Below are 72,089 nucleotides of genomic sequence, written 5' to 3'. Positions count from 1 at the left end.
ATAAAAAAAGTTTGACAAGTTAAAACATATATGAACATTTCTGTCTTTATTACAGTTTTTCAAAGAAAATTTACAGTGATCAGGGTAGGAAGTTTTGGGTTAAAAGTTATTCAACATCTTTAGCAAATTTTTGGGATAAAGAAACCGCGAACGACTCCTTATCATCCCATGGGAAATGGTTCGGCAGAACGTTTCAATTAAACTCTTATTAGGATGCTCGCAACATTAACAGAGGAATAAAAGGCAGATTGGAAATCTTTTGTAGCACACTAGCTCAAGCATAGTATGCCACTAGGAGTGATGCCATAGGGAATACACCACATAATCTTATGTTCGGATGGCATCCCTGTGTACCAATTGATGTTTTGTTTTGTTTTGTTTTTTTTGGTATGGATATCAACAACAGGAAAAGTACTAGGACTTTGCAAAGGAATATGTTCCATTCAATTCCATTCCGTCTCAAAACATTTAAATGCCGGCAGTGTGAAAAGGAAGATAGAAAGTCAGGATATTTTTAGGTCATGTGCAGATGAAATAGCAGATGATGATAGATCAGAGGACAGCCAAGAATCAGATTCTAGCAGTTCATAAACCAAAACAATAAAAACTTGCGTGTTTAAGAAACCCAGAAATTCAACTGTCTTCTTTAAGACAAACTGAATAATATTGAGACAAATACTAATTATGAACTTTCTTCATTTCAGAACTCAAGTGTTTCCTGAACCTACCGGTACCTTGAATCGAACAATAATTGATTACAATTCCTCCAATGAAATCGAAGAAACGACAAGGTCATCGGGTCGAGTAGATGATACCACGGTTGAACGAGTACTAGGTTATCAAACCGCAACCCTCGCGTTTTTCCGCGACGAATTGCTAGAATTCGAAAGTCTCCTGATAGCTATGGAGACTGAAATACGTAGTGTTTTTAAACCCGTAAACTGCATTTATGCTTCATGAATTTATAATGCAGTTTTCAAATTACTTAATATCATATTTTATGCCGATTCTCGGGGTAATTAAAACAAACACCATTATAAAAAAACACTTTCCCTGATTTTAAATTTAATCCCTGTTATTTTTTGAACTATTCGATGTGGATGACTCTAGGGTTTTTATTGCCCGTGATTTTCTAATTTTAAAGGTCTCCAATTTGCATTTGTTTATCATGATATGATGATTATCACCTATTTGTCATTGCGTTGTGGGTCCCTCTCTGATTATTTAATGTAAAACTGTAATATTAGAATATTGTTCTTGGAATAACAATATCAGGGGAGAAAGTTAACTTACACCGGACTGGTATTCTCCGCCTAACGGGTCAGAACTGTATAGCAACATACTTAAGCATTAGGATTGTTCGTAACTGTAAGAATTAATGTAATAAGTTAAAGTTCGTTCTATTTGGAGCTATTGTGCCAAATTCAACAAATTTTAGCAAATATGTTTGATTAATGTGGAATTAAAGAATCACATCCTTTTTCAATAATAGATGATTTACAATTATCTAACAAATATTGCTCTTTTTCAAATATCGTCTCAAAATCCATTCTGAGAAAAAAATATTGAAACTCGGTTCGGAGCATCCTTTGGTTGTCTAAATTCTAGTTTGCTCAAATCATGATCCACGGGGCTAGTAAAGACATGGTTAAAATTTGTATATATACACATATATTTATATATATATATATACATATATATTTATATATACATGTATACAGTAATCTAAAAAAAACGTATTTTCAAAGACTATTTGGCCAGAACAGACTTGTGTCGAAGTGTCCTTATAAAAGTACTTAGATTTGAAGTCTATACATAATTTATCACGATGCGGGTAAATTGTTTTTTTTTAGGAATTAAGTAGAGAAAAATCTTGAACCATTCTACGTAGGTGTTGAATCGAAAATATATAATGTCTTTCCACAAATTTATTTAAAAATTGAATTTGTTGTTATGACTATTTTTGAGGAAAGTAGTCATTACAACGAAGTTAATTTTTGAATAAATAAACTTTGTTCTTATGAATATTTTGGAGGAAAGAAGTCATAACAACAAAGTAAATTTTTTAAATAAATGTGTGGAAAGACAGATATATTTAAAATAAAGAATATTATACCACTAAACATTTTCAACATTTTTACTAAATTTGCAAAGAAATAATTTAATTAGGTAGTTAAATTATTTACTGTCTTTTTCCAATTTATCTTTGAGTTTCTTTGACTCATTCAAATGTCAAATGTTAAACAAATGACAGAAATTCTGCTGGACATGGTGTTTATTTGGTAAATAGTTATTTTACAAAGTATAAAAAGGTATAAATCGAGTAATCTTTGACATGTCAACTTAATATATGTTCTTTTATCAGCCTTTGATATTCGGCCTGGTCTTACATAGGCTTAACCCTTTGAGGTTCGTACCGGTCAAATTTGACCGGTAAGCAAATTTAATCAATACATGTTGCTCAAAATATTAGATAGTTTTATTTATAGTGGACGGTTTTCTAAAAACAAGGTATCAATTTCATTGTGAGAATCTGTTAAATTTAAATATATAGAAAATATTAACAAGTACTAAAAAGAAAACGTGTAAATTAAAAGTTAATTAAGAGGAGGCTGTGCGAGAAATCTCCGTAATTTTCGATTTCTGTGATTACACGTGTTCTGAAAAGATTTTGATTGTGTAAAAAAAATAAGAAATATTTCGAAATAAAATTTATAACCTAAAAATCTTAAGACCTCAATAAAACTAATCGTGTATTTTTTTTAATTCAACTATTGCGTTTAGATCTTAAAATAAAGGAAAAACTTTAGGGTTCACTACAAGCAGTGAACTGTTATCGAAGAAAAACGTAAACGATTGACAAAAACGCATATAAACAAATAGCAATTACGTAATAGAAAAAAGAAAATTGATACTTTAAAAATATAAGATATCAGCTTCTTTGTGGTATTATTTTGAAACTTGTCAGTTGAATCTATATTACACAAAGTGCCGTTGAAATGGTATGTAAATTTAAATTTTCGCGCGGTTTGTGACGAGAATAGAGAGGGCGCAATAAAATTATGCGCTTCCGGCATTATTGTTGAGAATAAACAGCGGGTAAAATGGATTTTGACGAGAATCTCTCCAAGGATGAGGAAGACTATCTTGACTTATTGTTGACTGGAAGATTGTCCGAAGAAGCAGATGACCAAGATGAAACTTTTGAACCATCAGATTCCTTGCAAATTGGGTAAGTAATCTGCAGTGTGTAAACAACACACCGGAGAAAAAAAATAGCCAGCAGCTTTCATAAAATGAATATATTGTTAAAAAATACCGCTTTGTACCGCTTATGAGTTATTTTATTTAATCACTATTTGATCATAAAATGTTTTTTCATCAGTTTCTTTTCCACACTCATTCATGAATTTCGTAAAATTGTGAAAGATACATGTACGAACTGCATGCTGCATCAAATACAAAAATCGTCATGTGCGACGCAGGTGCCCCCGCCTCTCTCTCTCTCTTTCTCTCTCTCTCGTCACATCAAACAGAATAAAGCACAATTATCATGATTAACATGTAGAGGTATTGGTGAAAATGGTGCTTTGTAAATTGAAAATTGATAAAATTAGAACTAATGACTGACTACTGTGCTAAAAAACATGGTTGATCAATTTTCTGATGAAGCATTTCATTCTTGATGGTTAACTTTTAGAGTCTTGTCAGACCTATTTATTTTTTAAAATAATTCAAGTCAATATATATTTTAAATTCTTATTTAATTTCAACGGTATGATTAAAGTCTTTAGTAGCCTATTTGAATTAAAAGCAGTAAACACTCTAAAATAAATACATCTATTATTTTAAGAAGTATGCTGTGACCAGGTAACATTCTCTCCAGTGCATTGTTACAACATTTATCATAGGCCTATATATATATATTTTTTATGTGTCAATAAACTGATGTAACAATGCACTGGTAAGAAATGGTCTTCAGCAAATATTGGTTCAATTTGGATGCATGCTTTAAATTATTTTTCAGACATCCCCCATCACAGACAAGTTCTCAGACTCTGTCCCAGACTACAGATAGCTCTGCTTCTCAGGATCCACTTGCAGAACATATATACTGGAGAGACCAGAATGACATTGATGAGGGAATGAGGGACTCCCGGCTGTTTTCCTTCAGGCCATGTCTTCCTCCTGGTATTCAGCTTGGTTTTTTAACCAGGTACAAATATTTTTAATCATTATAATATACTTTATTCTGGAATATACTAAAGTCCCCAGCAGAAAGAAGGGAGTTTACTTTCGACTTTGACCAACACCTCTCCAACCTTCCTGGAAATCACTACATACATGTACCATTATGATTTCTCAAATTGAGACTTTGTGTCAAAAACACTAGGACTGCCCCAAAAGAATTTATTAGATGTATGTCTCAAATCCAGCACAGTTTCCCAGTATGACAATTCTATAACACAGTTACACTGAGAACAAAAATCATGTTCCTTGTGAAGAGTCAAAATAGGGCGAGGTATGAAATATTATTCATTAGAAAATTTAAAACAATCAGTCTTGTCTGAAACAGGGTACTGTAAAAGTTTAAATTTGGGAGGGTGATTATATTAGTCTGGTTTCATTTGTAATCTAGTATATGATAGATGTGCTGTACTGGGAAACTGTAATGTTTTCTTGCCATATGTGAATGAATAATTATGAATTGGTTCAGCCCCCATCCTCTTTGAAAAGAATTTGTAATCTGTGCATAAAAGCTATATTCAAAATAAGATTGAGTTAGGCAATATGTGTTTGATTGACTTCTATCATGATATCAGTCAATTTGAATACATATTTATCAATCAAAGTTGTGTCTCAACTGTCTACAAGTGTTATCTAAAAGAATGGGAGACTGTTCAGCAGTTACAATAATTTTAACCATTTTTGATTGCATACAGTTTTGCATTTTTTACAATAACGATCATTTTTTAGACAGACAGTCAGAGTTCCGAAAGCCAGTTGATTTTTTTCTTCTGTTCCTGACTCAAGAAATAATGCTAGAGATTTGTATTGCCACCAACCATCATGCAGAAACTTTGATTTCTAAGGGCCAAATTTTTTCATATGCCAACAGCATGTGGGGCATGGACAAGGGTCACAGTTGAAGAGATGTACAGGTAATTTAGTCTACAAAACACAAATATGACAAACAAAAGCAGCAATATTGCTTATTTACTTTAAAAAAAACTACTTACTCTAGCAAGTAAACTTTAGGTGGGGTTTTTGTGCTTGTGCTGGGCTCTGTACCTATTACTGCTTTGCATTGTACAAAAATTATCTACTGAGTATATATACAGATTTAAAGAACAAAAACACATAAATTGTCAAATGACTTAATTGATATCTTAGATTTATTTTATATGGAAATGTGAATTTGAATTTATTGTATTGATTTTCCTCCATTCGATAAAATTTATTTTTTATACTGATTTATAAATTTGGTAATTTTATTCATTTTGCTTTTAGGTTTGTGGGAATTTTGATATACATGTCTGTGGTCAATCTCCAAACTATAGAGAGATATTGGTCAACTTGTCCATTGTACAACAACAACATGGTCTCAGCTGTCATGAGCATCACAAGGGGGGGGGGGGGGGTATTTTCATCCGTATGTCAATCAGTCCCGTTTTTCGCCATCCTTACTTCTGAACGGAATTTCACAAAATCTTGTATGTATTTAGAAGACAATGTGTAGATGCTCTTATTACAAGGACTTTCCAATCCTTTAATTTTTTCTAAGAATTTTAGTCCTTTTGAATTTAGGATTTGTTGTTGTTTAAGACAAAAGTAATTTTCAGTATAGATGTTCAAATCTGCAGTAAATTTGATGCGATGTTTTATTCCTACGACCTAAGAATATGCTCATCTATTGAATTATATTGTTTATTTATTGTAAACCTGCCATTCAATATGGAAAGCATTTATTGTGCATATCTTCTAACAATTATAAGGGTCAACTGGTGGAAAATAATACAGGATGAAAATGTTCCTGTGTAAACATATAAATATATATTGTACATACATGTATATTGATTTATACATAACATCACTTCTTCTGTTTATAGATGACAAGCTGACAAGAGTGCGTAGTCTTTTGGAACATGTGGAATCCATATCACAGTCATTGTTTCAGCCATACGAGTCTGTGTATGTTGATGAACGGATGGTAGCATCAAAGCATCACTACTCGGGAATCCGACAATTTATTCGTGACAAACCAATACGTTTTGGCCTGAAGTTGTAGGGACTAGCAGATTCCATTACTGGTTATACATATGCATTTCTTGTATACCTTGGCAAAAAGAGAACAGAGCTGAATAACAGAACCAAAGGGCTGGCATACAATGTAGTGATGGAACTGAGCAAGAAACTTGTCAACCAGGGATATAGAATTTATACTGATTCTTTCTACACCACCCAACATTTGGATACAGATCTCTTACAGCAGAAAACATATCTGATAGGTGCTGTTTAAAGAACAAGTAGTGCTATGCCCCAATGCTTGAAAGATATTGAACTCTTTGAAAAGGTGTCCTCACGTGGAGATTTTCTATGGCATAGGGAGGTGACTTTGTCTACGTACAGCGGAGAGACTGCAAAACTGTGACCATTATTTCTCCTATCCATTAAGGTTCTTCAATTGGACAGTGTCAACGAACTGTAAATGAACGTTCAGGCTACAAGAAAAAAGTGATTTGGCAGCCATTGATTGTTCAGGACTACAATACCAGTATGGGAGGTGTTGACAAATCCAACCAAATGTTAAACAAGTATCCATGCTACATCAAATCAATCTTTCATTGGTGGAAAGTGTTGTTTTTTCATAGCATAGACATTATGGTTGTGAATTCTTACATCATTCTTAAGGAATTTATGAAGAACAAAGTCAATGAAAGTTCAGTTCATGGAGTTTCAGCAAGCTTTGGCCAGATTGAGCATCGTGAAAGTCTTCCATGTCATTGATGGGTTTGGATTTGAACCGCCACCTTGCACCCAGTCCTAAACCTAGTGTTGACCAGTGCTTGCCGATGATCTCAGAAAACCGGAGAGACTGTATATGCTGCAGTGGTGAAGCATCAATGCTAGGACAGAAAGTTCCAAGTACCAAGACCCACTATTACTGTTCGAAATGTGAAGTGCCACTTTGTCTTCAGAGAGAAAGAAACTGTTTTCTCAAGTGGCATTCTCCAGACGGGAAAATCATTCAAGATTGGACAAGGACAAAAGGCAGAAAAAGGAAACTTTGAGCTTCAATATGTTATTATTTTGGAAATTCAGACATTAAGAATTGTTGTTCTCTGTGTTACCAATTAGCAAGAGAGATTTCAAGTATATGTATATTATTTTACATCTTCAGTGCAACTCCAAATGTAAGCATTGTGTGTCAGTTACACATTAACATTTATTTCAAGTATTTATGTTAATTGTGTTAATTTGTTTTTGAATTTATGTAGAATTATAAAAACTAATAGCCTTCACTTGCTGTATTTTTTATTATAAGTTTTAAAATTCTGCTGCCACAATAGAATATATTGTATATATTTAAGAAATGAACTCATTGTCTACCCAAGTTATACTTGTATAACCTGGGTTGGAGCAGTTTACAAGTTGCTCCAACCCAGGTTATACGAGCATAATTGGGTAGATATTGAGGTCATTCCTTAAAATTTGATTTCCTGTAATTTACTCTACAAATTGATTGCGTTTTTCTGAACTTTTTCAAATGATATTAATCTGTTCAAAATTCAAACATAACATCAAGCAGATTAGTACGTTTTTGACATTTGGTGCATCGTCATTGAGGCGTTTCTTGTGATGTGCATCTATCCAATCAAATGCCGCGTTACAACCAGAAATATATATATATATATATATATATATATATATATATATATATATATATATATATATATATATATATATATATATATATAGAAAAGATTAAAGTGTAAATCATACTTAAAAGTGTGCTTTAAAGATTTAAAGCGGAAGATATCTTTTTGTTCAAAAATACTGGAAAGTTAGAATACCACACCTCTCTGTTTCCATGGTAACCACTCAAAACCAATCTGCACAACTGAAGTGTCTCTAGAAATTTATAGTTAATTATTTCTTCTTTATTATCCTAAACAAGTTTCAAAAAATAAAAGAAACATTTTCAAATTGACAAAAACTTCAAAATTTGGCAAATAGGAATAGTTGCTAAGCAACAAAAATTTACATTGTATCCATGGTTACCATAAAAAATATACTATCTGTAAAAACATAAGTGATACGGCAACTTGTGTAACAGGTTAGTTTTATCTATTTTGAATTTCTGTAATAACTATGGATGATAAAAGCCAAGTTTGCATAATATTTAAGGAAAAAAATTATGTTGTTTGTGCTCTTTTCCCAGCCCATGCGCGAAATGTTACCATGGCAACCCAATTTTTATGTCATGTATGATATCTTGACATCAATACAATCATTTTCATATATGATACATACATCTTTAGAAGTTCATTACTCATTCAGAAAACATTTTAAAAACCTCGTTATAACCCTAACAATTTGTTTCAAAAGTGCCCAAATGTTAAAGGGTTAATCAATTATGTAATGTAATTGTATTTCCTACCTTTTGAGGTAAATTTGGGATAGCCCACGGCGGTGTACAGCTGTGTTGAGCTTTGTCAATTAGATGGGCTAACTTTGAAAGTCACGTGCTTTGTCATCGAGAGGTTTATTCCTAAAATTTTCGCAAGTTTGATATTTCTGTGATTTCAATACTTTTGATTTTGATTGGTATATAAACTGTAATTCAAAGACGTAGGGTCGTCACTGGAAATCTTGCCTCCTTCGGTCACTTCCACGCAACGCTTCTTTGATTAAACTTGTATGAATTATTTTAAAATATTTCTTCTGCTCTGGATTACAGGTGTGTCTATCTTTATCTAATTTTATTTAATTTTTAATTGCTAGGTGATAAAAGTTTCAATTGCAAAAGATATAATAATAATTCACTGTTATATATTATGAGTATGTTTGCATAAATAGTTTTTACTTTTTTATAATCAAGTTTCTAAATTTGAGCTTTGTTATGCATGAAATAAGTCATTGTTTACAGTAGCTAAAGGTCTTTATTTAAATGGAAAACCGTTTTTGATTCGTATTGTAATTGGAAAAAAATAGTTTTTGTTAAGGCGTGTTTAGTAAAAATGGTTTTGAATTTAGTAGTAGTAGATTAAAGTTTGGTTTAATATATTTGTTTATTGCATTTGATGCGTGGCAAATCATAATATTTAAATTTAGAGCCATTTGTTTATCTAAACGGCTCTTTAGTAAATAAGGTAAACAAAAGTTAATATTATTTTGGGACACATGTACGGGAAATATGTTTTGAGTAAATTGTAAGCGTTCATTACATTTAGACAAAGGAATTGGGTCACATTCTTATGCAGACGCTATTTAGGCTTTTCTCTTTCAAGAAATTAATAATCGCGAAGGTTTTTTTTATGTTATATACAATGATGTACCAAGTTCGAATTTCCTCCATTTTTTATCGTTGGTCATTTTATTTCGGTATAGATAGGTTTGAAATGTGTTTCTTTGGCGTTTATTATTATAATTTTGTAAATTGTTAATCGAGATGTTATTTTGTTACGATTGTTAACATCTCTATCACCAGATTTTAGATCTATTATACGTAACCATAAGAAACTTTTGTAACTGGTGACTGTTGGTTTATAAGCACTGCCATGCGACGCTTCTTTGAATAAACTTGTATCAATTATTTAGAATATTCCTTTTACTTTGGATTACAGCCACGGCAGATTGGTCACGGACCTACGTCAGTAGAGCTGAAAAAGCAAAAATACTTACATTGGTAATCCATATAATCATAATATTAAGTTTTCTTCTGAAAAGAAAAGGAAAAATAAAAACTTGAATTGAGTTAGAACATTCTCAGGTTTCAGCTGTCAATATTCTTCTCCAGAATTCTGTTATCAAAGTTAACGATAAACACAGAATAAGCTATGCTATTATATATAAGGAAATTCCTCTTAAGTTATCTTTCAATTAACGCTCCATCCTTTGAACAATAAGATACACATATTATGCAAGCATCGTGGCATATTACTGATAATTGTGTAATACGTGACTTCTGAAAATTGTTACCTCTAGAAGATGCGTCAAATCTTTTAACAAATTGCCTAATACAACGTCCCTTCACGTCTTATTTTGTTGTACTTAATATTTGACAATAGTTATGCAACTATCGCTGTCAGTCGGTCATTGGGAAATAGGTCACGTGACTCCTTAACTTCCGATGGTCTTGGACAGCGTCGATGCCATTCTATTCTTTACCTTCGGTTATCAAAAGGCTTTTTTTATTTAGAAATTATTGATTATCCGAATTTATTGATTGTGTGTACATACTTTCAGTGAATGTTAATGCTACTGTAGTCAATGCCATATTTTGACAATGACTTTCTACAGTTTGTGAAATTACGGATTTAAATCGATCGTTTGTCACTCCTGCGAATGTTATTGTCATTTAAATTTAGACCACGTGGTTTTATTTAACCCTTTTAGTTTCGCAGTAAAAATTGTGCCTCCTGTTTATAGTCTATTTCCAAGAATCTGAACTTGTAGCCAAAAATAAAATCTGGACGCGCTGGGTGTCAAAGAAGCATATGGAATCTTAGTTACATGTAATTCCGTGAAATCACAAATCCTAATTATTATGTACATATTCAAATATCTAAGCAACGAAACGTAAACCAAAAAAATATTAAAAAAAATACTGAAGACAATTTTTTTTTCAGAAATTAGTTTGTATTACGTAGATTTACACATTGATGACGTCTTGACTAAAAGTTGAATGTCGTGTGAATTTGATCGGAGAGCATTGTGTGATAGTATCAAACATATTTCTATATGTATTTATTCGTTTTATCTATTTTATTATGCCGTTTTTGTTAAACACAGTCTTAAATTTTAAATAACCGCCAGTTACACTGCGCAACTGCATTGAGTTGGCTGAGTAAAGTCTTTCGTTTTTCATTGGTTCTCTAATTTCATTGGTCTCTTATTTTCATTATCTAATAAATTTAATTCTTTATTTGATATAAGTAACTTTTCAAACTAAGTAAAATTAGGCAGTATTTCATTTTGAACATCATTGGTCAATCCAGCGTATATCTGCTGCATCTCATGGTATGTTAATATTATATTTACTTAAATATTTCTTTACTACCATGTTAGTGATAAGGGTATTTTATTTTAATTGCAAAGTTTATACTTTATCGTATTTTTGCAGTTAAACTTGTCATAGTAATTTCTAAAACTTGTTTGTAAGTTCAAATGTTAAATTGTTACAAACCATGTTTTTATATTATAAATGACTACTAGAGTAACGGTTGCTTATTGTCAAAGATTTCAGAAACTAAACATATTAAATGTACATGTAAAACTCTTTTTTATATGTAATGTATTATTTCTTTGTTTATAGGTCAATGCTTTATTTATCTATTTAATAAATCGACTGAAATCACCATCTGCCTCCTTTCTGCTCGGTTACATCATGGCGCTGAGAGAAAACATATCCGAGCATTGACCACCGTAGGAATTTATTTTCCAAATATGCAGCTAAGTTTCTAATTGAAGTGAATTTTTTATCTGAAAGAACTTGTTTGACTTGCTATTGTATCAGTGAGTAGATATCGTGCCGAACGATTCCCTGTCTGTGTTAAAGCCATAATACTTTCCGCTTTGTGAATCGTTTTCATGAGTACTGTTGTTTCCATTGTAAAATTATCACCATGAAGAAAGCTGAATTACAACACCGTGTCCATGAATTGGAAGTGGAATTACTAGAAGCAAAATATAGATCGCAATCGTAACCAGTCATTGAAAAGCAAACCTTTATCCCAGAAACAAGAAAAATAAAGACATTTTGTGGCCGCCCAAAATCAAAATCTGACATATCTGTTGATGACTGGATTGATGACATAGAAATTGCGTTTACAGCAAGAAAATATTCAGATACTCAAAAAGTTGACTTGATTTATTCACATTTAGAGGGTCAAGCAAAAGAAGAAGTCAAATTCCGACCAGATATACGACAGGATCCGCACGCTATTTTTGACTGTCTTCGTGTGGCATTCGGAAATCCGGAATCTGTGACGTCACTTCAGCGGAAATTCTTTGAACGAAATCAGCTAGAATCGGAAACTATTCGACACTATTCATACGCATTGCTGGATTTATATCAAAACGTTATCAGAAAAGGCAGAAGTGTATTTCCAAATAAACACATTACGCTGTGCGAGAAGTTTGCGAATGGTCTACGGGATTTGTTGTTAAGAAAGGAAGCAAAGAAGTCATTGCGTAATGAACCTACAGACGCAAGTTCCGAGACGAAATTATACTTTTTAGCGAGGAAGAGGAAATGATAGACAAGGATTTCGCTAACTCAACCCATTCGAACACGATCAGCGATCAGCGTAATTTAAACACCCAGCCAAGCGACTCGCCTACAACAAAACAGCTTTTGAAAATCATCGAAGCACAGCAAAAGCAGATCGACTCTCTAACCTGTTTGATCAGAGATCGCGGAACCAGTCAGCATACAAAGTAAAACCGGGATTTTTATCGTTCACCACATGTGTGCTATGAGTGCGGTAAAGTTGGTCATATGCAGAGAATTGTCGTTCTAAACCAAGTGAAACAACAGCCGGGTCATCGGAAAACAAGTCACATCTATTAAAGGGAGTCCGTTAATAGATGGGGGTTTACAGGACTCTACATTTTTGTGTCGTATCATAGGACAGTGTCCAGTGATTAACGTTTGTGTGATAGATTCAAATATTAGATGCCTAGTTGACACTGGTTCAATGATTTCTACAATTACCGAAACGTTTTATCGAAAGTATATCGAGCCGCTTGGAAAGATGGTGAACCCAACATGTCATTTACAACTGAAAGCTGCTAACGGACTAGTTATTCCTTACATTGGTTACATACGTAAATTATAACGGGAATATCATACCTCAACGTGGATTACTAATAGTGAAAGACTCGAGTGATGACGCCACGCGTAAACGTAAAGAATCTGTTCCCGGAATAATTGGAATGAATATTCTTGGTGCCTGCCCGGATATTTTAGGTGATGTTCGTAGAGTCGGACATTGAAGTGAAGTTTTTGTGTCAAGTGATTTAAAACAGAAGTCTGTTTGTGGTTTGTGTATTCGGAACTGTACCAGTGTGTATTCCTGCAAATACCGCCATTATTATTCCATGTACCGGACCGCATGTTAAGGGCGATGTTATTGTTAATCCTTTGACCAATGGTGCCCATTTACATAGGAATTTCCGTACTGTGAATACTTGTGTCAACATCTATAACGGTCGTATGTGGGTTCGTACAGCTAACATTGGTGATGAAGATATATATCTTAAACCACGCAGTATGATAGGTACAGTGACTGTTTGTGATGTTGAAGGTGATAATTCAGATATTGGATTTAATCGCGTGGGGAACACTGAAGAGATCTTCATTCAACCAAGTCATGCAATCAACGAAAGTATTCTCCCTGAGACATCGTTTGATTTACCTGAAGATATATTCCAACTTGACTGTAGTGAAGAAGAGAAGTCCTTGATCACATCTTTATTCCGAAAGCACAGAGAAGTCTGCTCAAAGGATGATGACGATATTGGATGTACAAGTACAGTTACACATCAGATGCGACTCACAGACAACAAGCCTATCGCCCAACAGTACCGACGAATTCCTCCGTCCCAGTGTGAAGAAGTCAAACAGCATATACGCAAGTTACTGAAGAATGATGTCATTGGCGAATGTACCAGTCCGTTTGCTTCACCGATAGCACTAGTTCGCAAGAAGGATAACTGTTTACGTCTTTGTGTGGATTACCGCAAACTGAATGAGAAGACCATCAAAGATAAGTTTCTGTTACCAAGAGTAGAAGAAACGTTTGATGTTTTAAACAGATCGTCTATGTTCTCAACTATGGACCTTACCTCGGGCTATAACCAAATAGCAGTTGCCGACGATGACAAAGAGAAAACTGCGTTTACCACCCCACTCGGACTTTATGAGTTTAACAGAATGCCGTTCGGACTTACCAACGCACCTGCAACATTCCAGCGATTAATGCAGCATTGTTTCAGAGAGGAAGTGTTCAATATCTTATTAGTGTTCTTGGATGATATCATAGTGTGTTCCAAAACATTGCGTGAACAAATAGACCGTCTCGACAAAGTGTTTCATATTCTTCGCAAGCATGGATTAAAAGTGAAAATGTGCAAGTGCAATTTTTTTCAGTCATCTGTGAAATACCTAGGCCATATAGTGAGTAAAGATGGAATATCCACCGACAATGATAAGATCAATGTATCGAAAATTGGAAAGTACCCGAAACAGTCAAAGAGCTTAAATCATTCCTCGGATTTGCGGGATATTACTGGCGATTTATCCGAAGTTTTTAGCAGATTGCAGAACCTTTATTGGAACTTTCCAAGAACAATGGGAAACATCCAAAAACAAAGTTTGGTGATAAATGGAACAGTGAATGCCAGAATTCGTTTGAGAAGTTAAAGATTGTCTTATCAACTGCACCGCTACTGGGATACGCCGATTTTACTATTCCGTTTATTGTGGAAACTGACGCAAGTGCGCATGGACTCGGTGCTGTGTTATCTCAGAATCAGAATGGACGTATTGTTGTGATTGCGTACGCCAGTAGAACTCTTAGACCAAATGAAAGATCCGCAAAGAACATGAGCAGTCTCAAATTGGAATTACTAGCCCTAAAGTGGAGGGTTACATAAAAATTCAGGGATTATTTACTGGGAAATAAGTTTGTAGTGCTGACAGATAACGATCCTCTGAAATATCTATCTACAGCAAAGCTTGGAGCATACGAACAAAAAATGGGCAGCACAACTCGCTGATTTCGATTTCGAAATAAAATACAGACCAGGCAAAGAGAACACCAACGCTGATGCATTATCAAGGTTAAATGTGGATACTAGGGACATCATTAGTGAATGTATTCATGGATCCATGATTCCACCAGAAATTAAAGTTGCACAGTCTTCGACGATATTCATTGAAGCTACGGACATGTCAAGTGCAGAGACTTTCCCTACTTATTCCAATTGTGGTTTGAAAGACATGCAGTTGAATGACAGAGTGATAAGTAGATGTGTTGAATTTGTGAAATCAAAGACTTTATCGATGGTTTTATTCACAGAAAGATCAACGATCCGAAATTAGGTGACCTCACTCAGTTATTACTGCTGGAGTGTCTAAAGGACATCGTTCTCGAAAGTCTACACGACCAAAATGGACATCAGGGGATAGAGAGAACATTTAATTTGATTAGACAACAATGTTATTGGCCAAAAATGTTTATGGACATTAAGAACTACTGTAGGAAGTGTGAACGATGCGCTGTGTCAAAAATTCCCCCCACCTAAAGTACATACGAGTATGGGACATCTTACAGCATCGGAACCTTTAGAGTGAATGGCTATTGACTTTTCCATACTAAAAAAAGCACAAGGGTACGACAATGTGTTGGTTATAACAGATGTATTTTCTAAGTGGACAATAGCTGCACCTACACGTGACCAGACAGCCCAACTGTTGCTCGAATATTAGTGAATGAATTATTCTTTAAATTTGGAGTGTGCAAAAGAATTCATTCCGATCAAGAAAGGTGTTTCGAGGCAGAAATAATTCAACAACTGTGTACCATTTACCGCATTAGGAAATCAAGAACAACTGCATACCACCCTCAAGGCAACGGTCAATGTGAAAGGTTTAACAGAACACTCCATGATCTACTTCGATCTCTACCCCAGCGAGAAAACGGAAATGGCCGGAATACATCAGGGAACTGGTGTTTTCATATAATGTGACGCCGCATGCATCCACCGGATATTCGCCATATTTCCTTATGTACGGACGCGACCCATACCTACCTGTAGATGTCCTACTCGGGAGAGGCACCGCTACTTCAACAACCGATCTGAACATGGACCGATGGATCGAACTACACTCTAGAAGTTACAGTTTGCGTATGGTCGGACCAAAGCAGAAATCCAAAGCAATGAAGATAACAGAAAGAGAAGACACGAAGCGGGAAAAGTTGACAGTGAATTACAGATTGGTGATCGGGTGTATCTACGCAACAGAGGAATCAAAGGACGCGACAATATTCGGGATAAGTGGCGAACTGAAGTGTATGTCATCATCGGAAAACCATATCCGTCAGTGTATAGTGTAAAGTTAGAAACCAATGATTCCGTAATTAAAAATGAGAACAGACTGGAGTTGAAGCCCGTGTTCTAGCGTGTATTCATATTTTTCATGCATTTGCTTAAATGAACTTTTGTGTTTATTAATTTTTGCAGTTTATATATTTTGTGGTTTCTATATATACTTATTAAAATGATACATTTATAATCTGAGGACAGATTAACAATTTTCCGGGGGAGTATGTGATAGTATGAAACATATTTCTATATGTATTTATTCGTTTTATCTATTTTATTATCCGTTTTTGTTAAACACAGTCTTAAATTTTAAATAACCGCCAGTTGCACTGCGCAACTGGATTGAGTTGGCTGAGTAAAGTCTTTCGTTTTTCATTGGTTCTCTAATTTCATTGGTCTTTCCTTTTTTCATTATCCAATAAATTTAATTCTCTATTTGATATAAGTAACTGTTCAAACTAAGTAAAATTAGGCAGTATTTCATTTTCAACATCATTGGTCAATCGAGCTGAGCGTATATCTGCTGTATCTTATGGTATGTTAATATTATATTTACTTAAATATTTCTTAAACTACCATGTTAGTGATTACGGTATTTTATTTTAATTGCAAAGTTTATACTTTATCGTATTTTTGCAGTTAAACTTATAGTAATTTCTAAAACTTGTTTGTAAGTTCAAATGTTAAATTGTTACAAACCATGTTTATATATTTTAAATGACTACTAGAGTAACGGTTGCTTATTGTCAAAGATTTCAGAAACTAAACATATTAAATGTACATGTAAAACTCTTTTTTATGTCTAATGTATTATTTCTTTGTTTATAGGTCAATGCTTTATTTATCTATTTAATAAATTGACTGAAATCACCATCTGCCTCCTTTCGGCTCGGTTACAATTGTAAATATATTCAAAACATAACTAATCTAAAAACTCTAATAAAGTATTGTGGTGTGATTCATTGAGAATTGGACACAAGAATATTGGGAGAGATGTTAGTTTTATCAATCATTCGCTAAAAGGTATGTAAATTTGCTTTTATTTCTCGGCCAGGCTTTCCTCTGTCGTTGTTTACGATATAACAAGATATCTGTGAGCCAATGCTCACTAGTGATAACCCCGCTCTGATGTGAATATGCAAAATAAGCAAAGTCGACATTTACCAGAAAGCTGGCATTCGATTGGTACAGAAATATATCCCACAATATGGCATGCCTAAACAAATATTGTGTTAAAATTTCAAGCATCTGCGATAAATAGCTGCTCAGAAATCTTTGAGGAAAATTTGTTTGGAAATTTTGGCTAAAATAAACAAAGTACTCATTTAACAGGAAGTTGACGTCCGATTGGTACTATACAAATATTGACTGGGATTGAGGGCAACATTGATTATATTAGCCCCCGAGGGACGAAATATTGCCCGACGCGAAGCGGAGGGCAATATTTTCGTCCCAAGGGGGCTAATATAATCAATGTTGCACGAAAACACAGTCAACATTTGTTTTGTTATATGAAGAAACAAAGCAAAATTAAGAAAGTAATTGAAAACAGATCGCCATAATTTTCTCGGCTCAACAAAGAATTCACGAATTCAATTTTGTGCAAAGTTCATCTCCAAAATATCCTCAGCATCAAACGGTCACTGGTGATTTTCCGCCGACCGAAAGAATTAATATACAGATGTTCTACCTTATTTTACTTCACAGTAATTTGCAAATCCTTATATCCGTTATGATAGCGAACCGTCGCATTGCGCGTCTGTTGTTTACTTGCCCTGACTGTCAATTATGACGTCACCTTGTTTTGGAGTCGCGAAGAGTTATTTACGTCATCGTTTACGAATCAACTAATCAGAGGCGATTATTTGAAATAGAGGGAATGTTCTCTATATATTATTCCTACCCGGTCAATATAAAAAAAATATTGACCGGTCAATATTTTTCGGACGAGCTAATATTACAATTATTGACTATTCGTCTATATAGGGTTATATAGTGAGAATATACTACTGAATATAACAAAAAAATATATCCCACGATATGGCATGCAATAACAAACACTGTGTAAAAATGTCAAGCATCTGCGATGAATAGCTACTGAGAAGTCTTTGACGAAAATTTGTGTGAACATGTTGGCTCAAAATAAACAAAGTCATTATTTAATAGAAAATTGACGTCCGATTGATACAAAAATATATCCCACAATATGGCATGCCTAAACAAATAGTGTGTTAAAATTTCAAGCGTCTGCGATAAATAGTTGCTGAGAAATCTTTGACGAAAATTTGTTTGAAAATTTTGGCTCAAAATAAACAAAATCATTATTTTAGAGGAAGTTGACGTCCGATTGGTACAAAAATATATCCCACGATATGGCATGCAATAACAAACACTGTGTAAAAATTTCAAGCTATGCTATAAAATAGTTGCTGAGATAAATGCGACAGAAATGTTCGTTACGGACAGACAGACAGACGGACGGACGGACGGACAGACAGACAGACACACAAGGGTAAAACAGTATACCCCCTCTCCTTCGGAGCGGGGGTATAAAAATCCGACTAGAACAACACTACCCCGTATATACTGAACTTGAAATTTTATACGTATCGTTAGTTTGATCAATGCTTAAATTGAAAAGTGCTACTAGAATCCCATGTGTTGTGTTTTTTCGATGCAACATACCGTTCTCCGTGCAAACTTTACAAAAGTTGGGGAGGTTTTACGAGAGCTGGCTGAATAACTATTTAATAAAGAAGAACATAGAATTCTAGCAGCGGTTTTGATTAAATTGAGATTAATATAATCATTCATTATTACGAGTGTGGGATAGTGAAATTCCACCGAGGGGACAAGATTCACTGTCAAGGCTGAGGCTTTGCCGATTCTAGACCGTGAATCTTGGCCCGGAGGTGGAATTTCACTATCACACACGAGTTTATAATGAATGATTATTTTTCTCGCATTATATTAGCTTAGAAAATGATGTTTGACAACTTTCTGTTATGACGTTCAAAAGATTACTTTCGGTTTATCCCTCCGCGTGCTTCAAATAGTGCAAGTTAAATGAAAGCATACGACGGTTTTTTCAATTAAAATATGAAAAATTGTAATTAATTATGCAACACAATTACTTAATGGATAATCTCAATGCACTATTTTGCATTTCCCTACAGCAGACAACGTTTGTTTACGTTTTAAAACGGCGTGGTAATACACAGTGTAAGACAGAAAAATCTCACACTGCTGTCTCACACAGGACAAACCGATCTCACACCGGTGATAATGCGAGAAAATTATACCCCCCGCAAACAAAGTTTGGGGGGGTATATAGGAATCACCTTGTCCGTCCGTCTGTCTGTCTGTCCGTCTGTCTGTGCAATCGTGTCCGGTCCATATCTTTCTTATGGAGAAACATTGGAAGTTCTTACTTCACACAAAGATTGCTTATGACCTAAGGGTGTGTCATGACCTTGACCCAAGGTCATTCGGTCAAGGTCACTGGCAGAAAAAATGCAAAATTCGTGTCCGGTCCATATCTTTCTTATGGAGAAACATTGGAAGTTCTTACTTCACACAAAGATTGCATATGACCTAAAGGTGTGTCATGATCTTGACCAAAGGTCATTCGGGCAAGGTCAAGGGCAGAAAAAGTGCAAAATTCGTGTCCGGTCCATATCTTTCTTATGGGGAAACATTGGAATTTCTTACTTCACACAAATATTGCTTATGACCTAAGGGTGTGTCATGACCTTGACCCAAGGTCATTTGGGCAAGGTCAAGGTCACTGGCAGAAAAAGTGCAAAATTCGTGTCCGGTCCATATCTTTCTTATCGGGAAACATTGGAAGTTCTTACTTCACACAAAGATTGCTTATGATTAAAGAGTGTGTCATGACCTTGACCCAAGGTCAATTGAGAAAGTGCAAGGTAATTGTTTCAAAAAAGCTAAAATCTGTCTCTGTCATGTCTTGTATTAATGGAAATATTAGAAGCTAAAAATTAACAATTTTCAAAAATAAAGCAGTTGTTATTTATAGAAAATGGACTGTGAAATAGATTCATCCAATATTTTCTATAATAGCAAAAATACACGGGTTATGATTTTTTTCTTAGCGGGGGGTATCAATTATGAGCTTGCTCACAGTACCTCTAGTTTGCCTTTACTTGGTAAGTTAATTTTATTTTGGAAACCTCGGGGTAGTGTTGTTCTTTCACATTTTATGTTAAGGAATATACTTAAGTTATTTATAGTTGTCACGTGATAATGCACCAATGTGGCAGTAATGTACTATATATCCGATTTTATTGCACTGACATCTATTTTAAAGGATAATACTAACTTTTTTATCTTATTAAAAATTGTAATTTAATTTCAAGATTTTGAATATAACAGTCAAAATAAGACGCTAAATTGCACATATGCTTCCTTAACACCCCTGCGCGTTTATTGATTTTAAACTTTATCTAGAAATAATTGTGACAATAGAAAATATAGGTTTGTTCTGCTCTTGCAACAGTTAACATGCTTAGTAGAGACCCCCCTAAGGATACATTTTCGATCCGCTCCTGACTTAGTTATAGCACTAATAGAGAAACAAACTATACTATTTTATGCAGAATGTACCTTAGTTTTAATTCATAACAGACACCAAATCAACTTTAAAAAGCATGGCATGCACACCAAAAGCATCAAACATAGCTATTATTTTATTAAGCAACCCAATGTTTATGTTTTCAATCACGTGTAGAGTGGTTGAACACGAACGATAACTGTGTTTTGAATATTTTCGTTTAGTTTAAAAAACAGCTAGATGATGAAATAAGACATATATCTTAATGTACTTTTATGTTTTAACATCAACCAAAGTAGGATATGATATGAAAAACGACCAGTACGTACGTCTTTTGAGAATATTATCTGAACTCTTATACTTCCGCTCGAAGTTTCACAGGAACCGAACAGATTTCGGGGAAGTCTCGTAAACTTTCATTCGAGCACCTCTAGATTTATTACATACTTAGCAACGATAAAGAAAACATTCTGAACACATTCGCAGGAGTGTTGTGATACAACAATGGCGACCAGAAAATGTCCAAAGAGACAAAAAACTTCAGGTAACTAGCGTGACATGAAAAATACAAGTACCGGTAGCTGCTGAAATTGTTGAATGCATGCTCTAACCGAATAGAGGTTGTGCTAATAGATGAGTATGTAACAATATGATTTCTTCTCTGCTGATGTGCCGGAAACCCAGGTGTGATCGCACAAAATGTTGCTAAAAATATTTTCGAGCTGATAATTTGGCACGTCGTACAGAGTCTCTTTACTAACTAAATATAGTTGACAAAAGTTTTTTTTGACATGCTTGAAGGGGCATGGTCACGATTTTGGTCAAATTCCATTTTTATTTTTATATATTATTTACAATGCGTTAGAAATTCATTTCTAATGATCAAATCAAATTTGAGAGCCAGTCGTAGAGTTATAAGCAAGATACAGGACTCACAATTCTTTATCATGTAAACAAGGCTCGTACCCTGTTTTTGTTTACATAGGTTCAATATACCAGTAAAAATCGTTTTCCAGCTTATTTGTCTATTTTTTAAGCATAGATAAACATTTCCTAACGTTAAATACATTTGTTTTAGGTTTTAAATTGTAATTTTTACTTAAACACTCAAAATGTAAACAAACGCTTTGTTTACATAACGAAGAATTTCAAGCTCTTTAATTCGCTTATAACTCAACAAATGACACCCGAATTTCAGTTTCCTATTAAAAATGCCTTTCTGAAGCATTGTAAATATTAAAATCGGAAAAATAATTTTTGACCAAAATCGTGACCATGCCCCTTTAACCTCAGTTTGGATAGGGAATTTGTCTAAAGATGTGCGGACACTGTGTATGCTTGATTCACACAGCTGTCTTTTAACTTCCAAACAAAGGTCGTCGAAGTTCTTTGATATACCAGTCACAATTTAGATGTCAGAATCTGATAAAATCTTGTTTTCAAAATCGATTCATTTCTCATATTTTTTATTGCAATATCTCGAATTTCTGTATTAAGACTCATTAGGTCTGAGTTCTTAAACATGGATAAACATCTAGATTGAGAGATCTTTTCTGATGCTTTAGTATTAATGAGATTGTAAGAAATGTCTAGGGCAGCACCTTGCTCCAACAGGCAACATCACAAGTTTGTCAAAAACAGATTTTGTCTTGCATTTGTTGGCACAACGACGAGTTTTATGCCAAAACGTATGCATGTTTTTTGTATAGCGTGTACTTTGCGGTGATCTATGAGTGGTTTCTACTTGTTTGATTGATGAACTTATTAGGGATTCGTTGTCAGGGTGTCACAGGGCTGTTGAGTCACGTTATGTCCGCCATCACGTACGTTTTGTCCACCATCACGATATGTCCGCCACTTTTTAAAAAAAACCCGTCACATTATGTCCGCCATCACGAAATGCCCGCCACTTTTTTTTTTTAAAAATCGTCACGTTATGTCCGCCATCCCGAAATGTTCGCCACCTTTTTGTAAAAATCGTCACGTTATGTCCGCCATCACGAATTGTGCGCCACTTTTTTCAAAATAAATCATCACGTTATGTCCGCCTTTACAAAAATTCCGTATATTCCCCCAAAAGTCATTACCATATGCCCGCCGCCTTCACAGAGAATTTGTATTAAATGCATGCACGTCGCTAAAAATGTCAGCATTGTTTGGAAAATGTATGGGCTAATGTCCGCCACCAGTTTTGAACACACTACTCTCTCTATTATTTCTAAATATGATATTTGCTATCCTATTGTGTAATATTATGTTTGCCATTTATTGATCTGAAATTATTTTCAGAATGAGAATTATATGCATGTATACACTTTCTTTTGTAATTTACATTGATCGTATAAAACAATATACATAAATGTACACACTATCTCCAAACGTTGAAACGTATGTCCGTCAAAAATTCGGAAAGATCATCTCATGTCCGACGCGAAAATTTATTGCATAATGTCTGCACATAGGAATGCACGTTCAAATCGTAAGTCGGAACATTATGTACGCCGCATTATATAAACTATTAGTTCGTTTAACACACACGATGCACACGCTAAAAATTGTGAAAAATCGGGACAAAATGTCCGCAAACAGGAATGCATGTTTAAATCTTATGTCCGACAATTTTTAGTGCACTCCAATTTTTTAAATGTCGTTTTATAATGTCCGCCGCTTTAACTTTTGGAGAAAACGTATTCTGTCCACGCCAAAATCTGTGAAAAAATACGCATAATGTCTGCAAACAGGAAATGTGTCGCAACATTATGTCTGCCATAAAAAAAATGATCAATTTTTTCTTTAAAAAGTCGTAAACTTTTGTTTGTCGTCTTTAAATTGAAAAAAAATCGTTTGTATGCCCACGTTATAAATTGTGGTATAATGTCCGCCTGAATGAATGCATGTTTAAACCGTAAGTCGTTATGTCCGACATAAAAAAAAGTGTTATCCTATTTTTAAAGTTACGCCGCCTTAACTTTTGAAGAAATCATAAATGATTATGACCACGCTAAAATTTGTGGCATAATGTCCACCGACTGTAATGTATGTCACAGCATTATAAAAGCAATTTCAAATATTCACCTATTTTCCAAAAGTCGTAATATTACGTCCGCCGTTATATTTTTAAAGGGATTATAAAATGACCAAGCTAAAATTGAAAAATAAAATGGCATAACATCCGTAACACAAATTTATGTTTCAATCGTAAGTCGTAACACTATATCCGTCATTTAAAAAGTGGTATTTTTTAGTAGTCGTAACATTATGTCTGTGATGTTATTTGTGTTATCCAGAATTGGTCGGGTCGACCATGCATGTTTTTGTGTAAAGTGTGACAATAAAAGAGCATTCTAGAAAAGACACATGGCGGTGTTGGTCGTATGTTAAACGTTGTCTCGATGAAAGATAAAACATGGTGTCAGAAGTGAACAGTCACTGAGTTATGGAGCAGTTAAAACCTCCGTCGCACCTAAGTTTTGAAGGGAACTTGGCCGAAAATTGGAAAGAATGGCTGCAAGGATTTCGCCTATACTTGATCGCATCGGGTATCGACGAGAAAGCAGGCAAGCTAAAAGTTGCTACGTTTTTACATGTTGCTGGTGTTGAAGCGAGACGCATTTATAACACATTCAACATTCCGGAGGAGGATGTAGATAAATTAGATGTGTTGATTCAATGCTTCCAGGATTACGTCGAACCACGTAAGAATTTGACATATGTACGTCACATATTTTTCACACGTAAACAAGAAACTCATGAGACTATTGATAACTATGTCACAGACTTGAAAAACAAAGCATTACAGTGTGAATTCGGGGATTTGAAAGAGTCGCTAATTCGGGACAGAACAGTATGTCGTATATCGAATGAAGCATGCAGAGCGAACCTCTTGCGAGAAGCAGATTTAACAGTCGTTAAATGTATAGACATATGCAGAGCATCTGAATTATCAGAACATCAGTTGAAGACCTTACACCAAGAACCAGTGGTAGCTGTATCCGCTCACGCTGTATCCAAGAAGCATAACCATGAAAAACAGCACAATAGTAGTGAGACTCACAGAAAACAGAAAGCCAATGTCCAAAGTACGCACACAGGCAAACCATGTGGCAGATGTGGTAGACAACATCAGAAGGGAAAATTCTTTGCATACAACAAACTCTGTTACAAGTGTAAAAGCCCAAATCATTATGCTAAATATTGCAAGACTGGATCTAAGTCAAGTGTACATTCGCTAAAGGAAACAGAAGAGGACCTATACCTCGGCACAGTGAGTGTGGACAGTATTCATGAAGAGCTACCGTGGACAGAATCTGTGACTATGAACAATGTACCAGTTGCATTCAAGCTGGATACAGGAGCTCAAGCAAACATAATACCGCGAAATGTATTCAACTCGCTACAGATTTCTCGGAAACACTTACAGAGTGTGAACGTGAACCTGATTACCTACAATGGTGACGTCATGAAACCAGATGGAAAAGTTGACATTAGATGCCGCATTCGTAAAGTGGAACATACACTTCCATTTTATGTCACAAACAAGGGAAGCACTCCTATCCTTTCTAAAGAAACATGTGCTCGTTTGGGATTAATACAACACATTCCAGCAGAGTGCAGTATGTGTCCAAATTCATTCCAAACTTAGCAGATGTTTCGGAACCACTCCTGATACTTACCAAAAATGATGTTGTATGGCACTGGGAAAAGGAACAAGTTGACAGTTTTGCTAGATTAAAAGAAATACTGACACAAGCACCTGTGCTAAAGATATATGACCTTGAGAAGGACGTCACAATTTCCGTTGATGCTAGCTGCAAAGGATTTGGTGCTGTATTGTTACAAAATGGGCAACCAGTCGCTTATGCCTCACGAGCTCTTATTGAAACTCAACAGAGGTACGCACAAATAAAACGCGAGATGCTGGCAGTTATATATGGATGTGAAAAGTTTCACCATTATATTTACGGTCGTTCGATTACCATAGAAACAGATCACAAACCGTTGTTAGCAATTCATCGCAAACCATTATACCAAGCTACTCCAAGACTACAGAGAATGCTGATGCGTTTACAGCGCTATGATGTACAACTAAAATATGTACCTGGAAAAGAAATGTTTTTATCCGATGCTTTGCGTAGAGCATTCTTGAAAGAGTGCAAAGAGACATTAGTAGATGAAGACATTGATGTGAACTTTATTGAACAAGAACTCCCAATGACAGAGAAAAAGCTTCAAGAATTGAAGGATGCCACAGAAGCCTATGAACAGTTTCAAACATTAGCAGACATTGTTAGAGTAGGATGGCCCGAGACTCGTGATCAAGTTCCAACTTGTGTCAGGATGTTCTGGAACTACCGTGGTGAAATTACCCTCCTGAATGGACTATTGTACAAGGGACAGTCTGTAATGATACCATCATCACTGCGGCGCCAGATCCTTACCAAACTGCATGAACCTCACCTTGATATCGTGAAAACTAAGCAGAGAGCCAGGAACATAATATTTTGGCCGAACATGAACTTTGACATAGAACAGTTAATTCAGTCTTGTGGAGTGTGCAACTCGTTCCGAAAATCAAACATCAAACAACCTCTCATTCCACATGAAATACCGAATACTCATTGGACAAAGGTTCGAGCCGACATTTTTAATTTCAAGGGCAAGGACTATTTGTTATTGGTGGATTATTACTCGAAATACCCAGACATCATACCACTTCCAGATTTACGAGCCCGATCTACCATTGCAGCATGCAAAACAGTATTCGCTAGAAATGGCATACCACTAGAACTGTTTTCAGACAATGGACCGCAATTTAGTTGCCATGAGTTTAAGTGTTTTGCATCGGATTGGGAATTTACACACATAACATCAAGCCCTCGCTATCCACGTTCAAATGGTCAGGCAGAGCGCTGCATCCAGACCATTAAAAACTTGCTCAAAAAGGCGGAAGAGAGCAACGGTGATCCAAATATTGCTCTCTTAGAGTACAGAAATACACCTATTGATGGAATTGGAAAATCACCCGCACAGCTGTTGATGAACAGAAGTCTTCGTTCAAAGATTCCTACAACTCGAACATGGTTGGAGCCAAAACCTTTGGAATCTCAACTCTCCAAACTTCAACTTCGTCAGATGAAACAGAAATATTTTCATGACCGAACCTGTTCTAAACTACTGCACATTGAAGAGAGAGAAATCATTCGTATGCAGAATCCAGAAAATCGAAATTGGGAACCAGGAGTCATTCAACAGAACCTTGGAAATCGTTCATACAGCATAGTGAACCAACATGGAAGAGCTCTTCGGAGAAACCGTAGCCAGATATTGAAATCGCGGGAAACCAACTTCCAGATGTTACCCCCAGAAGTTGAACCACAATTGAGTGAATCTGTACCAAGTGAAAGTGAAAATTCTGGTGATGTGTCCAATGTTAATACCTCACATTCAAGTCAGGAAAATCCCGTGGCAAACAAACCCTCGGTAACCAGGTCAGGAAGAATCTCGAGACCACCCGCCTACCTATCAGAATATGTGAAATAACTTGATGTACTTGTGTTCATGTTTGTACGCCTACTATTTGTTTGTAAAAAAAAAAATATTACTTATGAAATCCAATTGATTATAATTTTGAAGAAACAATTTTGAATTTTAAGAAACTCTAAAACGTAAATGTGTGTGATTTTCATAGTAAGTAAAGAGGGGGGATGTGATGTTATTGGTGTTATCCGGAATTGGTCGGGTCGACCATGCATGTTTTTGTGTATAGTGTGACAATAAAAGAGCATTCTAGAAAAGACACATGGCGGTGTTGGTCGTATGTTAAACGTTGTCTTGATGAAAGACAAAACAATGTCCGCCTCTGAAATTCTGGAGAAATCGTATTATGACCACGCTAAACATTGTGAACGTTGTTCATAATGTCTGCCTACCTAATTGTATGTCGAAACATAATGTCTGCAATTAAAAAAGGTTGCCTAGTTTCTAAAAGTCTTTACATTATGTACGCCGCATTTAAATTTTAAAGAAATCGTATTATGCCCACGCTAAATATTGTGAAAGAACGTGACAAAATGTCCGCCAACAGGAATGTACGTTTAAAAAATATTATTAATAGTTATTAGGATAAATATATGACAAAATCTGTATTACGTCGTACATGGACCTGAAGGCAGACGTTGGTGTCTTAAATGTTATGAAATGATTTTTTTGTTTTTATTAGGAATTCGAGATTTTGTAACCTGATCGGTGTGCCATTTTTGGTCATTGTTAGACATGTTCTGATTGCTGTTAAAAGGTAGCTTTTCGAAAAATGTGAAAGGCACTTAAAAGGGCCGTTTATTGTCTACTCAAAGGAGCGACTTTTTACTGTCTTGCTTATGGAAAGCAGGAATATGACAGTCCCAGCGTCGTTAAAATGGATTTCGTCCGGTAGATAGTGTTTGGGAAACCTGACGTCTATTCTGATGAAGGTTCTGCCAAGGAATTTCTTCATCTTATTGTTGACGGTTCTCCTCTTTACGTCGAGTTCCTCACGTTGTAGAGAAGAACGGAATTTTCCCCTGGAGATTATCTCCGTGAAGAAAATATCGGGTTGTCGGGGGGCGAAATCTCTTATTCTGTGGAAGAGGCTTGTCAGGCAGTCGATGACAGTAGACGGCTCTGCTCCACTGGAAAGGTCGTTACCCCCCAAACAAACGAGAACGATGTCCGGGCTGTATCGCGCCATTTACGAGATTAGGTTTGGGCAGGGCTGGGAGGCTGTCATTCCACCAACACCGAACCACTCTACTTCAAATGGCATGGCAAAGTCTGCAAAATAAGAAGCTTGCTTCACGTATGAGGATCCGAAGAAGGCGACTTTCATCGTTGATATAAAAAATAAAATGCTTGTTGCATAGTTATAGCAAGCGTGGGACAATACAAGCGATTTTATAATTATCACCTCACATTTATTTCCTCATAATTAAACAGTAATGACAATCGCCTCTTCTATTATAAGCGATTATAATTATCGCCTACATTTATCTCCTCATAATTAAAGAGTAACGACTACCGCATCTGATAATTTTAATTTTAGTATCACGTAGGCACTAATTACATTCTTAATTTTTTGCGAATGAGTTTGATATTATTCATCCCACTTCTCATAAATTGAATAATTAGTTATCAATTAGACTGTGTACTATTGCTGACATGTAGAGGAAAGTCAACATTACAGTTGTAAACAAATAATATGAACATAATACCGCCTCTGTTTATCTGGGTTTTTTTTTTAATTTTAGAATATGATTATATCTTAAGTTCAGAGACGCTTAGGAAATTTGTGGTTATCAGGCATTCGGTAACAAACATTTAAAAATAATTAACCGGGAAAAAAGACATTCACCTATAGTTCTCTTCATTACTTCTTGATAGGTCGTAAAGAAATAACGATCGACGACTTGGATTCGTGCTTATATATAAATATTCTTTTATATGATATAGGAAAAGAAACCTACAAAACACATTCACAACACAAGACACGTTGACGAAAGACAATTACATGCTCTACATATATTTAATTAAATTACAAACACAATGGTTTTCCCAATTATAATACCGGTGATTTACCGACAGTATCACTGAATATGATATTACAATAATATGTCTAACTGTGATCTTACCAGGTACCAGGTATCCAGGACTTTAAATAATAAATGGAATATACTGAATCTTTGAAGATCAGAAGTACATTGGTACATGAATCTAGCGCCGTAAAGGGTAGAACCTATGGGTACTGGCTTTGGCGGGACTTGCGCTAATATAGTGAACGGAGTTAGTAACGCATGCATATTAATGACTTAAAACTCGTCTGTCATTGGTCAATGAGACATATATACCTGGTCACTAATAAAAACCATGTGAAAAATCACAACATTCACACGTGCATATATTCATACATACAGCAATGCGCGCCGATGAATATCAAATAAATATAAATATAAATGAACTTTGACAATCTCCCCTGATTAGGAAAATGGCTCCTGACATTTTTTTTATAATAATTGAATCACAATTTAATAACAACAGCAAACAACAAGCAATCTGATCAAAGTTACACCTGGAATCAGACTTTATAAAACTGAAATCAAACTGTATCTGACAATCTCCCCTGAATACACTACACAAAATACACAGGAGATATTTGATGACTCACCCACTCATCATACCTATTTGGTGGCCTTACCTGTCTGGTAGACTTTCGCAGAATTGGTGATTCTCTTACAGAAGGAAAGTGAACAGACACATTACGATTCATCGTAGAAGGACTGTAGGAATTACCTATTTATCAACCTATACAACGTTCACAACTATTCTTTCTGTAATTTCTAAAAACATTCCTGGCCAGAAAAAAATTTCTTTCATGAGTTGGATAGTTCTGTCTTGTCCGTGATGACCAAGGTTGGTATGCAGGAGTTTAAATGCTGTATCTCTGAAATGACTTGGTAAAACCAACTGATTAATCTTTTCATTCTGTAATATAGCTTTTCTGTACAGTACACCCTTGTCTAATTTCCCTATCTTTCTCAAGTATCTACAAACACCATCTGACTCTGCTTTCAGATCTGACTTTGCAAACCCATACTGAACAAGTTCAATAACTCTCTTTATTTCTCTATCAGAAGACTGTTCTTTTACCTAGTCAATATTGGAGAAGACACATGAGTTTTCAGAATGAGATTCATTTGGTTCAACAGAAAAAGAATCTGATTTACTTAAACATCTACCCCTATAAGCATGTTAGTACTTGCAGTCATACATGATAATGGTTCCTCCTCCTCTGAAAGGAATACATTCTCAAAATAAGGGCTACTTCCTCTGTGGGTCGTCTAGACAGGCCGTCTGCATCAGCGTTGTTTGTACCCTTCCTGTAATAGATTGAAAACTAGAAGTTACTGAGGGCTGCTAACCAACGGTGGCATGTAGCATTAAGCTTCGCTGTGGTTAAGACATGGGCGAGTGGGTTATTTTCAGTTACCACATCAAGTTTGTTGCCAAAAAGATAGTCGTGAAATTTATCAGTGACAGTTTATTTTAGTGCAAGGAATTCTAGCTTATGAGCTGGATAATGTCTTTCACTGTTCCGCAACCCACGACTTGCATAAGCAATTACTCTTTTCTCACCATTCTGTCTCTGGTACAACACAGCACCCAAACCATTACTAGAAGCATCTGATGAACACAGGACGCACGAATAATATCTATTAAATGACATTCGGAAATAAAAAGAAAAATCACAATAAACAGCACTTCTCCAATATGCATATAAATATTTTTTATACAAGTAACAAATATTTGATTACTTAAAATTGCAATACATTTGAATGATACTAGTACATTACAATATATTACGTTTAATAAAATAGAATTCAGGAAATTGTTTACACTAATATTCTAATAAAAATTGCATTGTGCCGATGTAGAGACTCGGTCAATGGTTTCCATTGACATGGAACTCCAATTACACCGATAAGATTTTTGGTACAGCCCTCCCGATATCTCCCAAATACTACTATTTTAGTACAGTTCATTTAACAGAGATTATAATTAAATACTTAGATCTTTGCAATCAGACCTTATGAAGAAATTTTCAAAATCATTAAAATATAACAAAAATATAGACTGAAGATAAGGCCTCGCCTTGAAGTACTCCTTATCTACATTAAAACAGTCAATGAAATTGTTTTTATATTTAATGCAGCTCCTGACATTCCTGTACAAGGGTGATTAATGTATATTGTTGAACATGTTTCCCCTGATTCGAAGTTTAAACAGCATCTTTGAAGAGAAATTTTCTATGAATACAATCAAATGTTATACGATAGTATACAATAAAACAATATGATTTTTGTTTTATTATTTGAAAGATTTTTTTCCAATTATGCTCTAAAGTGAAAAAATGCGTTTACTTGTGAACCCTAGGTCTGAACCCAAATAAAGCATCATATGAAACAGAGTTACTTTATCAGCCTACAGGGGTAAACACTAACATTAAAAGCTTAGTTGTCTGCAGGGCTACAAAATTTTAATTACTACTAGCCCTGTCTCCGATTTTTTTAGCCCATCAGCCGATGGCTGATTACCGAATCGCGAAGGGGGGGGGGGGGTTGGAAGGCCTCCCCCTAAAAATTATGAAAATAAACATGCAAAATCCTGCATTCGGTCTTTTTTTTAAAAGAAAAATTGTCACTTAATACAAAGTATTTAAACAAGTATTTCTACTATAATGAAAGATAAAAATTGCATAAAGGCAAGCATATTACTGTCAAATTTTTGAGATTTCTTTCATTTCTATTATTAAGTCAGTAGTGCATTATGTCAAGAAACATTTTGTATGTTTTATTTTGTATGTTGATTAAGTCCTTTTGACGCAGGCTATCATCTGGGTCAGAGTCATTTTCACTTTCCATTTCTGTTTCTTCTTCTTTCTTTTCAGAAGTTTCTTCGTGCACTTTAGGAATTTTTATGGGTCTTTGTAAACATTCACATAGGGTGCAGTAAAGGTTCTGATTATCATCTACAAGACTGGTCTTAAATAGTTGTGTGACACGCAGCTACTCAAAACCAGTTTACCTTCAGTTCATCCTTATAGTGAGGTCTTCTGCTCCTCTCCCCAGGAGAAATCCACAAGTTGATGCTTTGTAATGGATCAAAGGATTTAAAATCCTCTTATTCAATCTTGAAAATCCCGTCTCTGCCTCTATTGATGATGCTGGTAGAGTTAGCAAGTAATCCATCAGTTTAAACAAATTAGGAAAAGGATTCTACATAGTTCATAAATTGACAGTATTAAATACTTGTCTTCACATTTTGGTTCCTATTCAAGGAAATGGTACAGAACATCAATCAAATATGAATTCCGGACATACCTGTATGCAGTAACATTTCATTAACATTAAAAATTTGGAAGTATGTTTTTTTAAAGAAGTGTCAACTACCATATATTTTTTAATTTTATCTCATGTAATATATAAACACCTATGTACATATCCAAGTATAAACAGATGTGTGTATATATTCTTCTAAGAGACCAACCTTGCTAAAAGTTCATTTTTGAACCTGGTCCACTCTTCCTCTACAGCAAAGGTATCCATGGAAGTAAAGCAAGAGTTGAGTGCCGTGGCAGTTATGGAAACTAATTCTCTAAATTATTCATCTCCAAAGTCTTAAAGGAAAATACTCAAAAATATTTAAATATACAGTCATTTTTTAGATACCAGTAAACGATAATTTTCCCCCTATACATTGTTTTATGTTATAAAACGTACATCTACCCATCTGATCAGACAAAATTTCTGGTCATTTTCTTAGAGATTGCATGCATTGACAAAATCTGAATCGCCACTAAATCTATCTGTAATTTTCTCAATCATGGAGTCAATACCTGTTTTTTTCCTGTTCTCAAGGCTTTTCAATTTGTTTTCATCCATTGATTCGGCGAGCTTATTTACAGCAACCCCCAAAGAAGGGACCATCACTAGGCAAGCAAAGCATGTTAATAAATCTACAAAAATCCCACACATGAATAAGTAATACTGATAACACACTATATACATAAAAGACAAACACAACAAGTATTACAGGTGCACAGAAAGCAGATAAATTTGTTACTTGCTAAAGACTGCTAGAAAGGGTTAGAGATAAAAATATGGTAAACAGAAAATAGTTACTATTAATTTTTTTTTCTGTTTATACTTTGTTTTGTACTTTTGAAGAATCTGTTTTGTTCCCATCGCACAGTTGTGAATATCACCTACATTGTTTTTCTGTTCTGGATGCACTGTGATAAATGGCTAAAAGTCTTCACTACATCTCGTAGGAAGTGCAGCTAGTAAGCAATGGAACTAAAAAAGCACTTCATAAATAAAAATATATTTTGGATGAGGAAGGGGCAACGTAATCACCTGTTTTTCATACATTTTAAGAAATTGCTGGCCTTTGCTACTGCCTCTTTCCTTGAATCTAAAATTTAAGTACCAGTAAGTAATATACATACAGCATTCAAGCTTAATTTTCAATTTTACATTCTTCATTCAAAACTAACCACATTATAAAGCGCCACGTCTATTGTATCTGCTCTAGATGAAGGACTAATGCACCCAACCCATTCAGAAGGTGTGTTAGTGCTCTTAGTGAGTGGGGAAGCCACCTTGTTCCACCTGCTCTACATGGTATATATGCTTTCTTGTCAAATTGGTCACTAACTGTCCTCAGACCAGCTCTGTTTAAAGGGCTGCACTTTTAAAATATGTAAACATAAATTTATTATTTAGAAATGTTTCAGATCATTCTTTCTATTGACATTTTAGATAGGAGAACAGTTTATTTATTAAATGAAATAGATATAAATTTGTCAGGAGAAGCTCAGGCTTCTGATGAATAGGCATGTTGCGTACACCCATTTTTATATGCAAGTTCTAACCTGCAAAAAATAGTTTTAACAATCTATAAATACATGGTTTTTTCATTCCAAAAAATATATTCACGAGTGTTACATATATGTCAAATTATCGCATTACCTGTGAGCAGTACAGTAAACACCTCTGAGGAATGGATGGTTAGCTGCTTGTGCAATTCATGTTACTACACCGCCCTTGCTTACAGTCATTACTGATGCACATGCTGATTTTACACCAGACGTACCAAATCAACGTCGAACGATAACAAAGTAGAGTCCGAGTTATCTCGCTCTGATGATTCAAAATCTCGCAAGCTTGCTAATATTTGGAGTTTGTATGTACATTATAGAAGTATTTACACACTGCTTTGAGTGATTGTATGGTAATAAAAATGCCAGTAGCCCCGCAGGACAATCTTTATGACTTGTTTGGAAGCCCGACCTCAAGTTTCAGTTGTCCCGGGCTAGCAGGATACCGTTTGTGTCAAACCCTGACATTAAAAAAAAAACTTTGTGAAGTATAAATTTACGTTATCTCGCATATATTTGAAGTATACATTATGCTAACAATCTTTTCCTGATGATTGGTTCCCTTCACTTGACATGCAACTACATATTACACAGTAGATATACCTTGTATACTTATTTTTACAACTAGCACGTGCCTTAAAATCACACCTATTTCTCTTATACACAAATGATTGTTTCGTTTAAGTCTTATACAACTCTAATGTTTCTAATTGTTTCTTATGTCACTCATATTTTAGTGCAATATGTATGCGTTTTCTACGCACAGGTTCAAAAGCTTCATTCAAACAATATGTCCAATTAAAAACAAAATAAGAAATATTTTCACACTCGATCATAGAGGGTATTATACAAGTTAAATCTTGATTTTAAAAATAATCTTTAATTTCTAAAATATTTGTCTAATTCCATTTTATGAATGAGAAGTCTCAAAAAATATTCCAGAGTTTTGAATATATTGGTCAGTTGCTTGCTCTGTGGATTTGTTTAAGGGACCTGAACACGATTTGAGCTCAAAATTTTCAAATTTTATTTTTCCATTTTTAGTATCGAGAATACTTAATATGGGTATTTATATTGATTCATCAAAATTTGAATATTGAGTTACAAGCAAGATACAGAGTTCGAAATGCTTTGTTATGTAAACAAAGCTTTAGTCTTGTTATTGTTTACATATATGAGGTAATAGAATAAGTTTCAATTAAATGTTGCTTTTTTGTTAATAGTTTTTTTATGAACACAATCAATCACGTGTTTGGCATGAATCATTTTCTCAAAAAATAGTATTTTTTTTGTACTGTACATATCTGTAAACAAATATAAGACTCGAGCTTTGTTTACCTAACAATGATTTCTAACCTCTGTACTTCGCATATAACCTGACTTCTAACATTCTAATTTTGCACAATTCAAAAAGCACAAGTAAACAATTTTAAGCATGAACAAACATTGATCTCAAATCGTGTCCAAGTCCCTTTAAAAGGAAGATATATTCGGGAATGGTCAAACCATTCGTTGAAATCAAGTACTTTGAATTCAGCCACATATTTATACAATTCATAGTTAACCACTGCATAATGTATTACGCTACTCCCCAGGTGATTTTCTAAAGTTAGTTAACCATTTGTATATCATTACAGATTCTTGAACAAAATAATTTATATATTTCAATGATTCTCTTACCAAATTGATTCGTATATTTATTCGCTCATATACGTTTATGTTATATTGATGTCTGAATCATACCTAAGTACACTGTTTAAGCGTTCCATTTAAATGGTTAAACAATTCAACAAATTTTATATAATCTACATAAGAAGCAATACGGCTGTCCTATTCTCAAATAAGACCAAGTAGTTAACCATATCACACTTCAGTTACTAAAAATATATTTGTCATACAAATTGTAATTAACATTATATTCATGCAGTATATACAAAACAAAAACATATGAGTATACCAGTAGGTCATATTAAAATACTTTTGTCAATCATAATCCACACGAATAATCGGATACACGTACACATTTAAATATATATATATACCCTTGACTATAAACCATAAGTCACCTTGCCACACACTGTATTACACTTATACAAAACATATACAAAATATCGGAAAAGAAATCGAACAACTTAAAAGAAATTTTCGTTTCTTCACTACACATTTAGATGCAAATTTGATAAGTTTATTCATGTAAAGAAAATACACCTTTGCAGCTTGAACACTAACATTCATAATAACAAAAGCAGCCTTACCAAGGTATTCATTGTGCGTTTAAAGTTCACGTAAGAAAAGAGGTTGAAATTAAAAAGAAAGAAATGAAAGTAGATTAACCCACTTTTATAGGCAGGGACAACCTTGAACAATACCATTCACAGCTATAACCATTGTATCCGGAAACACAACCAAGGAAATTTCACACCATCTCTCCTAAAAAATCAAGGAGCAAAGAAAATGAACTATTACCACACATTTTTTTTAAGAACAGCAGTACTCTGGAAATAAAACTAAAGCCGATCTTTGCAAGTATTTTGACATTTTGTATCGGTATCAGAAAAAACAAAATGATTCAAGTACCTAGGAATTTAAATTAAAGAAACCAAAAATATATTCGTAAACATTTCAAACATTTCATACAACTTTATTGATTCAATGATGTTTCGTTATCTTAGAATAACCCCCCCCCCCCCCCCCCCCCCAGAATTGTTGATTTAAAAGGAACCAAGATAACACACAATTCACGTATAAACACCAACCAATCAAACTATCCCACGTCTTCTTACAGGTAATAAAAATAGAATATGTTTACCCTTCTCTATATTACAGCAATAGCCTGGTGTTCAAGGTAATTTTATTCTTTCGTACAATGAATTCGATTTTGTATGGTAAGGAATATCTTTTTTTGGTTATCTAACACTGTTAATCTTCTTGATAGCTTCTGAAAAAAACATCAAGCATGGTGTTCAACAAAAGCATCGTTCTATTAATGGTCGTTGGACTCTTTCTTATGACGAACGCAGCAGATAGTAAGTTACAAAGAAGGCCCGCGATACTTCTATAAGAAATAAGTAAAAAAAATAGTAGTAAGTTGTTGAAAAGTTGTATCGTTATTTTAATGTTGTAATTTTTTTTTTGGGGGGGGGGGGGGGTTATGTACCATCGGTAATTTTCTTTCTTAAGAAAATAACACGTTGCAGCTATTTTATGGCTGTCCAAAGCCAAAATATGAACGGAAAATATGACGTTGTGACATACGAAGTACAGACAAGGGACTTTGTGCACACAGCTGGAAAATCAATCGGGAAGCTTGATCATACATGTACCCGCGTTTTGTTACCGCGTTTTGTTAAGGAAATATCCTTTTGTGACAATTAAAGTCGATATATATATATATTTATATATTGATAATACAGAATAAAGATATGTGTTGATATTGCAAAGTGTAATTATTTAACATGACTAACAACAAGTATGCAATTATCATAGACATAGAGAGAGCTATTAATTAAAAACAATATAAAATGTAATTTTTTTACATAACTAACAACAAGTATGCAATTATCATAGACATAGATAGAGTTATTAATTAAAAACAATATATAAATACATTTTTTCTGATGGAAGACTTACTGCAAAACATTAAAATTCTCCTACTTTTAATGTTTATATGCCCTCTCTTTGCTTATACTTTTTTTAGCCAAAGCAAAATGGTGCCACTTCTTCTTTGGAGGTATTGCAGTAGGTGCAAAGCCACTTTTGGGGGCTGTTTGGGGACCAATTTACGCATCTGGGATCTCGTCGGTTATTTTTTCAGTTGCTGAAAAACTTTGCGGTGAATGAAATAATTGCAGCTTTCTTTGATTATAATCATATTTATTTTACTAAATATAATAATTATCATGTTTTAATATTCAGATAATTTGTTTTTATTACACGTGTTATGTTTTATCTTTATTTTTTGTAGGTCATGTAATGATTATAATATTTTTTTTATATGGAAGTTGATTGTATGAGTAGTAGTTAATAGCTGTTTTTGCTTTACTTTGGTAGTACATGTATACAATCTTTATACTTGCTAATAAACAGACATGACTACATTATAAATGTTTAACAATATGACACCTTTTGTCACAAATGAACTATGCTTAATTTAACATATTTAAATGTCAAAATGCAATAAAATAAATCGTGTCCGTTGATACAAAATAACACTTTATCTAAAATTTTGTAAAATGATGAGATTTGTTAAATTTCCCAGTTGCCAAGACATTTTATCGTTAATAATCAGTTATATTATCGTTGTTTTGTTTTACACAATAAAAAATAACACTATCTATGTTGTTGTTTTTTGTCAAAAAATTGTTTGCCAAAAATAGCTAGTACGTTTTATAAAACATATATGGCAATTTTTGCATACAATTTTGAATAAGTATAGAATAAATGTAGTAGATGTTTTACACTTTTAACGACTAAACAAAAGAAATGAACCTAAAACACGTGAAACAAGATAAGAGAATCAAAGTACTGAAGTACTGACGGGAGTTGATTTTATCGATTATCATTTATTCAAAATCAACGATATGTGATTTTGCATGACAAGAAGTATCAGTAATCGAAATATTTCTGAGAATTGGTATGGATCCAGGCAAGATTGAACTCTTGTCTTGTTCAACCAAACACTCGGCTGTCTCCGTTTATCTACGACAAGCAAGAGAGACTCCGTTTTGTCGGATATTAACGGACACAGCCAAGCGTCTGGTTGAACGAGACTTCATTGAACTCCAGCGTAGGAATACATACGACTTTAAAAAATATCTAAACTGTTTGTACAATTTAAAATCTTACTATTTGTATGGTATTGATAAATACGTTTTCTCGAAAAACAATGCTTCAGAATACAAAACATCGAATTTATCGATTATTTTCTAGAACTTGTTGTCAGCGGTATTGATTTATCCAAACACTTTTTCACTTTCGCTTTGCCGGAGTAAGTGCATAGGAGAGTTGATTAAAATCAACTCCAAAAAAGTATGCCTGGTAAGAAATGTAGCCAATTCATCAGGATTTACCTGTCTGCGTTCTTATTTCTTCCAAACTAATAATGTATTTTATCTCCCAGATTTTAATCATTAATTTTTTTCATTGCTGTAAGTGTATGTCGGATGATATTGACATGATCCCACTGTGTGAAAACATGAAATAGCTTTTGTCCTTTATTAATTACATGTATTGGAATACTAACAAGAAATCGAGCCCTGTTGTACCAATCGAAGTACTGTACCAGTTATCGACTAAGACCAGTTAGTGGCTAAAATTAGAGTTCGCGTTAAAATCATTAAAAACACGCGACTATTCAATATATTTTTTAATTTAAACATTAGTTTAAAGGATCATTGTTTTCCGCTGATTTACAATTTTGCACTTTCAGCAGTAAGGAGAGTAAGGTAATATATAAAGGTCAGAATAGAATACTACCTCCTAGCGATACGTTATTATATCTCACTTTGGATTTGACATCAATGCATATAACTAAAAGAAATCCACTTAATTCTGACAAATCCATAGCGTAGTTGATTGCCTGATTGCACAATTATGTATTATAATTAATGTACAAGTTTGTATTTTTACCTTATGATAACAAAGTTATAATTATAATAATTAGTTTTGATTATGCATCATGTCCAACGACCTTAAGTCAGACACCACAAGGTTCATAATTCATAAATCCATATGTAGAGGGTGTTTGTTAGGTGTTTATCACATAGTCAAGATCTGGTATAGTGAATCGTAAAAAAAAAAAAAATCAGCTAATTAAGGGCAAGGTACAAAGCACACAACATTATGTTTTGCATTCTAAAAAAATATACATCCTAACAGATGTTTTATAGTAAGTAATGAAATAAGGAAATAAGAAAAAGAAATAGTAAATTTCAGCCGAAAATTGGTAAAATACTACATTTTTTTTTTTTTTAATTATTCGATTTACTCTATTCATTAATCTAAAAGTATTTAGAAATAAATATGTGGATTAAACTTACAAAGCATTTGTTTTTTTTTTATAATACATAATACACACGAGTATGGGAATGTGATAAAAAAAAATTCAGTCTTTGATCCTAAAAGATTTAAAGAAGCTAAAATAATTCGCTGAAGTTGGAGTTATAAATTACAACAAAGTACACAAATCGTGCCGTAAAACAAAAACTGTTTCCATTTTTTAACACATTGACATATGTTCAGGATAAAAGAAAGGTAAACCCTGCTTAAATCCATTCAACACAAAAATCTGTTATCAAAAATTATTTTAGGCTATCTTAGTTGCTCAGCGACATATTCTATCGGCGTACGTTCGTTTTAATCCGTCATCATGCCCGTTGGTGATGATCGATTTTTAAAAAATAACATGACCAATATCATTAAGATATAAATTCGTGAATTTCATGTTGTTTAATGAACATGAGTACTAGTTGTGTTGTTCATACCTTTATTTAAATAGCCTAAGAAACACAGCAGGGTTGAAATTGAAAAAAATGACTATTAAACAAATAATTTATAAGGAAAGTATTCTGACACTCCCACAGCAAACTCATTTTATAGTTAAGTACTCCAGAAATCCTCTACTATGCCCCTTTGGTATACGTTTTGACTCCAGGACGCAAATCAAAATGTTTATAAAAAATTAATGTATATATTATTTAACAGTCATTTGTTTATCCTACGGAAACTGATTAGAAATTAAACATTATACCCAACGCTGTCGTCCTAATTTGCATATTTGAATTCCAAGACCAGTGTGTACATTGTACTGAACATTTTAAAAAAAAAAGACAATCGTGTTTAAAGGAAAACAACAACAAGTAGCGACATTTTTGTTGCACAATTGGTTTTAAAATTCAAGACTTGATCTTCTGTAAGATCATATATTTTATAATCGTTACCCCGGTTGTGTTTGTCGATTCTGATATTGCATTGTATTCCATTTTTTTCCTGAGAAGTGTTAAAAAAAATTAAAAATATTAAATTCTGGCAATTTCGCCCATGGCTTGCTTCTAAGGTCACCGTAATGTAGTAGGCTCGACAACTACAATTCTGCATCAAATCAGATTTTACTGGAATTTGTTTGGAGATTTTTCAAGTAGGAATGAATAAAAATGTCAAACAACAAAGCATGGCAACGGATTACGACGGACGTACACTACATGTAACTGTGATATGTCACCTCAATGAATCAGATAACGAAAACAGATGTGTTGTATTTACAGATTAAATCCAGGCCTACCTATCTTTTATCGATGTCTGTTTCAATACGTTTACTGGTTGACAGGAAGGATTATGCTACTTTTTCAGCCATAATTTATAATTCCAATTTCAGTGATTTATCGTGGCTTTTTGAGATGTTACATGCAATGAAAAATTAACATTTTATATCACATGATCTTGTACATGTCTCTCATATACACTGAAACACGGCAATGCGGTTTTCAAGTTAAATCCTTCAGTACTTTTCTATAGTCAAATTAAACTTATACTTTAGGTAAGACAAATCGAAGAAAAATTAAAAGCACTTTAATCTCGTATTAAATATCTATACTACTATATTAAATTATGGACTCGAATTATTGGGCTATAATACCAAGAAATCAGAAGAGTACTGTCTTTTGTTTGATATATTTTATACATTCTTTGTATTTGAAGATTACCAATTTGTTTTTATTTTATCTCAATCAAGCTATGCTAATTAATAATTAACGAAAATATTTTAGAAATCCGGAAATCATCTGGATTTTTTGGATCTTACAATATTGCGCATGCGCATTACATTCACGCTAAATCACGGGAGGCTCTTTAGTTAATGTTTCCACAATATCACATTTGCATGGATAAACTCAGAAACGATAAAACAAATACATGTAAATTTTCAATGAAAAGAACTATATATGATAAGAGTTAAATTTGGCCCCCATAATTCGCCATTTTTTAAGTGTTTTGGATACAATTAAATGTTAACTAATTTTTTAGAGGAGTTTATATAAAATATATTTTTCATCTATTTATTTGATTTATTTGCACTCACTGGCAGTATATGACGTCAGAAGTGACGCCATTTCTATAATTCAATCAAAATCAGCCAAAAATTGACATTTTTCTTATCTATTTACGAATGGGAAATATAGAGCGCATGCTTGAACAAGGAAAATTTTTTTGTCACTTATTAGTCTTGGCTAGATACATCTCTGATTAAAATATTTTATTTGTTCAAGAATGCGCTCTATGTTTTCGGAAGGAAAAACTGCTTGAAAACAAGCTGTTTTACGCTAAAAATGCAAAAATGGCGGGAAAAGGTTGTCTTTACAATGTCATATTTCTAAATTGTGGGCACTTGAACCAAAATGAATATTATGTAAACACATCACATATATATCTGTACTAAGAAAACAAAGAATGATAGTAAAATGATGATGTTCATTTTAGGGGGCCATTTTAGGCCCTTATCATATATAGTCCTTTGCTGTATATTCTGTTCATCAAAGAAAATGCGGTAGATAACTGTAACTCAGTGCATTTAATATAAAAAAAATCCCGAGAGTTCCGAATGTCAACATGGTGTGTAAATTTAAAGCGAGTAAAAAACGTTGGTGAAACAGCGTTGAATTCTTCTTTAATATGAATTAATTTTTTAGACGAAAGGTATTTACAGCCTCAAAATGGTTTGTAATGAAGAATGCGAGTGCTATTTTCAATGCAGCTTCATTAAGTTTCTCCAAAATTGTTTCGGATCGATTCTGCAGTTTTTTGCTACATTAAGGGTATATGGGAGGAATTTATTAATTTATTAATAAATCCGGCGAAGGCCTGTCCCGAGACACATAATTCTAAATAAGCAGAGTGTAGTGAAATTAGTAACATTATTGTAGGCTTAAAGCTTGGTTATGTAAATGTCAACAATACGGTTTGTCGATGTATCTATTTTGTAGATGTCCGATATCACTTGCAATGTCTCCCCGTGCACCCGAGATTCAAAGTCTAGTACATATATATTTATCACGCCTTAATTGAATCTCTCCGGACACCCCACCCCCCCAATTTGACAATCTCTATTTATATAAATATAATATTCCAGTGTTTGAATATAAGTTAACCTTCAACCCCCTTCCGCCATGCAGTAACTACACCGAGAAGCTATCTGCAGACGCTTGGGATGTTTAATTAGTTGCTGACATACATCTTAGATAAACTCAAATTATTGAGACTTTATTGGATAGAGAATGTGAAAATTCACCCTAAAACATAAACACGAACCTCAGTCTCTGTGTGAAATTTATGACGATTTTGAAAGCATGACTACTTTGTGTAAGCGCCACGGACTTTTGAATTTAGAAAAAATGATTGTTGTTTTAAAAGACAATTTACTTTTTTCATATCTAAGTTTGTATCTGTGAGTGCCATATGTTTGGCATTAAAAATCCTAGAACTAATATTGCCTTACCATGCTATTTTGCATCCACCCCCCCCCCCATTAAAAAATATTAAACTATGAATCGACAAAAAACCGAGAACACCAAAACAATGACACAAAGAAAAACACAAACAAACAAATAGACATGCAATAACAAAAACAAACTATATGTGCTTGAAAAATTTGGTTTAAGTTGACACTTTATTCTCCGCGAAGTTCGAAACCTATAATTTGCTTTTGGTTTATGGCGCACACAGACGAATACCTTTAACAGAGATTAAATGCCTCAAATATTACCTCTTCTAGGATGCGTCATTGTGTTTAACATTCAGTGGGAATGTCGAGTCTTTACATGGCTTGTAGGGTAGGCATTTAAAATTTGTATCGATTCAAGTTTGTTTACTTTCAATGAATATTATCAATTGCTAAATATTTGAAAGCCGACAATGAATATAATTTTTATAGCGCTCTTAGATAAATCTCGTATTCTTAAATTGTATAAAACTTTTGCAAATCCATACTTAATCATCAGATGGCCTAAGAGGATACAATTGTCAGGTTCTATACACAGGATCGTGTTGTGTTTTTGTTTTGAATATTGGATATGGATCTCAATTGAATGCTGTGTAATGTCTATCAATGGCATACGTATAACACAGGGTTCCAGTGAGTTCGATTTGTTTACATTTGTAAAGATGTTTGATTCAATGTCTGCACTTTTGGTTTAAATTTATCTTATAAAAAGAACAAAAATACCCTGTATGGACGTGCATAAGCATGTTGAAAGTGTATGCTACTCGAAGTATATACACTTAATACTTAGTAGTGAATTAAGCTTACTTTTTCGCTGCCCATAGTTGGTCAGTTTCTTTAAGATTACTGAGAAACTGATTTAGTAAAGTTTTATCATGAAAGTAAACTGTTTTTGAAATAAAACCTCGTGACAAAACAACCACTGTAACACATAATAGACCAGAAATCTTTAATTATCAAGGAGAGCTCACACTTCACATGTAAAGGATTGAAATGTAAGAAAATTAGCAGCAGCAGCGAATCGCGTAGAGTCCAGCATGACCATGACAGTAGCTCCGTCGTCCGGTTGTCCGATTACTGTGTCTGGCCCGGTGTAAGGTAGTGGACTACCGTCATCCGCCTTCCACGGATCAGCAGCGTTCCTCCTTGATCCTTGGACAAATGTTCTTTGTAAAGACCTTGCAACTGACAATAAATGACGCGTACATATATGTACATGTAAATATAACATATTTAGATTAATGTTAGATTTTTAAAGTTTCCCCCTGATAAACTATATTTGTTTTTATTGTCGATTTAAAAAGTCATTATAACGAAAGCTTTCTTATGTATTAGTTTAGCATAATTTTCTTTCAGAAAAGAATGCCAATTTCTATTTTTAAGAATAAATACCCTGATATTGATTGAAGAAAAAGCATTTAAAAAAGACAACGCTAGAATGCAACCCAAAACTTTAACAATTAGCACTTACCGAGCTGTTCTGCCAGTGCCTGCGCTTCTTGTGCCGAATTAACCAACAGGAGGCTCCCACCGTCACTTATACACTGCTGTCTGGCGGTATCATACACAACAGGTGTGTCTGAGTAAATTCGGTAACACCCCAGCAGTGGGTGGCCCGTGTACCCAGGGGCCGTGCAGGTTACTGAAAAGGTGGCCGGGCCAGTCATTTAAAGTACATACTAGTACAACAACATAAAACAGCAATAGTTCCTTTTAAAATATTTTAATTTGCAAATATTTGTTCTTATATGAACCTATAGAACAGCGAAAACGTTGAATTCTGTATGAACTTTTTTGTCACGTCACAATGATTATATCACGTTTTATAAACTTACACCCGACTTACAGGACAGCTCATTTACTTATATATAAACATTTATGTCTACCATACTAGCAAAGAAACACAATTATATTCAAAAGTATGCGGAGCTCAAAACATTGATCAAAATGTTGAATTTCATGTTTTCTTTATTGTAAACACAGGAGATATATTTGTTATACTGGCATCGAAGCAATGACGCTATTTCACTTAGTTCTTAGTCTAATTTGTTAATAAGGAATAAAAAGTGTAAACTGACATCAAAACTAAGTTGTATGGCCACAGGGTCAGGCCCCATCAAAGTTTCAGTAAAAAAAAAAAAAAAAACAGCCATTTTATTAACTGACTGTTAACTACATAGAACTGTAATGCTTCTTAATGGCATAAACTGTTCATGTTACCACACTTTTACCGAACGTGTGTGTTAATGTGCAATATATATTATTATTATTTTGATAACGTTGCAATGATTTTACAGATTGTAGCAACATTTGGTCTTATTTCCAGAACTTTCAGTTACATATCACTTCGCTGAATAGCATAGTACTTTAATTGATATAGGGATTTAGTCAGGGTAGACTTTCATTCACTTATGGCCGTATGTATGAAATGGGATTCACTACGTGATTAATTCCAGTACATATCTGATCGAACCTAGAAAATGAAATAATAATATTTAATGAAAACTGTTTAAATACTAAAGTATATATCTTAATCATGATTGGGTTTTTTTTTTGTGGTGGATTTAAAAAAAAGAAGGAGAATACCTGATGTCGGTTGGGCTGTAGGGTGATTAATAGCCAGTAGAACCGTTGCCAGAAGCCCAATCTCTGATGGACTAAAATCATAATCACCGTCTACAAATCAACAATACAAGACCAACTATTGAAGAATTTTGCAAGTACATCAAATTGTAAAGCCTGAAAACTCTCTCCAAATTGAATTAATGAAGAAGAAAAAAACTTTTTTATGAGAATAGCTAAAGGAAGAAACTTATTATAATATCAGCCACTAAATGGTGTCATATAGTTCGCTTTTGCGTTTGATACTATGCAAATGCAATTTTTGAGGTAATAAACATCTTGCATGCTTGGAAACTATTCGTAAAGAAAATCAAATTTATGATTGCAATCGGTGTACTAAACAAATCAAATCAATATCAAATGTCATTTAATTTTTTTTTTTCGTCTAGCAAATCTACAAGATTGCAAGATAAAATGCAGTTTTGACTTTTTCAATATGAAGTTCATCATCACATCTAAACACAACAGAACAATCAATCCAATATTGATACTATCCAAACAAGATGATAATGGGATTTACACTTTAATGAGCATGTGTCCGATATTTGTTTTCCAATTATGTGAACGATTTTAATCAATGGTTATGCTAAATATGTGTATATTAATAGATATTGCAGTGGTTTACCTGTCAAGTAAGCCATTTAAAAAAAATGAATGTACTTATTTTGTTAACCAAACAAATGCCGTAAAAAGGTATAGCATTATTTCGCCTAATATTAAAATTCGCCCATGACGTCGATGGCAGGGATGATTGTATTAAGACATTTAACTCGGTTTTAATAGAGCCATTGGAGGTCACACCAATTTTGCAAAAAAAAAAAAAAAACAACAAATAAACTGTTTACATTTTATTCATTATTTTTTCAAAGTTTGTGTTGTTTTCAATCGATGCATAACTTGCCGAATAAGTTTGAATGAAACCAATAAATTTCGGGGGGGGGGGGGGGGGGGGCAAACTGTGCCATTTTCTAAAGATCCCCGTGATGCATTGGCTTGTTTTGGGGTTTTTCTTTCGGTTTTTGTTTTGAATACTCATAAAGAAATTATTCTTGTTTACACTGAATATTTCTAATATTAAAATGAGATTAAATCGGCTGCTGTAAATAGGCGAAAATTTATAACTTTCTCAGATAATTGGTTTTTATGAAACATTATTGGGAGTTGATTTTAATCAACTCTCCTATGCACTTACTTGGGCAAAATGAAAGTGAAACAGTGTTTGGACCTAAGCACAAATCAATACCGGTGACAACACTTAGTTCCTGAAAATAATCGACAAATTCAGATACAATGTATTATGAAGTATTGTTTTTCAAGAAAATCTATTTATTAATACCATGACAAAAGTAAGATTTTAAATGGTACAAACAGTTTAGATATTTTTTGAAGTCGTATGTATGCATACGCTAGACTTCAATGTGCTTATCTCGTTCAACCAGACGCTCGGCTGTCTCCGTTAATATCCGACGAAACAGAGAGTATCTCTTGCTTGTCGGAAGTGAACGGAGACAGTCGAGCGTTTGGTTGAACAAAACTAGAGTTCAATCTTGCCTGGATCCATACAATTTCCCAGAACTATTTCGATTACTGATACTACTTGCCATGCAAAATCACTTATAGCTGTTTTTGAAATAAAAGATAATCGATAAACTCAACTCCCGTCAGTACTTTGATCTCATACTGTAATAGCCCAACATTTAGACCATGCAGATTTAACTATAATCGATCCGGTAAATAACGAGTTTCACGAAATATAATTTTCAGTGAATGTCTAAGACACTTCTTGTTTAAGATTAAAAAAACAATGGCTGGGTGAAGTGAGGTCAAAAACTGCCAAATACTTACACACAGATAAACCAAGCGCTGATCCAACGAGAAGTGAACTAAGAAGTATCCTGTTGTTTGTTGTCATAGCGGACAGTACTGACAAGTGTGATGCCAACAGGAATAAAATCAAACATCTTGTCATAGTAGCGTTGGAATTGCATGGTTTTTTATCCAAAGTACTTAAATGGGTTCCAGAAAAAAAATATATTTTAATTAATATTGCTGAGTTATAAACATACTCTTTTGCGGTACTTTCATAACTCAGCAAAATTAAAGAGTTGATAAAATGTGCATACATTTAAACTGAAAACCATGCATGCATGTAGTTTAAACAGGAATGAACTTTTCTTTCAAATAACAGTGCATTAAAATGAATAACAAATGTGGGATTTAATAGTATTTTTACCTCATAATGCACAGAATCATAGTAAATCCACAAAACACGTCATATAAACTATTGTATCAAATACCGTGTACTCTCTCATTTATTTCACCTACTTACTCTCGCACTGACACATGTATAGAAGGTTAAAGATGATCGCGTTGGTCTGGATTATGTTTTGTTGCATAGTGTACTGTATAACGCATCACAAGGTAACATCTAGTTATTTCATAACACACAGTAACACACTGTATATCGACATACCTGTCTACCATGGAAAAAGACCTCAGGGTGTTGCATGTATTTGTAATTTACACTGCGTCATGTAATGTCCGTAAAGATTTAAAATCTGATGTTTTATAATGACATAACAGTGGGAAAATTATTTAAAGCATTTATATACTCGTCGTATAATGCTTAATCTTCAAAACGAGAAAATATTTCTTTTTTCTGACTTTTTTAGTAAAGTAAAACTGGGCAAAGCAATAAAGTTAATAAAATCCGCATTTTCTTTCCCAGTTTTTCTTACAGTTACAGATACAGAGCTGTATGATACATCTTTTTCAGTTTTATTAGTTTTTTTTGTTATCTTTATTGTCTAGTGTAAGTGTTTCAACTTTGGACAAAGCTGTACTTATATTTATATTTATTTTCGTCAGGTTTTTCAATGGTATCGTCAAGCCGTTGTTTCTTTTCTTGCTTTTCTTTGTCAGGTTTTTCCTCTAATCCTTTTTATAAAAAATATATTTTACACTGTAAATTACTAAGCGTCCATGACATTTATTTATTTACTCATTCATTCAAAAATTATTTCCAATTCCGGAAGAGGATTCATTGTATACTTATTTTTGCGTTTGTTTGCGTTGGTCCCAGATTCCATATCTTCGATGAAATTCATTGAAGGGAAAGGAAAAAAATATCCCCCCCCCCAAAAAAAAAAAAAAAAATAATTATAATAAAACTCAGGTGTCACTTCAATTGAACAAATTGGTAAATTTTTCTAATCGTTCACGGTATTTACTTCGATTTTAAATACAATGCGTTTTGTTTTTAAACAATGTGATATCCGTCAAGTAAATTTAAATCATTCCTTATATTGGTGGGTATTTATGTCTTATATTTTAGAAAGAGGAAGTGTGTATACTAAAACAGTTACTTTCAGTAACTAAAAACCGACCCATTCATGAAATAACATTGCTTTAAATGAGCAAAAATAAATTCCATTATCCACGAAAATACATCATTAGGTATTTAATTGGTTCTACAGTATTAAACAGTATAACCTATGAATAGTTCTTATTAGTTTATTAAGCATTTTTTATAAGAAAAGTTTGTAAATTACAATTTCTCTCAAAAGATTATTCAAGTCCTATTAATCATATTTGTTTAGATATTTTTCACACCTAGTTTCGTAATATAATTGATAATTTAAACAAGTGAAAAAACTGTCAATGTGACAGCAAACCGGGTTTTTATGTAAACTGTATCCATAATCCATGTCAACCTGTATCCAGTGAAATGGATAACCCTATATGCAACATTTTGCTAAAAAAATCTGCAAAAGAACAACTTCTTATCTGGAAAACTGTAGGAGGAGTTATCCGTACAATGAGGGTATCCTATATGCAATATTTTGCTAAAAAATGACTTAGTTCAAAAGCTTGTATTTTTTCATAAATAATCAAAAATCAATATCCTAGCAATATGCACACCTCTGATATATGTGCAATTAATCTGCAAAAGGACAATTTCCTATCTTGAAAACTGTAGGAGGAGTTATCCGTACAATGAGGGTACCCTATATGCAATATTTAGCTAAAAAATGACTAAGTTCAAAAGCTGGTACATGTATATATTTCATAAATTATCGGAAATCAAAATCCTAGCAATATGCACATTCCGATATATATACAATTGATCTGCAAAAGTTGAAAATTTTAGGACGAGTTATCCGTACAATGAGGGTACCCTTTTGGCAGCCGCCCGCCCGCCCGCCATTTTTACCATTTTAATAACCGGATTTTTCCGTTGGAAAACCCGGTTAAAAAAAGCAGATTATTTTTTCTTTTCCATCTAGAAATATATGTATTGGGAATTCTGAAAAGAAAAAAAAACAACATGTTTTGACTATTTACGCAAGACTGCAGAAAATTCCAGATACTGTTGCATTATTAAATCTTCAGTATCTTTTCGGAAAATTGTAGGCGACTAAGAATAAACCTGGGAAAACAAGTGTTTTAAAATTAGAAAAAAAACCCACGGAAAACCGTATATATTTATATCTTGTTATTTAAAAATAAGCTAATCAGCATTGATGACACAGTGCAACCTACACTAAAAACCATTGAACTGTGCAGCACACATTTAAGTTACCCACTGTGTCAATTGCATTTGAACAATGAGATTTAAAACCTGCTCAAGTTTCATCGTCGCCTGTTCTTTTCATTTCAGGAGACATGGTCAGGATTTAAGCTAGGTTATTAATAATTAATATCCTTAAGAATCCCCCTTTAATGGGTCAATCTAAACTTTATTATAAGTTTTAAGAGATATAAAAAGTTTTAATTGTCTTTTCTTTTTTTTTGTAAGCAAGGTTTCTTGTCTTGTTTTTATTTACGGTTTATATTGGGTTATTGGATCATAAATATCGCATTTAAAGCAAATTAAAGATGCAACATCATTAACAATGATATAATTGTGTGCAAAATTAACAAGCAAATATAACAAAGTTATTTCAATCAAGTTTAAACAACGCATGTAATCCAAACACTTTGGTAAATACAAAAAGACAATGTCTACATCTTGCTATATATCACGACATACGACATTTAAAACTCGGTATAACGTTAGAAATACCTTTACAAAGCTCTGTGTTAACAACCAAAAAAGGGGGGTGTGAATTTCTTATTATTACAATGTCCATACGCTGATTGCAAAGAATACAACCGTTTTGTGTTCACAATACTAATACTGAAATCTTAATCGACGTCGCCAAAACAAACCCCACATACACTCATTGGGTTTTAGAATCATTTATAACAATGGTACAATGGTAAGTGTCTTATTAAAGTGTGTATTCTTTAAAAAAAAAATAAGTGTGTTTAAAAGAATGCGGTTTAAAATGTGCCAAAATGGATTACATTTTTTCCATTTTTTTTCTTAATATGGTTTTTAACGCTTTATGTTTTGTTTAAGTATTTTTATCCATAAACAATTTTCGGTTGTAAAAAGTCATTATGCATCGTCATCCCATTTTCTGTTTCCATGTTGTACTGTTGCAACTTTTGTAAAACACTCAACAGGTATTTCACATAATGGAGCAAGTAACACTTCATCAAAACGACGAGAATGTCTTATTGCAGGATCAGATTGAAGATACTTCTCTCTAACAGGTTCTTCTGTGAGGTCATATATTTTACAATCTTCACCAAGCTTTGTTTTGTCGATTCTGACAATGTATCGCAACTGAAAACGTGAAGTCCGTCTGATAAAAGACGCAAATCTATTAATACCAGTGCGTGTTTTTGAACAGGATATGTATTTTGACTTGAAGCCATCAGCCGATCCGCAAGCAACGTGGTCATCTATAGTGGTGTCCGAATTAGGGTCTTTTGGTTCAATTCCATGATTAAGAGACTCGTCTGGTCTGAGCAACCTATATAAAAATCTGTTTTCATCTAATGCATTATCTTCTTGCCCTGATGTCTCACTTATGATTATTTGAGTTTCCGACTCCTTTGTGAAAACTGAATCTCTACATTCATTTTTCTCCAAATTTGAATTTTGTATATCTTTTTGTTCAGTCTGAACATTCGATTCCTCTAAAACCTCAGGTGAAATAAGCATTTTATTGGTGATACCATTTTCCTCATTATTTCCGATCTGACCTTCTACGCAGTTATCCAGGCTGCCTTCGTTTTCTTGAACAGCATCGTAGGTAACAAACTTCATGTCACCACATTTTTCAATACCTGATTCAATTCCAAGATCCCCTTTTTCTACTTGGATGTCCCTGCCTTTAGATTCATCAGTGTTCTTAGACTCAGCTATGGTTGTAGAGAAACACCTGGCTTCAGAATTGCGAACGTCCCCGTCATTCATATCATCTCTAGAATCCAAAGACCGTGCGCTAGCAGTCATCTTAATCGTGCCATCTTCGTTTTCGCTTTCGATAGTAGGCAAGCTACAGTCATCAGACTTTGCAGGCATGTTAATAAAAACCGCATTTTCTTTCCCAGTTTTGCTTTCAGTTACGGATACAGAGCTGTATGATACATCTTTTTCAGTTTGATTAGTTTTTTTGTCATCTATATTGTCTAGTGTATGTGTTTCAGCCTTGGACAAAGCTGTGCTTATATTTATAATTTCGTCAGGTTTTTCAATGGTATTGTCAAGCCGTTGTCTCTTTTCTTGCTTTTCTTCTTCAGGTTCTTCCTCTATTCCTTTTTATAAAAATATATTTACACTGTAAATTACTAAGCGTCCATGACATTTATTTATTTACTTATTCATTTAAAAAATATTTCCAATTTCTAAAGAGGATTCATTGTGTACTTACTTTTGCGTTTGTTTGCGTTGGTCTCAGAATCCATATCTTCGATGAATTTCATTTTGCCACCTATCTCTTTAAAAGTACACAGTTCTGTCAATATATTTGTTCGAAAATTCTTTATATTTCATATATGAAAATACTTTATAGTTTATATTTAATCATTTCTTCATTGGTAATGAAAAATAATGCTAGAAAATTTAATCTGTTTAAATTTCCCCTCTCTCTTTTTCAAAGATGAATAAAATAATTGCGTGGACCCTGAGGTCCACGCAGAAAATATATAAGCGAGGTTAAACCGGATGCTATGGGGAAAATTCAGCCTGCGCATTAGCTAACCTGGTTCCTGTGCGTAATGGGTAGTTCAGGGAACCAGGCTAGCATCAGTTTATCTGAATCGGGATCGGGATTCTGTGCCATATGACACATAAATTCAAAGGCGCTGTAATTGTAAAGTTGTCGGTAAACAATACAGAAACAAGGTATTTTTTTTAAAGAAATGATTGGCATGTGATATGAACTATCAGTATTATGAAATAAGTTAATGTTATGCCGAAACTACAACATGCATCAAATAGCATAATTTGCAATGTGTTGTTGTTTTCCGAATACACATGTTACTTAACTTTACATTTATACTAGGCGAGGCTAGAGAACTTTCCGATTAAATTTGTTAAGCATTTAAGTATGATTGAATAATTATGTCACTATAAAAGTTTAAATCTTCAGATAAATGCATCAAAATATGAAATTTTCAATTTACACAAAGCTGTCACTGCATAGTTAATAAATTAAAGCGAATCGTAATATGTGTGCAAATAGCAGAATTCACCGAATGTCTGATACCATACATGCAAACTTCATTCATAGATAAATCATAATTATTTTAGAAGTATGAATCCTTTAAATTCTGAGATAAAAAGTCAGGGCGGCTATACATACATGTATACGCAATACAACGTACAAATTTAGTGGTTAAAAGCAGAGGGCTAGAGTCAGTGGAATCTCTGATTATCTTAAGACTTTCACGTTTTTGTTGGAAACACATGTAAATGGTCCACATATTGTAGTCCTTTTTAAAGGACAGCAACTTGTTCTGTAATATAAGACAGCTCTAACGACGTTGCAATGTACAGTCGCAAATTGCGGTCCTGGGCCCTCAAGTTTTCCGATGATAAGATAATAGATGTGAATCACCAGTGGGTCTGACGGTGGTTAATGTTATTCAGCGATATCAAAGAGATGCTACATAACACCTTCGTTATTACATGTATTTGTACATTTCAATCGGAGCATAATATTTAAAAAATACCAAATTGAGTTAATATGTTCTAACATTACCTTTGTTATCAGTTTATTGAATTCAGAAAATTTTTTAAACAGAAATCATCATATTTCTGAACAGTGTTTAAAATTTTACTACTTCCTGCTATGCTGTCTTGGTTTTTTTTCCTTTTTTCAGATGTAAAACTTGAAAGGGAACAGGAATGTGTATAAAATCAAATCCAATTTACTCTACCAACATTTGTCAGGGGCACAATTTATGCCTTTTAAATAAAAAATCACCAAATTTTTAAGCGCAGATAATTTAAGTATTTGTTTTGCGTGTATGAACTTTAAATATAACTAGTGATAAAAAATGTATTGAACGTTGACAGAGTTATTTCGCTTTATCAATTCATATAACGATTTCTAGAAGGATTGTTCAGCATTTATCATTTAGATGTAGACACGAATATTACTTGTTTTAATCAAGTTTTTTTTTCAGATCTAAAGAGCTGAAAGGCAAAAAAAAAAAAAAAAGAAAATATTTTACCAAATAATAATTATTATAAAACTCGGGTGTCGCTTCAAAGAAACAAATAAGTAAATTTTTCTATTCGCTCACAGTATTTACTTCAATTTTAAATACAGTGCGTTTTGTTTTTAAACATTGTGATATCTGTCAAGTAAAGAGGTATAGCGCACTTAATATACGATTTGGCCTCAAATATAGCCTTTTGCAAACATCAAACATTTTCAATATTATACAATATTTAGTATTTTTATTTTAATATATACGAAGAAACGCAAATTACACAATCACCATGCTCTAAGGGTCTTAATTATCTTATACGACATCATTAAAATATTCAGGTTTTGTTAGGGATACATAGGAAAGTAGTTTGTATACGATACAAAATTGGATATTTGATTATATGAATCACACTAAACCAAAGACATCCGATTAAAATTATGTTCTACGTGTATTGTAGTACACGCTGAAACTGCCAAATGCATGACCTAGTGGTAACGCGGAGGTTTTTTTTGATTTTGTGGTCGCTGGATTAAATCCACTAAGTAGTATTTTTTTTTTACTAAAATTGAAACATTAACAGAATAGAGAAGTATCTCTATTCAACAGAATAGAGAAGTATCTCTATTCTTGTATCTATTCCTCTGTATCTCTTCTTCTGGGTTTTTTTAAAAATAAATCATCTTGTTTAATTCAATCTGAGTATGAGCACACCCAATATACATAGATCTCTTCATTAACACTATACATATCCTATATTTACACTTAGATCCATTGCATTTTGCTTGGAACTTATCACTGTTCAGGATATCAAATACTGTTTACACAGAGTTTCCAGAATTTATGACATATCAGTTGTTACAGACACCATTATAAAATCAGTACACTGTATCCAGGTTTCAAAAATCATATAGCTACAGCTAGGTACATGAAGCTATTTTTAGTAACAGGTACTTTCCGTCCAAACACAGGTGTAGGCGAAATGATGGGAAAGGGCGCTATACCTCTTTAAATCATTCCTTATGTTGATTGGTATTCATGTCTAACATTTTTAAAAGAGGGAATGTTCAAACTGACAATTTTACTTTCAGTAGGGAAGCTGGCAGATTGACATATAAATAGTTTTTATTAGTTTATTAAGAATTTTTCATCAAAGAAAGGTTTACAAAGTACAATTTCTCTAAAAAGATTATGCAAGTCCTATTCAACATATTTGTTTAGAGTTTTTTTATATACCATATGTGGTTATTTACTTGATAATTGAAGAATAAGAAAGCAGATTATTATGTCATTTCTGGTTTCTTTTTCCTATAAATATATGTATTGGGAATTCTGAGAAGAAGAAAACATGTTCTGACTTTGTACACAAGATTGGTAAAAATACCTGATAATGTTGCATTATTAAATCGTCTGTATATTTTCGGAAAATGGTAGGCGACTAAGAATAAACCTGGGAAAACCAGTGTTTAAAGTTTAAATAGAAACACGGAAAACCGTATATATTTATATCTTTTTAAAAAAAAAGATAATCAGCAATGATGGCACAATTCAACCTACATAAAAGAATCATTGAAATGTGTAGCACATACGTGAGTTACCCGCTGTGTCAATCGTACTTGATCAATGATATTTAAATCCTGTTCAAGTTTCGTCGTCGCGTGATCTTTTTTTATTCAGGAGACATGGTCACGATTTAAGCTAGATTTTTTTAAAACATACTTTCCTTAAAAAATCTGTCTTAAATAGGTCAATCCAAATCTTAATGTCAGTTTCAGACGACATAAAAAGCGTATAATTTTTTTTATTTTAGTTTTGTTGACAAAGTTTGTGCCTTGCTTTTTGTTTACGTTTAAGATTAGATTGTTTGGTCAAAATATCGTATTAAAACAAAACGAGATGCAACAGACATTAGAAATGGTTTAGTTGTTGGCAAAATTAACAATTGAATATATCGAAGTGATTTCAATAAAGTTTAAACAACTATGCAACGCATGTAAACCAAACACTTTGGTTAAAAATAGAAAGTCTACATCCTAGTATCGTACACGGCAGCTTACATTCAAAAGTCGGAAATACATTAGAAATACCTTTAAATCCAACAACAACATTAATTTTAGCTCAAAGTCCGATTTTATGAATTTACTTAAATGTATAAAGAAATCAAAATTTATTTATCATTTTAGAACAGTGTTATAGTTTAATAGCGTATTCAATTCGCATTGGATACTCATTCCTATTAGTTTGTTACATCGGATTTTTTTGTTACTATCTATATCAATCATATTGATTTTAAATTCTTCAGAGTAATATTGAACTTTTTCTTCAAGTACAATACCTCTATATCTTTGTTTTTAAATTAGAATATAGCATATACTTATCTTAATAAGGTTGTACAATCTAATTAGAAAAACTAGAAGTTGCGATGATCGATGATAGAACGTATAATGAATTAAGAAAGTTTATATTCAACAAAAATATTTACCTGGATGTTAAACAACAAGGAAGTCCTATGTTCTTGCCGTCTTTACCCGAAAATGACTGATAATATATTATAAGCTATGAATTATAGCGTGCCCACTATGTACTTAGAAATTAAAATGAAACTGTTCAAATGTGTTTTCCAAGTGTTACGTAACAGGTTTTAGAAATTTTAATTTTGCGTTTATATATATATATATATATATATATATATATATATATATATATATATATATATATATATAAGTTCATCTTCTAATATACCGGTATAACTATTTGTCAGATATATTTATTTGACCGCGAAACATGGGCTAATGGGAAAAAAGGTATATAAGATTTGTGAAAGTCAATAGCAAAACTTACGTAATATATTGTCGTTTATATGATTTCATTGCCACTTAATATAATTACGATTTCCTTTTATTTTTCTATCTATTGTAATTTGATGTTTTTTTTTAATTGTCATGAATTAAAAGATATAAATTTCATCATGCGTATGGTTAATATATGTTTACATTCTCTCTCTCTCTCTCTCTCTCTCTCTCTCTCTCTCTCTCTCTCTGTAAGTCAAAAAGTCGGTCTTATCCTTTTACTATCTTTTTATACAAATGAATGACATCTCATTACAATTTTAAATATAATATGAATACTTTGAAATTTAAGAAGAATATAGCTACATGTATTCCAATTAAACAATTATTGAGTAATATATATATCAAAAAATAATTATATTTTTAACTATCAACTTTGAATGAATGATGTGATATTCTGTTTATTTCTGTTTTCTTATTTGTTATACAATAGAGCATTGGGAAAACCGTAAAATATATTTTTTAATTGCTTTCCGAAAATGCTCTAACATTTGTTCCATTAATCAACTAAATGTTCTTTAAACGATCGGTTCGACCGTTAATAATTCTCCAGTATATTTTCTGAAAACCGCAGCTTAATAAAAGTAAACATCGCTAAGGGATCAATTTATATCGTGGTATTTAAAGAAACGTTATAAGCAGTTTAGGACACAACCAACCGACAGACGAGAATAATTTAAATGCATTGTATGTACGAGACAAACCTGCTGTGTTAATAACACATTAGTGATATTTTAATACTGTCGTAGGTTTTGATAGTCAAGGTTTACATTTCATATGAAATATGCGGTACGATTTAAAGAATTTGTTATCTCGTTCATCTTAATACATTTACGCTTTCAATAATAGTTATATAATATAATTTTAATACATTCGTTGTGTGAAATAATTAGTGGGATACTTGCATCGGAATATGAAAAAATATCTTTTTCAAAACGTTAAAACAATAATATAACAGTTTTGAGTGCGTTTGGTGAACATATACCAAATTATCGATGTTCTGTATTTTTATTTGATTTGAAAAAAAACAAAAACAATTATTCAGTTATTGTAGGGCTGGGATGAGAGAAAAGCGGTGCCAAAACGAAACTTACTAGACCAAAAATTGACACTCTGATTCATTAAAATGACCGAAAAGCTACTTAGATCACTAACATACAAGCGTAATTGCTTAAATGAGTACAGCAGATTTTCTTCTGCCGAAATTATATTATCCAGTATATTTTCTGAAAACCGCAGCTTTATAAAAGTAAACATCGCTAAGGGATCAATTTATATCGTGGTATTTAAAGAAACGTTATAAGCAGTTTAGGACAAAAACCAACCGAAAGACGAGAATCATTTAAATGCATTGTATGTACGAGACAAACATTGTCTCTCTGGTTCATTAAAATGACCGAAAAGCTACTTAGATCACTAACATACAAGCATAATTGCTTAAATGAGTACAACAGATTTTCTTCTGCCGAAAGTGGTCCGTCACTACCATAACACTAATAATAAAATATTTACAAAAGCTGACAAACAGCACTGTTTGAATTCTGACAAAAGAGCCAGAGCCCTGTAAGAAGTATTGTATCATTATCAACAAATGTGGATATTCTACAAAAGAACCTGCATTTACTATTCACCTAAACGATATTCACACATACGATAGAGTTGTTTAATTATTAATATTCTGATAGTACGTGCGCCTGGGAAGATAACTAATTGAAGTTTATCAAACCTTATTTAAGAAAATAGTGATGACATCGATGAAATCGATTGAAGCCATATGGTTACTAAATAAGCTGCATAAAAGATTGCTTTCCGTTAAAGTCGTTCTCTCAAATAAATTGGTTTACTTTTAGGTGGAAAGGAATAGGATCTAATTGACAGATTTGAACGATTTACATTGTATTTGTTTCAAGCAATGTAAGTAAGAACTGATTTTACCTCTTTTTCATTTACTCGATTGTCGTTTTCTTTGTATAGGTGTTAGATTATAGAGATTATATAAGTAAATAATTAGTATGTGATATAACACAATTGCATATGGTTTATCCTTAGCTTGTACGTAAATAAAATTGTAACCACAGGATCGTGTATAAACGTGATACATACGTGAACTTGTGTCTTTTTTATGTGAATGATGTCAGTTTGTTGAATATTTAAACAAAAGTGTCAATTATACTACTACTACTACTTCTTACAATAATATTAAAAATAATAATAATAATAATGCCCTTTATTTATACAGAGTGGTTCACAATAGTTTCTTTTCTTTCTATGGATTCATTGGTATTGGTAATTTTGGAAACATGTTTTGATTTTTTAAGCTAGATTTCAAAAATACCAGATCGATTGGCATTATGTATTCTTCAATATATCTTCGAAAATAATGTAGGTTTCGAAAAAATAAATTTCAGAAGCAAAAATCCAAATATAAGACTTGGAAAACCGTATCTATTTATGTATTGCTATTTATAAGATAATCAGTAATTTTGACACAAAACAACCAACACAGGGGAAAACTATTGACCTGTGCAGAGCATACTTAGAGTACCCATACTGTCAATTGCACCTGAACACATTTGATAATTACAAGAAACAAATATAAATTAAGTTTGACTGATTTACATGACCTATGCATGGAAAAGTAAATCCCATAGTCCTCTTGTTAATTTTATTTTGTCTTACTTGGCATGCAGAACATTTAAAAATAGATTTCAATGAACCAAAATTCCACCACTGCCATCGTTAAGCTGTTTAATAGACTACTTCTCTGGGTATTGAAAGAAAAACAAGAAACATAGTCAACGAATTCTAACCAATCAAGCTGTCCCACGTGTTCATACTCATTATATAAAGTCGCTTTACGCATATACAATGACATTCTTTCTTCATGATAAGGATAAACGCGTCCATGCAAGGTAAATTTTGTTTCATAAAATCCAGATTGGCTCAAAAAACAATTTTTTTAAATTGTTTTTCATTTCTAATTCTAGGTTGCTGAAAATTAAAAGAATAAAATCAAAACATGGCTCTGAAGAACAGCATATGTGTATTGATTATAATTGGACTGCTCGTTTTGACGAACGCAGCAGAAGGTCAGTTTAAATAAAAGTGTTTTATTTCGGGGCATTTTCCTTTAAACGGCGAACAAATTTTTTGTGCTTTGCTCGTCATAAGAATAAATCCTAAAAGTGATTTGCAAGGAAAAAATCTGCAATATACTGTATCTAATTTGCAATGTTTTGTCAAAAGGCGAACAGCATTTGAAATAGCTCGAATGTAAAAATGGATAGGTGATAGTAGTATTAATGGTTTATATATAAGGTACCTGTGTGACGGTGCCTTTTACGAGCGGTGTTCAAGATTAAAGGGACTTAGACACTATTTGAGCTCAAATATTTTAGTTTTTTCTTCAGTTTTTAGTGTTTGAAATGGTGAATATGGTCATTTGCAATGGCTTGCTAAAATTTTTTTTGTCAGATATTGAGTTACAAACAAGATACTGAGTTTTATATTCTTTGTTTTGTAAGCAAAGCTTTTCTTGGTTTTTTGTACATATTTTTTTGGGCTGAAGTTTCAATCAAATGTTTTTTTTCTGTATATAACATTTTATGAATCAGATTATCTTGTTTGTCACGAGTCTCTCTTATAACTTGAATTCTTACATTCCAGTTTTGGTGAATCATTCAAATAGCATATTACGAAACTATTTACTACATCAAAATACATAATAAATTGTGTCTATGTCCCTTCAAGATCAACAGGAGAGACGTTCTTGAAATGTAAACAAATCGGTGTAAAAATGAGTTTTCGGATATCTGATGATACAGTAAAAGAAACAATATGCCGATCATATTAAGTTTACAAAAACCTATGCAGTAAAGTCAATACAATGTTTAACTAACAAACTGTCAATCAATTTTTTTGGAAATATCGTAGTTACTGACCCTTTGGTTTTTTTGTTTTTTTGTCACTTGGAGCATTTCAGTGCATGTAAAATGACTACATGTATTTATAGAAATCCTGAATGCAAGTATAATTTCAATAACGCTATTTATATCAATTTTGCCCTTAACATTCTGATTTAAAAGAAAAAAACCGACAATAAATAATTTTATTATTTTTAAGCTGTTGTTTGTTTTCTTTCAGCCGGGTTCCTTTGCAATTTTGTCGTTTATGGTTTAACAGCTGGTGTAACGAGTATGACAGGAATTCCGGGCCTAGCACCGACTGCAACGGGGATGATGTCTTCATATGTTGACAAAATATGCGGATAATCAACGAATGTGCCCTCTTTACATGCACACACTATACTCACCTACCTATATTCAATATATAAATTTAACTTACTAGCAACAAAATAATTGTTTTTTTTTTTTTACAAAGCTTTAATATATATAAATATACACATTGTTCACTTTTAAGTTTTGTTATCAACTCTACATAAACTTTTAATTTAATTTCATAATGCTCTTCTTTAATTTGGAGGAATAAAAGAATTCATTTCCTGTGTAGTTTGTAACACGAAATTTGATTTTCTAACAAATCGGGTGTAAATGAAATTTGACGTCACGATGTAATTATTGTCACCTTTACAAGTGAATCTATAAATCTTTGCACAAAATAATGTAACATTTATTGATGTAGATGAATAAAATATTTGTCAAAATCCTTCTTTCGCAATATATCGTATTGGTATAAATAAATGTTTTTCGAGTCAATTTCAATTAATAATATGTTTTACGGTGCGACCGTTGGGGCGAGCACATCATGTGATCAAACAATGAATTATAATAAATTAATAAAATAAAATTAACAACGTGAAATTTGAATGCCAATAAATAAAACATACCTATATTTCAGTAAATTTTCATTATTCATAATTTATAAGATTTGTTATAATTTATTTATTTATATGTAGAACAATATTTTAATCTCAGATACAATGTTGTTAAATAATAAAGATTTTAATATATAAATATTCATTGCACTGCATCTCCTCTTTTAAAGTGATTGTGATTATGATTGATTGATTGATTTCCCCCCTTTTTTTTGCAGTAGACATTTTTTCTTAAACTTACATATAAAACTTGACTCATCATAGAGCTCCCCCCATGCTAAAATTTTTTTCATTTTTGTCAATTTATACATAGAAAATCGACTTACCATGGATTTGCCCCTCCACTTAAAAAAAAAGTAATTAATGTTTAATTGTATATTTAATTTACGCTTAAAAATATTTGCTTATCATGTTAAAAGAACATGATGTTGTCCCCCCCCTCCCCCGCATGTAATAAATGGAAGTGAAAATAAAGAAACCATTGAACTGCTAAAGAGCTGAAGGATTAGAATTTTCATGATTTATTTTTCTTTTTGCTTGCAAAGATTTTTTGGATGAGGCTGCCATCCACCCACCCACCCCCTTTAAAAAAAAGGCGCTGCTACGTATAACGTTACGTTTCAGGAAATTACCCTAATTATAGTGAATAAAATATTTGTGAGCATTCATCCAAATTAGTGCAATTTACAACCGTTTCCTGTATCTGAAGAAATGTCCTTATTCGTCAGCTGTTCTTTATCTTAGCCTTTGCAAGATTTTAAGAGGATTTTGGTCTTTTCAGCAGATTTACAATAACTTCAATTAGAGTAATTTCCCCCTTATCAGTGCTTATTGTGACGTCAAAGCTGACGTTGGTTAAGTGTCGTCTTACTCTTTAAAACTCCCCATAGAAATAAAAGTATGCGAAGTATACTGTTTTATTTACTTAAAAAGCATGATGTTCTTAAAATTACACATCTTATAAGCTTTTCAAAGGTTTTACTTTGATTCTCGGGAGAACGTGATGTTGGAACGTGAGGTTGGAAACCATTGGTACTATGAATTGTGGGTCAAAATTTACTGACTCCGAAAAAATATATCGGATCAATGTGTAAACGTTTGTGACGTCACACGTTTATTTTTGATTGAAAGTGTATTGAGGTGAACTTTAGAGGTAACATTGACTGTATGTCGCTTACATCGTTATTGTTTTTACTGTCTAAATTTGTCTTGCTGATTCTCGTGAGAGTGTGAAGTGATAAAAATTGCCATGATTACAGGGAACTACTGGGACGATTAAAACGATGCATTACTGGTCCGATTTACTGACGCCAAAAAAATCCGTTGAATGAATGTGCAACTAGTCCGAATTTTCTATTCACACACGCCTTGCCGGTAGAGCTCGCTTCGCGCCGGCGCTGCGCGCCGGCGAGCTGCGCTCGCTATTAATTTTCAAGTTGCAAAGCACTAGTAAAACATTGTTTTAAAGTTTTTTTAACATAGGAAATAATTTCGTTATCCAGGTATAATCAAGGGTGTACGATAATTTACCCCAGGTTGTATTCCATACACACTGAGGAATACAACCTGGGGTTACAATCAAGGGTGTACGGTGATTTACCCCAGGTTGTATTCCATACACCCTGAGGCCGCGGCCTCAGGGGTAAATCACCGTACACCCTTGATTGGACCTGGATAACTTATAATCTTATCCTACATGTACTACATCGCCTGGACGTCAGGTATGTTTAAAGTTTGAAATTTGCCTTCTCCAAAACAGTACAGACGATTGGAGGAAGTAATATCAAGATTTTTATTTTAAAAAAAGAACTTATGTTCTATGCATCAGCATTTACATACATAAATGATGAAAATGAAATACTGATTATATTAAGCAAGAGGGAGCAAGAGTTTTGAAGTAAAAGGTATGTTTACTATGTACGTGTGTAATCCTGATTTAAAAATAGATTAGTCACATTTGAACGGTAGATATATGATATATTGAAGGAGGGGGGGGGGGGTGTCAAGGCATATACATTTTCAACTGTCTTTGTCTATGATAATTTAACGAATAAATTTTGAATCCTTAAACCCAATAACTTTATAAAACATGAGTGACACAAAATGGCCGTGTCCTATAGTAGAACCGAAAAACGGTATTGGCCGCATAGTAATATATGTAGCATGAAGTTACAATAAGGGTTTTCTTTCATAAAATTGAGAATTTATTCTTTTTTAATTGCGTGTCAAGATGTTTGAATGAAGCTGTCAACACATTTTTAAAAACGATGCTTCGTGCTTGAATATTCATTCCTGTTTTCTAAGACTGTTTTATCTTCTGCTTTTAAGCTCACATCAAAAATGCTAAAAAAAATATAATAAATTGCGATTAAATTACAATTTAAATTACCTAAGCATGTAATTGTGTAGTCAAATACGTCCAACAACGTTGAATAAAAACAACTGACTTCATACTGTGAATTTTGACACACTTTATGTAGACAGAGGCGGATCTATCAGTTTTTTAACATGGTGAAATGCAATTCATAAATAAACGAGAAAAGTCTTCAATTTTCATACAAATAAATCGTATGTATTATGATTGTTTAGATCCAGGATGTAATTATTCTAAAGCGCTTATTTTTTTCGAGAGTGTTTAATGTACAAGTTTGATGTGTTTGTCATAGGAAGGCCTACTCAAATTCGCTTTTTACAAGGACATGCACTTACTAGATCATAGCGATCTTTTGAACATAAATCTAGGGATGCTTAATTCATTAAAAATTGCTGCAGCTTTGCCGAAATCTAAAGAAAGAGTTATTAAATACGCATAATATTAAAAAAGGGTCATATAAATTTCAACCAGAGTTCATTTCCTTGATATTTATACCCCGACAAACGAAATTTAGGGGGTATATTGGTTTCACCCTGTCCGTCTGTCTGTTTGTCCATCTGTCTGTAGACGCTACTTTGTCCCCCTATAAAAAAACATTTTACTGAGTGGAACAGTTTGAAATTTGTACATATGTTGAACACCATCTGCAGATGTGCAACTGCAGTTTTTTTTAAGATCAGACAAGATTAAATGATTAAATGACAGTTTTCATTTTCCTTATTCTATATATTGTTCACTAATGTTGAAAAGTAAGGGAGGTAATCCTTACAGATTTTATTAATTGATTAATAGTATTAAAACACTCTAAAATATATTTATATAAATACATCCAGATGGAGGTTTTTGATCTTTATGTCTTAATTAATAAAACAAAATATTTTTATAAGTATTCTATCAACTGACAATGCAATGTTTTTGTTTGTCAATGATAAATTCTTAGGAACTAATAAGAACATCAAAGACAGGTGTGGCTGAATTCATTTGTCCCAAGGGAGCCATTATCTGAGCCATGTTTCAGATGGAGGATGTGTTTAGAGCAAATTCATATTCTGTAAAATGGATGATGGTTTTGGGGCTATTCTAAAACTGTTTCATGTAAACCAAAAGTTTCTATCATTATAAGGAAATAAATAATATCATTATTAATAAAAAAGTGAAACTATTTTTAGAAGTTGTTTAAATTTATTAATCAGGTAAATTGATTAAGTGACCCTATTGGGCATAATTTAAATGAAATTTAAAATCACTGATATGATTGTAGTGTTTTGGCAAGTTTAAAATTGTTTGTAACATTAAATTTTCCTTTTTTACACATTTTTACATAGAATGGTAATTATGGTAATGTTGTGGGAGTTTTTTTAAGTTTAACAAGCTCATCAAAGAAAATCATAGTTTTATGGAATCAATTTTCTGATATGGAGTTCCATTGTGTCATATGAGAAAGTGAGGAAAATTTGAAACAACTATTTGCATCCGTCAAGACTCTAATTAGAGTCCCAAACTTTATATTCAATTCAATTATTTGTTCCATTTGAAATTTGCCCTGCGGGGGTATTAGTCCCATTAGGACAGTTCTAGTTTTTCTAATAAAAGATGAACTGTATACAAATGCAGCACTTTTCAGAATCTACTAAATAATTAGAGTTTAATCATTTTCATTTTTAACTAAAATAAGGGTATGCCGTTGCGATATTTATATTTGTATATGACTTCTATTCGACAGAATTATCAACACATATCACATAACTGTCAATTCAGGGGACCACACTAAGTGTCATACAAAGTGACATTTAGGACATTTACTAACATATAAAATCCACACACACACACACACACACACACACACACACACACATATTTGAAATAATATAAACTGTATTGTTGGCACAAAGCAACCTACACGTGCAGCGCATACTTAGAGTACCAATTGTGTCAATAGCACTCGAATAACGAGATTTAAAACCTGTTCTAGTTTTATCGTCACATGAATTTTGATGTAACTTTATTATTTATTTCACTTGAATCCCGAAAGTATGGTTTATACATTGTTGCATCTCTCTTTCTCTCTTTTCTCTCTCTCTCTCTCTCTCTCTCTCTCTGCGGATTTAAAATAATATGGTGTTCATATTCTCTTCTTGTATGCGGTATCTACCAATTATATTGGAAAAAAAGTGAAACGTTTAATCAAATGTTAGCAATATTTAGAAATATATAAAAAATTACTTGTTTACTACCCGTCTTACAGAAAGATGAGCTGTGTCATTCTGTTTAAATCCGTTTAATTTGTTCATATAACAATGCATTGGAAAGTCCGTATTTTTTAATTCCCTGGTTACATTTCCGAAAAAATGCCATGACAGTGGCTCTAAAAATTGATCAGCTGTTCTTTTAAGGGCAATTTAATTTTCCAGTACATTTTCTGAAAACCTCAGCCATTTCAAAATCATTTCAAAATCAACATCGGTGAAAAATCAATTAGGATTTAAAGAAAGTTTGTAAGCAGTGTAGGGCTCAAACCATGCGACAGACGAGAGAAATCATTTAAATGAAACAAACTCGCTGTGTTAGGAGCTCTTGTTATAGTGATATTTAAAATCTGTTGAATTTTTATCTCATCAAAATTTACATTTCATTTTAAAGATGCAGTACTTTTGGATGAATTTGTTCCATCATTCATCTAAATGCATTTACACTTTCACCTTTATCTTTATATAAACTAAATTTTTTTAATGCATATCAGACGAAAACAAAGCATAGCAAGAATAGATGTTTTAGTTAAGTCTACGTTTAAACTTTATATCACTTACTGCCATTCAATGTTAAAAAAATATTAATCACTGTTAACAAACTTAATTAATGTTTGTTCTGTAACACATTTAGAGGTATTTGTTTTCCCTGCTCTTTAAAAAATAGAATGTATTATTAAGAAGATTTTTGTCATTCGATGTTAAGAAAATATCAATAACTGCTAACAAACGCTGAATTAGACGTATTTCAGACGTCATATAGACGTATTTGCCTTTCCTGTCTTCCTAAACAAAAAAAGAATGTGATATTTAGAAGATACCTTTCAAGGGGCATGGTCATGATTTTGGTCAAATTCAATTTTACTATCTTTATTATTTTCAATACCATAGGAATGTATTTCTAATGATTAGGGGAAATTTGAAAGTCGGTCGTAAAGTTACATGTACGAGCAAGATACAGGGCTCACAACTCTTCGTGATGTAAACATTTATGGTCTAAAACTGGAATTCCCCGTCAACATTCAAAATGTAAACACAAGGTTTGTTTACATAGCAAAGAATTGTTAGCTCTGTAACTCGCTCTAAACTCAACAAATGATACTTAAATGTTGGTTGCCTTACTAAAGCATTATAAACATTAAAATCGGAAAAATAATGATCGACCTAAATCGTGACCATGCCCCTTTGAAGATATACCATTTATTTTTATTATCTTTTTTTGTGTTTTTTGTTTTGTTTTTTAAAAGCATTAATATATTGTTATAATTCAAAATAATTATATATTTCCTTTTAAATAGGATTTTTCTTTTGGAACATTATCACCTACCAAATATGTACGAAATGCTCTAAGGTGGTACTGTATATGTATGGGACTAGGGGATACGTATACATAGTTCTATTTTTATACTTTGGAAAACCATATTCGGCTTAAAATAAGGCACTCACTAAAAAAAATCAAAAAAAAAAAATCAAACAAGTCATGCATAACGTGTGATAATTTATAGTTTGCAAAGATTTTGTTTGAATTAAAGCGCATTGGACAGGTGCATTGCCGGAAATACAATTTAATAAATAAGTTTAATGGGTTTCATTGTTTGAGAATATTAATATCAATGCAATGTTAAATAATGAATACAATGGTTTCATTTTAGTAGGGGAATATCTCTACAAGAAAATGTTTTGTATTTCGAAAATGAACTTTAACTTACATAAATTCAAATGACCTATATAAGGAAAGTTAAATATCCTTTTCGTGAGAACGTGTACATGATCACGAATAAGTATGCTGTATTTTGTTCTTCTTTATATTCAGAACATTTAAAAATAGATTTTAATGAACCAAAATTTTATCATTAATGTCGGTGAGCTATTTAATTTTATTTTCTTGGTATTCAAAATGAAACAAGAAACACATTTACCGGGTTCTATCCAATCAAGGTGCCCCACGTATTCACCCTCAATATATAAAGCTGCATAATAGATATAAAACGATCATCTTTCTTTATGACTACAAGCTGACATGCAAGGTAAACTGTGTATTCTAAAATCCACATTGCCTGGCAAATTACAAGTATATCTTCATTATTACCTTTGTTTGCATTTCTTTCAGATTGTTGAGAATCCAATAGATAAAAATATGACTCTAAACAACAGCATCTGTGTATATATTATACTCGGACTGCTTCTATTGGCGAACGCAGCAGAAGGTAAGTTTCAATAAAGATGATTCGTTTCTTCCCCTCCCCCCCCCATAATAATAAGCAACGCTTGTGTTCTGTTTCTCCGCTGTAGGGGTCATGTCAATAAGTTGGTTGCAGATAGTAGATCTGAAATATACGTAATTTAATAATTTTCTTTCAATTTTGCAAAGTTACGATAAAAGCGAAACACATTGGAAATCGATCGAACCTAAAATCAAATAGCTTATGTCTAGATTAAAATAGACATTGTGTCTACCTTTGTCTTTTTGTTTAGAACATTTGTAATTGTCATTTTATTTTTTATACTCATATTTTTTTAAGTTTTTCTGTATAAGTTTTGAAAATAGACATTGATCTGTTTCTTAACATTGAAATAACATTAATCAAATAGTTTAAAAGATTGTTTATCTAATGATCCCCCAGAGAAACGTGTATAAAATATAAAAGCATTTCGATATGAGTATGTTTCTGGATGTCCCATAATATTGGAAATATTGAGTGACACATGCATGTGGAAATAATTTTACGAGAACATGGTTGGTTTAGTTGATAAAACGTTTTATCGACATCAGTGTTAATCAAACCTATTTCTTGGAATATCCCGATTAACATGCCTTTGATTATAAGGTCAATGTATGTGAATGCAAAATCATCTAACATATATAACAATCTTTAATGTATAAATTATGATCAAGAGGAGAGTTGATATCTTTTCCTTCATTTAAAATTTCACAAAGTGAGAAAAACTAATAATGTATTATTTTGAATCTTTACTCCTTAATTCTTCGGAAAATTCCATATTTTGTATTGATAAAAAAGGAGATTTATTTTTTAAATAGATTTGAAAAGTTTGTGTCCAACATATATATATATATATATATATATATATAGATGGATTTAACAAAACAATATCGTTCTTTGTGAAACATAAAAAGGTTTTACATTGTAAAGTATTTTGTTTTCTTTTTGTGTTGTTTGATAGTTAAGAATAAGTTTATTATCATCATTTTTATAATCGTTTACATTTTGTTTATTGAGATTAAACTTTATATTCGATATTTTGTATTAATCGTTTGACCACAAACGTTTTACCAATATTATTTGCTAAAAAATAAGTATGGATACCAAAAATAGAAGAGAGAGCGACAAAAAACCCGTTTCATTTAAACTCAGTATTTGCAAAAAAGTTGTAACCCCAATAAACAAACAACTGGATAGTTATTTAGCATAAAAGCCTTCGTCTTGACTTCTTATAACTTGAACGGAAAAATACCTAACTATCTTAAAATGCATTTTCTAAACACAAAATTATAACTAACAGTCCTTGGTTTTTTTTTCAGCCAACTTTCTTTGCCGATTTTTAATTGGTGGTGTAACAACTGGTGTTACCAGTTTAGCTGGGAGTCCGCTTCTCGCATCAGCTGCTACAGGGGTGGTGTCTTCACTTGCTGACAAAATATGCGGTGAATAAAAGTGCATGTCTGATCCTGTAATTACTGTATTACCTAACCATAATGCAATAAACAGTGTATTAAAAGAAGTTTCTCTTGTATACTTTTTGAGATGTAATACGTTGATGTGATATCGGTCAATTTGCTATTAACAAACTATGACATTTTAATAGCTTTCCACAAGGTGTTTTTTAATTAAAAAAAAATATGAAATTTTACTCTGTTGAATTTTTTTTTAATTAAAAAATAAAACCCAGTAACATATATTTCTCTGAATGAATGAAACAGAAAATTGATGGTTTACATGAGCTTGCAAATGTCAATATATTGATATAGGCTATTTAAAAAATAAGTCGTTGCAAACAAGCTTGTCCGCGTGAAAAAAACCCATTGATACATATTAAATAAATAACACAGCTGGTGCTGATTTATCGAAGCCTGATATCCGAGGCCTTCTGACGTGCAAGAACGATGACGAGGCACACACTGTCGAATGGATTCTTCCAGTAGATAACCAACATGGCAGACTCTGTAGTTTGTAACGGGAATGTACGTAAATGGGCTTGTCATGTCTTATATAGCTGTATTGTTTTCGATCTTCTTACATTAACTGACAGAAACAGACCTAAAGAAATGTAAGATGTTTGGTTTCTTAAGTGTGTGTGTGTGTGGGGGGGGGGGGGGGTGGTGGGAAGGGGGGGGGGGGTTATTAGCAGTTCGTCAGCTGGACTATTTTCCACCTATGTTACATGAGTTTCAATCGTTTCACCTCGCTTTTTATAACAATAACGACTTGTATTGGGTTGGTGTGGAAAATTTATGTTAAATTTTACAGATGACACACACCGACGATAATAACTGTTCCACTCATGTATATGATTGATATCTAAAACACCTAGTTAAAACGCTAGATTTACAAACATTGTTCAGTACTTATAATATTTCCTCTCTGCTATTAATTAGAAATATTACACTATACAGCTAGCATGCATGTTCATCTGACACACTATTATATACCATACAATATGTACTCTTTAGTACCTTTTCGTTCCGTGCATATACCAACACGGTGTATTGTTGAACAATGTTGTGT

General features: G+C 33.0%; 3 protein-coding genes, 2 long non-coding RNA genes and 1 pseudogene across 5 annotated transcripts; 4 read left to right on the top strand and 2 right to left on the bottom strand.

The window, feature by feature from the left end:
* The first annotated feature begins 3,104 nt into the window (after positions 1–3,104).
* LOC128173916 (uncharacterized) lies at positions 3,105–6,122 on the top strand (annotated as a pseudogene).
* Positions 6,123–26,017: 19,895 nt separating this feature from the next.
* Positions 26,018–27,448, top strand: LOC128173915 (uncharacterized protein K02A2.6-like). The gene has a single exon (XM_052839583.1). It carries the CDS (start codon positions 26,018–26,020, stop codon positions 27,446–27,448), a length of 1,431 nt encoding a protein of 476 aa, XP_052695543.1.
* A 9,697-nt stretch (positions 27,449–37,145) lies between these two features.
* LOC128172950 (uncharacterized) lies at positions 37,146–38,698 on the top strand. The gene is made up of 3 exons (XR_008242391.1): positions 37,146–37,221; positions 37,312–37,402; positions 38,074–38,698. It is a non-coding gene; the product is annotated as an uncharacterized LOC128172950 (long non-coding RNA).
* Positions 38,699–44,809: 6,111 nt separating this feature from the next.
* On the bottom strand, positions 44,810–48,877 carry LOC128172948 (uncharacterized). The gene is made up of 5 exons (XM_052838686.1): positions 48,722–48,877; positions 48,334–48,494; positions 46,453–46,542; positions 45,338–45,508; positions 44,810–45,051 (listed from the first exon to the last, which is right to left on the bottom strand). The coding sequence occupies exons 1-5, from the start codon at positions 48,739–48,741 to the stop codon at positions 44,834–44,836; spliced, it is 660 nt and encodes a 219-aa protein (XP_052694646.1). The 5' UTR covers positions 48,742–48,877; the 3' UTR covers positions 44,810–44,833.
* An 819-nt stretch (positions 48,878–49,696) lies between these two features.
* Positions 49,697–57,605, bottom strand: LOC128172321 (uncharacterized). The gene is made up of 3 exons (XM_052838113.1): positions 57,524–57,605; positions 53,256–53,321; positions 49,697–53,139 (listed from the first exon to the last, which is right to left on the bottom strand). Exons 2-3 carry the CDS (start codon positions 53,305–53,307, stop codon positions 51,932–51,934), a joined length of 1,260 nt encoding a protein of 419 aa, XP_052694073.1. The 5' UTR covers positions 53,308–53,321; positions 57,524–57,605; the 3' UTR covers positions 49,697–51,931.
* Positions 57,606–69,288: 11,683 nt separating this feature from the next.
* On the top strand, positions 69,289–71,085 carry LOC128170786 (uncharacterized). The gene is made up of 3 exons (XR_008241900.1): positions 69,289–69,371; positions 69,455–69,551; positions 70,886–71,085. It is a non-coding gene; the product is annotated as an uncharacterized LOC128170786 (long non-coding RNA).
* Positions 71,086–72,089: the final 1,004 nt, after the last annotated feature.

This window comes from Crassostrea angulata, chromosome 2, assembly GCF_025612915.1.
Source record: "Crassostrea angulata isolate pt1a10 chromosome 2, ASM2561291v2, whole genome shotgun sequence".
Classification (NCBI taxonomy): Eukaryota; Metazoa; Mollusca; class Bivalvia; order Ostreida; family Ostreidae; genus Magallana; species Magallana angulata.
The sequence above is the reverse complement of the archived record's forward strand: the minus strand, read 5'-3'. Positions and strand labels throughout refer to the sequence as shown.

Coding starts and splice junctions, on each gene's coding strand:
- LOC128173915 (XM_052839583.1), top strand. CDS start 26,018: ATGTTTTTATCCGATGCTTTGCGTAGAGCATTCTTGAAAGAGTGCAAA.
- LOC128172948 (XM_052838686.1), bottom strand. CDS start 48,741: ATGATTCTGTGCATTATGAG. Junction 48,495..48,721: donor ATGATTCTGTGCATTATGAG/GTAAAAATACTA, acceptor AACCCATTTAAG/TACTTTGGATAAAAAACCAT. Junction 45,052..45,337: donor GGCACTGGCAGAACAGCTCG/GTAAGTGCTAAT, acceptor ATTTATTGTCAG/TTGCAAGGTCTTTACAAAGA.
- LOC128172321 (XM_052838113.1), bottom strand. CDS start 53,307: ATGAAATTCATCGAAGATATGGATTCTGAGACCAACGCAAACAAACGC. Junction 53,140..53,255: donor CAACGCAAACAAACGCAAAA/GTAAGTACACAA, acceptor TTTTATAAAAAG/GAATAGAGGAAGAACCTGAA.